Source organism: Bufo gargarizans, unplaced genomic scaffold (assembly GCF_014858855.1).
Source record: "Bufo gargarizans isolate SCDJY-AF-19 unplaced genomic scaffold, ASM1485885v1 fragScaff_scaffold_762_pilon, whole genome shotgun sequence".
Taxonomy (NCBI): Eukaryota; Metazoa; Chordata; class Amphibia; order Anura; family Bufonidae; genus Bufo; species Bufo gargarizans.
This window is the reverse complement of record NW_025334180.1, coordinates 1-72,089: the sequence shown is the minus strand read 5'-3', so window position 1 is coordinate 72,089 and position 72,089 is coordinate 1. Positions and strand designations below refer to the sequence as shown.

Below are 72,089 nucleotides of genomic sequence, written 5' to 3'. Positions count from 1 at the left end.
CTCATCACCCCCAACTCCTCACTGCCCCCCACTATCTGCAGTCTCCTCATCACCTCCAACTCCTCACTGCCCCCCACTATCTGCAGTCTCCTCATCACCCCCAACTCCTCACTGCCCCCCACTATCTGCAGTCTCCTCATCACCCCCAACTCCTCACTGCCCCCCCACTATCTGCAGTCTCCTCATCACCCCCAACTCCTCACTGCCCCCCACTATCTGCAGTCTCCTCATCACCTCCAACTCCTCACTGCCCCCCACTATCTGCAGTCTCCTCATCACCTCCAACTCCTCACTGCCCCCCACTATCTGCAGTCTCCTCATCACCCCCAACTCCTCACTGCCCCCCACTATCTGCAGTCTCCTCACTGCCCCCCACTATCTGCAGTCTCCTCATCACCCCCAACTCCTCACTGCCCCCCACTATCTGCAGTCTCCTCATCACCCCCAACTCCTCACTGCCCCCCACTATCTGCAGTCTCCTCATCACCCCCAACTCCTCACTGCCCCCCACTATCTGCAGTCTCCTCATCACCTCCAACTCCTCACTGCCCCCCACTATCTGCAGTCTCCTCATCACCCCCCAACTCCTCACTGCCCCCCACTATCTGCAGTCTCCTCATCACCTCCAACTCCTCACTGCCCCCCACTATCTGCAGTCTCCTCATCACCTCCAACTCCTCACTGCCCCCCACTATCTGCAGTCTCCTCATCACCCCCAACTCCTCACTGCCCCCCACTATCTGCAGTCTCCTCACTGCCCCCCACTATCTGCAGTCTCCTCACTGCCCCCCACTATCTGCAGTCTCCTCATCACCCCCAACTCCTCACTGCCCCCCACTATCTGCAGTCTCCTCATCACCCCCAACTCCTCACTGCCCCCCACTATCTGCAGTCTCCTCATCACCTCCAACTCCTCACTGCCCCCCACTATCTGCAGTCTCCTCACTGCCCCCCACTATCTGCAGTCTCCTCATCACCTCCAACTCCTCACTGCCCCCCACTATCTGCAGTCTCCTCATCACCCCCAACTCCTCACTGCCCCCCACTATCTGCAGTCTCCTCATCACCCCCAACTCCTCACTGCCCCCCACTATCTGCAGTCTCCTCATCACCTCCAACTCCTCACTGCCCCCACTATCTGCAGTCTCCTCATCACCTCCAACTCCTCACTGCCCCCCACTATCTGCAGTCTCCTCATCACCTCCAACTCCTCACTGCCCCCCACTATCTGCAGTCTCCTCATCACCTCCAACTCCTCACTGCCCCCCACTATCTGCAGTCTCCTCATCACCCCCAACTCCTCACTGACCCCCACTATCTGCAGTCTCCTCATCACCTCAACTCCTCACTGCCCCCCACTATCTGCAGTCTCCTCACTGCCCCCCACTATCTGCAGTCTCCTCACTGCCCCCCACTATCTGCAGTCTCCTCACTGCCCCCCACTATCTGCAGTCTCCTCACTGCCCCCCACTATCTGCAGTCTCCTCACTGCCCCCCACTATCTGCAGTCTCCTCATCACCTCCAACTCCTCACTGCCCCCCACTATCTGCAGTCTCCTCATCACCTCAACTCCTCACTGCCCCCCACTATCTGCAGTCTCCTCACTGCCCCCCCACTATCTGCAGTCTCCTCACTGCCCCCCACTATCTGCAGTCTCCTCACTGCCCCCCACTATCTGCAGTCTCCTCACTGCCCCCCACTATCTGCAGTCTCCTCACTGCCCCCCACTATCTGCAGTCTCCTCACTGCCGCCCGTTCCTCTTTCTATTTACAGGGAATAAAGATGGGGCGTCGTGCTCGGGCATCTCAGGACATCCAGCAGGATATGGGGGACGGTCCTCGCGGCGCATCTTCAAGAGAGGTGAGGAGCTGCAACTCCAGGACCTGGGCAGCGTTATATGGGGGGGGGGGGCAGTGCGGTGTTATATATGGGGGGGGGGGGGGGCAGTGCGGTGTTATATATGGGGGGGGGGGCAGTGCGGTGTTATATATGGGGGGGGGGGGGCAGTGCGGTGTTATATATGGGGGGGGGGGGGGCAGTGCGGTGTTATATATGGGGGGGGGGGGGCAGTGCGGTGTTATATATGGGGGGGGGGGGGGGGGCAGTGCGGTGTTATATATGGGGGGGGGGGGGGGCAGTGCGGTGTTATATATGGGGGAGGGGTGGGGCAGTGCGGTGTTATATATGGGGGGGGGGCAGTGCGGTGTTATATATGGGGGGGGGGGGCAGCAGCGGTGCGGTGTTATATGGGGGAGGAGGGGGCACTGCAGTGTTATATGGGGGCTGGTCTGTGTCATGTGGGGGTGGGGGGGGGGTGGGGGGGTTTAACAACCACGTTGACCATTCAGGGGGGGAGGGGTGATTGGTATTTTTAGTCAGCTGACTGAGCTTCGCCCCTTTCATGATTTTGTTTCTCCGTTTTTTAGGGTCCTCCAAAGCCTCTGCGGCAGGGTGGATGGGCCGACGAATCGTCTGGGCTGGCAAAGTGAGTGGCAGTACATGTAACAAACGGCGCGGCACGTCTGCCACGGGTCGCCGGCCTGCGCGCGGCACGTCTGCCATGTTACACAAGTCTTGTCCTTTTTTTCTTCAGATCAGGGAAGCGCAGCACTGAAGACGTGGAGGAGTAAGTGTGCATCGTTCTTACTACATACGTGTGTTCTCCCCGTGTCACATGTCATCCTCACCGATCAGTGTGTGCTCTCTGTCTGCAGCAGTCGCCTAAGGCAGCGGAGCCTGGACGACTCTGACGAGGGTGGAGGTGAGCGGGTGCGGTGGGAGGTGGCGCTCGGTTTCGGGGGGCTCTTCTCTTACATCTTTCTTCGCAGATATACCTGTGATCCCGGATCTGGAGGATGTGCAGGAGGAGGATTTGGCGCTTCAGGTGGCGTCGCCCCCCAGGTAAGTAAGGTTAGGGTTGGCTCCACCCTCTCCAGGCCCCGCACAGTGACTGGTGGGGGGGGTCTCATGCCTCCATTTTGTTTTGCAGTGTCCAGGTGAACCGCGTGATGACGTACAGAGACCTGGATAATGACCTGATGAGACACGCAGCCTTCCAGACCCTGGTGAGCCCCGTGTGGTAGGGGGCCCGTTCTGCTGGTGCTACCTCTCCCCCTGTATAAGCGCCCGCTCTGCTGGTGCTACCCCTCCCCCTGTATAAGCGCCCGCTCTGCTGGTGCTACCCCTCCCCCTGTATAAGCGCCCGCTCTGCTGGTGCTACCCCTCCCCCTGTATAAGCGCCCGCTCTGCTGGTGCTACCCCTCCCCCTGTATAAGCGCCCGCTCTGCTGGTGCTACCTCTCCCCCTGTATAAGCGCCCGCTCTGCTGGTGCTACCCCTCCCCCTGTATAAGCGCCCGCTCTGCTGGTGCTACCCCTCCCCCTGTATAAGCGCCCGCTCTGCCGGTGCCGCCCCTCCCCCTGTATTAGCGCCCGCTCTGCCCCTGCCGCCCCTCCCCCTGTATTAGCGCCCGCTCTGCCCCTGCCGCCCCTCCCCCTGTATTAGCGCCCGCTCTGCCCGTGCCGCCCCTCCCCCTGTATTAGCACTAACTCTGCTGCTTTCCCAGGATGGAGAGATCGACCTGAAGCTTCTGACCAAAGTCTTGTCTCCAGAGGCAGACGTGCGAGAGGTGGGTGCTCGGAGGGGCGGGTGTCACCAGGTGGGTGCTGGGCACTATGGGGTAACCTGCTTCTCCCTGCAGGAGGACGTGCGGTGGGACTGGGACCTTCTCTACACCGAGGTCTCTTCAGAACTGCTGACGGAATGGGACCTGGGGAAGGCGGAGAAGGAGGACGGGCCGCTGCCCTGAACCCCGCCATCTAATAAACGCTTCGTCTCACCACGTCTCGTGTGATTCTCTGTACCGCCTGCACCAGGGGGGAGCGCTGCCGAGCAAATGAGCCGTGTATCATCGGGGGGGGGGTAAATGAGCCGTGTACATTATACTGTATCCTCGGGGGGGGGGGGGGGGGGGATGAGCCGTGTACATTATACTGTATCATGGGGGGGGGATGTAATGAGCCGTGTACATTATACTGTATCATCGGGGGGGGGGGGGGGGTAAATGAGCCGTGTACATTATACTGTATCATGGGGGGGGTAGTAATGAGCCGTGTACATTATACTGTATCCTCGGGGGGGGGGGGGGGGGGGGGGTGATGAGCCGCGTACATTATACTGTATCCTTGGGGGGGATGAGCCGCGTACATTATACTGTATCCTTGGGGGGGATGAGCCGCGTACATTATACTGTATCCTTGGGGGGGATGAGCCGTGTACATTATACTGTATCCTCGGGGGGGGGGGGGGGGGGGGTGATGAGCCGCGTACATTATACTGTATCCTTGGGGGGGATGAGCCGCGTACATTATACTGTATCCTTGGGGGGGATGAGCCGCGTACATTATACTGTATCCTTGGGGGGGATGAGCCGCGTACATTATACTGTATCCTCGGGGGGGATGAGCCGCGTACATTATACTGTATCCTTGGGGGGGATGAGCCGTGTACATTATACTGTATCCTCGGGGGGGGGGGGGGTGAGCCGCGTACATTATACTGTATCCTTGGGGGGGGGGGGATGAGCCGTGTACATTATACTGTATCCTCGGGGGGGATGAGCCGCGTACATTATACTGTATCCTCGGGGGGGATGAGCCGTGTACATTATACTGTATCCTCGGGGGGGATGAGCCGTGTACATTATACTGTATCCTCGGGGGGGGGGGGGATGAGCCGTGTACATTATACTGTATCCTCGGGGGGGGGGTGAGCCGTGTACATTATACTGTATCCTCGGGGGGGGGGGGGGGGGGATGAGCCGTGTACATTATACTGTATCCTCGGGGGGTGGTAATGAGCCGTGTACATTATACTGTATCCTCGGGGGGGGGGGGTAATGAGCCGTGTACTTTATACTGTATCCTCGGGGGGGGGGGTGGTAATGAGCCGTGTACATTATACTGTATCCTCGGGGGGGATGAGCCGTGTACATTATACTGTATCATGGGGGGGGGGGTAATGAGCCGTGTACATTATACTGTATCATCGGGGGGGGGGGGGTAATGAGCCGTGTACATTATACTGTATCATCGGGGGGGGGGGGATAATGAGCTGTGTACATTATACTGTATCATCGGGGGGGGGGGGGGGGGGTAATGAGCCGTGTACATTATACTGTATCATCGGGGGGGATGAGCCGTGTACATTATACTGTATCCTCGGGGGGGGGGGTGGTAATGAGCCGTGTACATTATACTGTATCCTCGGGGGGGATGAGCCGTGTACATTATACTGTATCATGGGGGGGGGGGGGGGGGTAATGAGCCGTGTACATTATACTGTATCATCGGGGGGGGGGGGGATAATGAGCCGTGTACTTTATACTGTATCCTCGGGGGGGGGGGGTGGTAATGAGCCGTGTACATTATACTGTATCCTCGGGGGGGATGAGCCGTGTACATTATACTGTATCATGGGGGGGGGGGGGGTAATGAGCCGTGTACATTATACTGTATCATCGGGGGGGGGGGGTAATGAGCCGTGTACATTATACTGTATCATCGGGGGGGGGGGGGGATAATGAGCTGTGTACATTATACTGTATCATCGGGGGGGGGGGGGGGGGTAATGAGCCGTGTACATTATACTGTATCATCGGGGGGGATGAGCCGTGTACATTATACTGTATCCTCGGGGGGGGGGGGGGATGAGCCGTGTACATTATACTGTATCCTCGGGGGGGGGGGGGTGAGCCGTGTACATTATACTGTATCCTCGGGGGGGGGGATGAGCCGTGTACATTATACTGTATCCTCGGGGGGGGGGGGGGGGTGAGCCGTGTACATTATACTGTATCCTCGGGGGGGGGGGGTAATGAGCCGTGTACATTATACTGTATCATCGGGGGGGATGAGCCGTGTACATTATACTGTATCATCGGGGGGGGGTGAGCCGTGTACATTATACTGTATCCTCGGGGGGGGGGGGGATGAGCCGCGTACATTATACTGTATCATCGGGGGGGAGGGGATGAGCCGTGTACATTATACTGTATCCTCGGGGGGGGGGATGAGCCGTGTACATTATACTGTATCCTCGGGGGGGGGGGATGAGCCGTGTACATTATACTGTATCATCGGGGGGGGGGGGGTGAGCCGTGTACATTATACTGTATCCTCGGGGGGGGGGGGGGTAATGAGCCGCGTACATTATACTGTATCCTCGGGGGGGGGGTAATGAGCCGTGTACATTATACTGTATCATCGGGGGGGGGGATGAGCCGTGTACATTATACTGTATCCTCGGGGGGGGGGGGGGGGGTGAGCCGTGTACATTATACTGTATCCTCGGGGGGGGGGTAATGAGCCGTGTACATTATACTGTATCATCGGGGGGGGGGATGAGCCGTGTACATTATACTGTATCCTCGGGGGGGATGAGCCGTGTACATTATACTGTATCCTCGGGGGGGGGGGATGAGCCGTGTACATTATACTGTATCCTCGGGGGGGGGGGGGGGATTGAGCCGTGTACATTATACTGTATCCTCGGGGGGGGGATGAGCCGTGTACATTATACTGTATCCTCGGGGGGGATGAGCCGTGTACATTATACTGTATCATCGGGGTGGGGGGGGGGATGAGCCGTGTACATTATACTGTATCCTCGGGGGGGGGGGGATGAGCCGTGTACATTATACTGTATCCTCGGGGGGGGTAATGAGCCGCGTACATTATACTGTATCCTCGGGGGGGATGAGCCGTGTACATTATACTGTATCCTCGGGGATGGGGGGGGTAATGAGCCGCGTACATTATACTGTATCCTCGGGGGGGGGTGGTAATGAGCCGTGTACATTATACTGTATCATCGGGGGGGGGGGATGAGCCGTGTACATTATACTGTTCCTCGGGGGGGATGAGCCGTGTACATTATACTGTATCCTCGGGGGGGGGGGATGAGCCGTGTACATTATACTGTATCCTCGGGGGGGGGGGGGGATGAGCCGTGTACATTATACTGTATCCTCTGGGGGGGGGGATGAGCCGTGTACATTTAACTGTATCCTCGGGGGGGGGGGGATGAGCCGTGTACATTATACTGTATCCTCGGGGGGGGGGTAATGAGCCGCGTACATTATACTGTATCCTCGGGGGGGGATGAGCCGGGTACATTATACTGTATCCTCGGGGATGGGGGGGGTAATGAGCCGCGTACATTATACTGTATCCTCGGGGGGGGGGGGGGGGTAATGAGCCGCGTACATTATACTGTATCCTCGGGGGATGAGCCGTGTACATTATACTGTATCCTCGGGGGGGATGAGCCGTGTACATTATACTGTATCCTCGGGGGGGGGATGAGCCGTGTACATTATACTGTATCCTCGGGGGGGGGATGAGCCGTGTACATTATACTGTATCCTCGGGGGGGGGATGAGCCGTGTACATTATACTGTATCCTCGGGGGGGGGATGAGCCGTGTACATTATACTGTATCCTCGGGGGGGGGATGAGCCGTGTACATTATACTGTATCCTCGGGGGGGGGATGAGCCGTGTACATTATACTGTATCCTCGGGGGGGGGATGAGCCGTGTACATTATACTGTATCCTCGGGGGGGGGATGAGCCGTGTACATTATACTGTATCCTCGGGGGGGGGATGAGCCGTGTACATTATACTGTATCCTCGGGGGGGGGATGAGCCGCGTACATTATACTGTATCCTCGGGGGGGGGATGAGCCGCGTACATTATACTGTATCCTCGGGGGGGGGATGAGCCGCGTACATTATACTGTATCCTCGGGGGGGGGGGATGAGCCGCGTACATTATACTGTATCCTCGGGGGGGGGGATGAGCCATGTACATTATACTGTATCCTCGGGGGGGGGGGGGGGTGAGCCGTGTACATTATATTGCTCGGGGCCCCCGTACCGGTGCTGTCCGGCTCGCAGTCCGCAGATTTTCCAGATTCCGCCGGCGATCTTATCCGCTCTTATTAGTTAATGGTAATTAGTAGGTGATGAGTGCAGGAGGCCGAGGAATGCTCCCCGGTGTAGGGCTGGCAGATTGTGATTGGATCCTCAGTGGTGCAGCCTCAGGCTCTGCCCCAGGCGGTTTTTGCATTCATGTCCAGCAGTTAGAGGCCGAGTGGAGGTCATTATCACAGCAGCAGGACCAGCGGCGGAGAGCGCTCCATTCAGGGTGTCTCACCAGGGACCAGCGGCGTAGAGCGCTCCGTTCAGGGTGTCTCACCAGGGACCAGCGGCGTAGAGCGCTCAGTTCAGGGTGTCCCACCAGAGAGTGGCGGCAGAGAGCGCTCAGTTCAGGGTGTCCCACCAGAGACCGGCGGCAGAGAGCGCTCCGTTCAGGGTGTCCCACCAGAGAGTGGCGGCAGAGAGCGCTCAGTTCAGGGTGTCCCACCAGAGAGTGGCGGCAGAGAGCGCTCAGTTCAGGGTGTCCCACCAGAGACCGGCGGCAGAGAGCGCTCCGTTCAGGGTGTCCCACCAGAGAGTGGCGGCAGAGAGCGCTCAGTTCAGGGTGTCCCACCAGAGACCGGCGGCAGAGAGCGCTCCGTTCAGGGTGTCCCACCAGAGAGTGGCGGCAGAGAGCGCTCAGTTCAGGGTGTCCCACCAGAGAGTGGCGGCAGAGAGCGCTCAGTTCAGGGTGTCCCACCAGAGACCGGCGGCAGAGAGCGCTCCGTTCAGGGTGTCCCACCAGAGAGTGGCGGCAGAGAGCGCTCCGTTCAGGGTGTCCCACCAGAGACCGGCGGCAGAGAGCACTCCGTTCGGGGTGTCCCACCAGAGACCGGCGGCAGAGAGCGCTCCGTTCGGGGTGTCCCACCAGAGACCGGCGGCAGAGAGCGCTCCGTTCGGGGTGTCCCACCAGAGACCGGCGGCGGAGAGCGCTCCGTTCAGGGTGTCCCACCAGAGAGTGGCGGCAGAGAGCGCTCAGTTCAGGGTGTCCCACCAGAGAGTGGCGGCAGAGAGCGCTCCGTTCAGGGTGTCCCACCAGAGACCGGCGGCAGAGAGCACTCCGTTCGGGGTGTCCCACCAGAGACCGGCGGCAGAGAGCGCTCCGTTCGGGGTGTCCCACCAGAGACCGGCGGCAGAGAGCGCTCAGTTCAGGGTGTCCCACCAGAGAGTGGCGGCAGAGAGCGCTCAGTTCAGGGTGTCCCACCAGAGACCGGCGGCAGAGAGCGCTCCGTTCGGGGTGTCCCACCAGAGACCGGCGGCAGAGAGCGCTCCGTTCGGGGTGTCCCACCAGAGACCGGCGGCAGAGAGCACTCCGTTCGGGGTGTCCCACCAGAGACCGGCGGCAGAGAGCGCTCCGTTCGGGGTGTCCCACCAGAGACCGGCGGCAGAGAGCGCTCCGTTCAGGGTGTCCCACCAGGGACCGGCGGCAGAGAGCGCTCTGTTCGGGGTGTCTCACCAGAGAGTGGTGGCAGAGAGCGCTCCGTTCGGGGTGTCCCACCAGAGAGTGGCGGCAGAGAGCGCTCCGTTCGGGGTGTCCCACCAGAGACCGGCGGCAGAGAGCGCTCTGTTCGGGGTGTCTCACCAGAGAGCGCTCCGTTCGGGGTGTCCCACCAGAGACCGGCGGCAGAGAGCGCTCTGTTCGGGGTGTCTCACCAGAGAGCGCTCCGTTCGGGGTGTCCCACCAGAGAGTGCTCCGTTCGGGGTGTCCCACCAGAGAGCGCTCCGTTCGGGGTGTCCCACCAGAGACCGGCGGCAGAGAGCGCTCTGTTCGGGGTGTCCCACCAGAGAGCGCTCCGTTCGGGGTGTCCCACCAGAGAGCGCTCCGTTCGGGGTGTCCCACCAGAGAGCGCTCCGTTCGGGGTGTCCCCACAGGATGCTGAGCTGTGGGTTTGGTGAATTGCAGATTTTGGGGGTTTGGCCATTATGGGGTTCATGATGTTACTGGTGGGAGTTGTATACTGGGGCGATGCTGGCAGAGAATTATGGAAGATGTGAAGTCAGTGGAGAGGAGGCTGCATCCGGCCTCCAATCTGTCACTGCCTCCCCCACCCCCGGGCGAGCGCGGTGCTGACAGGCGGCTGCTCTGTGCGCTGAGGCTGGCGGATGTGCTTCACTCTCCACCTGCAGGAACTGGCGGCTTCAGTTACCGGGTGTCAGTCTCACCTGTCTGCACCCCGGATCTGCAGGTGTCTCAGCGGGGGGGACCATGTCTGTTCTGCAGAGCTATGTAAGGACCATAGTACACCGAGGGTCACCCCGTACACAGCCTCCGGTACAGTACACCGAGGGTCACCCCGTACACAGCCTCCGCTACAGTACACCGAGGGTCACCCCGTACACAGCCTCCGGTACAGTACACCACGGGTCACCCCGTACACAGCCTCCGGTACAGTACACCACGGGTCACCCCGTACACAGCCTCCGCTACAGTACACCGAGGGTCACCCCGTACACAGCCTCCGCTACAGTACACCGAGGGTCACCCCGTACACAGCCTCCGGTACAGTACACCGAGGGTCACCCCGTACACAGCCTCCGGTACAGTACACCGAGGGTCACCCCGTACACAGCCTCCGGTACAGTACACCGAGGGTCACCCCGTACACAGCCTCCGCTACAGTACACCGAGGGTCACCCCGTACACAGCCTCCGCTACAGTACACCGAGGGTCACCCCGTACACAGCCTCCGGTACAGTACACCGAGGGTCACCCCGTACATAGCCTCCGGTACAGTACACCGAGGGTCACCCCGCACACTGCCTCCGGTACAGTACACCGAGGGTCACCCCGCACACTGCCTCCGGTACAGTACACCAAGGGTCACCCCGTACACAGCCTCCGGTACAGTACAGCCGGGGTCACCCCGTACACAGCCTCCGGTACAGTACACCGAGGGTCACCCCGTACACAGCCTCCGGTACAGTACACCGAGGGTCACCCCGTACACAGCCTCCGGTACAGTACACCGAGGGTCACCCCGTACACAGCCTCCGGTACAGTACACCGAGGGTCACCCCGTACATAGCCTCCGGTACAGTACAGCCGGGGTCACCCCGCACACAGCCTCCGGTACAGTACACCGAGGGTCACCCCGTACACAGCCTCCGGTACAGTACACCGAGGGTCACCCCGTACACTGCCTCCGGTACAGTACACCGAGGGTCACCCCGTACACAGCCTCCGCTACAGTACACCGAGGGTCACCCCGTACATAGCCTCCGGTACAGTACAGCCGGGGTCACCCCGCACACTGCCTCCGGTACAGTACACCGAGGGTCACCCCGTACATAGCCTCCGGTACAGTACAGCCGGGGTCACCCCGCACACAGCCTCCGGTACAGTACAGCCGGGGTCACCCCGCACACTGCCTCCGGTACAGTACACCGAGGGTCACACCGCACACAGCCTCCGGTACAGTACAGCCGGGGTCACACCGCACACAGCCTCCGGTACAGTACACCGAGGGTCACACCGCACACAGCCTCCGGTACAGTACACTGAGGGTCACCCCGTACACAGCCTCCGCTACAGTACACCGAGGGTCACCCCGTACACAGCCTCCGGTACAGTACAGCCGGGGTCACCCCGTACACAGCCTCCGGTACAGTACACCGAGGGTCACCCCGTACACAGCCTCCGGTACAGTACACCGAGGGTCACCCCGTACACAGCCTCCGGTACAGTACACCGAGGGTCACCCCGTACACAGCCTCCGGTACAGTACAGCCGGGGTCACCCCGTACACAGCCTCCGGTACAGTACACCGAGGGTCACCCCGTACACAGCCTCCGGTACAGTACACCGAGGGTCACCCCGTACACAGCCTCCGGTACAGTACACCGAGGGTCACCCCGTACACAGCCTCCGGTACAGTACAGCCGGGGTCACCCCGCACACTGCCTCCGGTACAGTACACCGAGGGTCACCCCGTACACAGCCTCCGGTACAGTACACTGTGTATGGGGTCACCTCGGAGGCTCAGTGTCCTGTACTTGGTGTATGGGGTCACCCCGGGGCTCAGTGTCCTGTACCGGGTGACTGGGGTCACGCCGGGGCTCAGTGTCCTGTACCGGGTGTATGGGGTCACCCCAGGGGATCAGTGTCCTGTACCGGGTGACTGGGGTCACCCCTGGGGATCAGTGTCCTGTACCTGGTGTATGGGGTCACCTCGGAGGCTCAGTGTCCTGTACCGGGTGTATGGGGTCACCTCGGAGGCTCAGTGTCCTGTACCGAGTATATGGGGTCACCTCGGAGGCTCAGTGTCCTGTACCGGGTGTATGGGGTCACCTCGGAGGCTCAGTGTCCTGTACCGGGTGTATGATGTCACCCCGGGGGATCAGTGTCCTGTACCGGGTGGATGGGGTCACCTCTGAGGCTCAGTATCCTGTACTTGGTGGCTGGGGTCACCTCTGAGGCTCAGTGTCCTGTACCGGGTGTATGAGGTCACCCCGGGGGATCAGTGTCCTGTACCGGGTGTATGGGGTCACCTCTGAGGCTCACTGTCCTGTACCGGGTGTATGAGGTCACCCCGGGGGATCAGTGTCCTGTACCGGGTGGATGGGGTCACCTCTGAGGCTCAGTGTCCTGTACCGGGTGGATGGGGTCACCTCTGAGGCTCAGTGTCCTGTACCGGGTGTATGGGGTCACCTCGGAGGCTCAGTGTTCTGTACCGGGTGGATGGGGTCACCTCTGAGGCTCAGTGTCCTGTACCGGGTGGATGGGGTCACCTCGGAGGCTCAGTGTTCTGTACCGGGTGTATGGGGTCACCTCGGAGGCTCAGTGTTCTGTACCGGGTGGATGGGGTCACCTCTGAGGCTCAGTGTCCTGTACTTGGTGGCTGGGGTCACCTCTGAGGCTCAGTGTCCTGTACCGGGTGTATGAGGTCACCCCGGGGATCAGTGTCCTGTACCGGGTGTATGGGGTCACCTCTGAGGCTCACTGTCCTGTACCGGGTGTATGAGGTCACCCCGGGGGATCAGTGTCCTGTACCGGGTGGATGGGGTCACCTCTGAGGCTCAGTGTTCTGTACCGGGTGTATGGGGTCACCCCGGGGATCAGTGTCCTGTACCGGGTGTATGGGGTCACCTCTGAGGCTCAGTGTCCTGTACCGGGTGGATGGGGTCACCTCTGAGGCTCAGTGTCCTGTACCGGGTGGATGGGGTCACCTCGGAGGCTCAGTGTCCTGTACCGGGTGTATGGGGTCACCCCGGGGATCAGTGTCCTGTACCGGGTGTATGGGGTCACCTCTGAGGCTCAGTGTCCTGTACCGGGTGGATGGGGTCACCTCGGAGGCTCAGTGTCCTGTACCGGGTGTATGGGGTCACCTCGGAGGCTCAGTGTCCTGTACCGGGTGTATGGGGTCACCCCGGGGATCAGTGTCCTGTACCGGGTGGAAGGGATCACCCCGGGGATCAGTGTCCTGTACCGGGTGGCTGGTGTCACCCCGGGGCTCAGTGTCCTGTACCGGGTGGCTGGTGTCACCCCGGGGCTCAGTGTCCTGTACCGGGTGGCTGGGGTCACCCCTGGGGATCAGCGTCCTGTACCGGGTGTATGGGGTCACCTCTGAGGCTCAGTGTCCTGTACCGGGTGTATGGGGTCACCTCGGATGCTCAGTGTCCTGTACTTGGTGTATGGGGTCACCTCGGAGGCTCAGTGTCCTGTACTTGGTGTATGGGGTCACCCCGGGGCTCAGTGTCCTGTACCGGGTGGCTGGGGTCACCCCGGGGCTCAGTGTCCTGTACCTGGTGTATGGGGTCACCTCAAAGGCTCAGTGTCCTGTACCGGGTGTATGGGGTCACCCCGGGGGATCAGTGTCCTGTACCGGGTGGATGGGGTCACCTCTGAGGCTCAGTGTCCTATACTTGGTGGCTGGGGTCACCTCTGAGGCTCAGTGTCCTGTACCGGGTGTATGGGGTCACCTCGGAGGCTCAGTGTCCTGTACCGGGTGTATGGGGTCACCTCGGGGGCTCAGTGTTCTGTACCGGGTGTATGGGGTCACCTCGGGGGCTCAGTGTCCTGTACCGGGTGTATGGGGTCACCTCGGGGGCTCAGTGTCCTGTACCGGGTGTATGGGGTCACCTCGGAGGCTCAGGGTCCTGTACTTGGTGGCTGGGGTCACCCCGGGGATCAGTGTCCTGTACCGGGTGTATGGGGTCACCTCGGAGGCTCAGTGTCCTGTACCGGGTGTATGGGGTCACCTCGGGGGCTCAGTGTTCTGTACCGGGTGTATGGGGTCACCTCGGGGGCTCAGTGTCCTGTACCGGGTGTATGGGGTCACCTCGGGGGCTCAGTGTCCTGTACCGGGTGTATGGGGTCACCTCGGGGGATCAGTGTCCTGTACCGGGTGTGTGGGGTCACCTCGGAGGCTCAGGGTCCTGTACTTGGTGGCTGGGGTCACCCCGGGGATCAGTGTCCTGTACCGGGTGTATGGGGTCACCTCTGAGGCTCACTGTCCTGTACCGGGTGGATGGGGTCACCTCGGGGGCTCAATGTCCTGTACCGGGTGGATGGGGTCACCTCGGAGGCTCAGTGTCCTGTACCGGGTGTATGGGGTCACCCCGGGGATCAGTGTCCTGTACCGGGTGGATGGGGTCACCTCGGGGGCTCAATGTCCTGTACCGGGTGGATGGGGTCACCTCGGAGGCTCAGGGTCCTGTACTTGGTGGCTGGGGTCACCCCGGGGATCAGTGTCCTGTACCGGGTGGCTGGGGTCACCTCGGAGGCTCAGTGTCCTGTACCGGGTGTATGGGGTCACCTCGGGGGCTCAGTGTCCTGTACCGGGTGGATGGGGTCACCCCGGGGATCAGTGTCCTGTACCGGGTGTATGGGGTCACCTCGGAGGCTCAGTGTCCTGTACCGGGTGTATGGGGTCACCTCGGGGATCAGTGTCCTGTACCGGGTGGATGGGGTCACCTCGGGGGATCAGTGTCCTGTACCGGGTGTATGGGGTCACCTCGGGGGCTCAGTGTCCTGTACCGGGTGTATGGGGTCACCTCGGAGGCTCAGGGTCCTGTACCGGGTGTATGGGGTCACCCCGGGGATCAGTGTCCTGTACCGGGTGGCTGGGGTCACCTCGGGGGCTCAGTGTCCTGTACTTGGTGTATGGGGTCACCTCGGAGGCACAGTGTCCTGTACCGGGTGTATGGGGTCACCTCGGGGGCTCAGTGTCCTGTACCGGGTGGCTGGGGTCACCTCTGAGGCTCAGTGTTCTGTACCGGGTGTATGGGGTCACCCCGGGGATCAGTGTCCTGTACCGGGTGTATGGGGTCACCCCGGGGATCAGTGTCCTGTACCGGGTGGCTGGGGTCACCCCGGGGGATCAGTGTCCTGTACCGGGTGTATGGGGTCACCTCTGATGCTCAGTGTTCTGTACCGGGTGTATGGGGTCACCTCGGAGGCTCAGTGTCCTGTACCGGGTGTATGGGGTCACCTCTGATGCTCAGTGTTCTGTACCGGGTGTATGGGGTCACCCCGGGGATCAGTGTCCTGTACCGGGTGTATGGGGTCACCTCGGAGGCTCAGTGTCCTGTACCGGGTGTATGGGGTCACCTCGGAGGCTCAGTGTCCTGTACCGGGTGTATGGGGTCACCTCGGAGGCTCAGTGTCCTGTACCGGGTGTATGGGGTCACCTCTGATGCTCAGTGTTCTGTACCGGGTGTATGGGGTCACCTCGGAGGCTCAGTGTCCTGTACCGGGTGTATGGGGTCACCTCTGATGCTCAGGGTCCTGTACCGGGTGTATGGGGTCACCCCGGGGATCAGTGTCCTGTACCGGGTGTATGGGGTCACCTCGGAGGCTCAGGGTCCTGTACCGGGTGTATGGGGTCACCCCGGGGATCAGTGTCCTGTACCGGGTGGATGGGGTCACCTCTGAGGCTCAGTGTCCTGTACCGGGTGTATGGGGTCACCTCGGGGGCTCAGTGTCCTGTACCGGGTGTATGGGGTCACCTCGGAGGCTCAGGGTCCTGTACCGGGTGTATGGGGTCACCCCGGGGATCAGTGTCCTGTACCGGGTGGCTGGGGTCACCTCGGGGGCTCAGTGTCCTGTACTTGGTGTATGGGGTCACCTCGGAGGCACAGTGTCCTGTACCGGGTGTATGGGGTCACCTCGGGGGCTCAGTGTCCTGTACCGGGTGGCTGGGGTCACCTCTGAGGCTCAGTGTTCTGTACCGGGTGTATGGGGTCACCCCGGGGATCAGTGTCCTGTACCGGGTGTATGGGGTCACCCCGGGGATCAGTGTCCTGTACCGGGTGTATGGGGTCACCTCGGAGGCTCAGTGTCCTGTACCGGGTGTATGGGGTCACCTCGGAGGCTCAGTGTCCTGTACCGGGTGTATGGGGTCACCTCTGATGCTCAGTGTTCTGTACCGGGTGTATGGGGTCACCTCGGAGGCTCAGTGTCCTGTACCGGGTGTATGGGGTCACCTCTGATGCTCAGTGTTCTGTACCGGGTGTATGGGGTCACCCCGGGGATCAGTGTCCTGTACCGGGTGTATGGGGTCACCTCGGAGGCTCAGTGTCCTGTACCGGGTGGCTGGGGTCACCTCTGAGGCTCAGTGTTCTGTACCGGGTGTATGGGGTCACCCCGGGGATCAGTGTCCTGTACCGGGTGTATGGGGTCACCTCGGAGGCTCAGGGTCCTGTACCGGGTGTATGGGGTCACCCCGGGGCTCAGTGTCCTGTACCGGGTGGATGGGGTCACCTCTGAGGCTCAGTGTCCTGTACCGGGTGTATGGGGTCACCTCGGGGGATCAGTGTCCTGTACCGGGTGTATGGGGTCACCCCGGGGATCAGTGTCCTGTACCGGGTGTATGGGGTCACCTCGGAGGCTCAGTGTCCTGTACCGGGTGGCTGGGGTCACCTCTGAGGCTCAGTGTTCTGTACCGGGTGTATGGGGTCACCTCGGAGGCTCAGTGTCCTGTACCGGGTGTATGGGGTCACCTCTGATGCTCAGTGTTCTGTACCGGGTGTATGGGGTCACCCCGGGGATCAGTGTCCTGTACCGGGTGTATGGGGTCACCCCGGGGATCAGTGTCCTGTACCGGGTGTATGGGGTCACCTCGGAGGCTCAGTGTCCTGTACCGGGTGTATGGGGTCACCTCGGAGGCTCAGTGTCCTGTACCGGGTGTATGGGGTCACCTCTGATGCTCAGTGTTCTGTACCGGGTGTATGGGGTCACCTCGGAGGCTCAGTGTCCTGTACCGGGTGTATGGGGTCACCTCTGATGCTCAGTGTTCTGTACCGGGTGTATGGGGTCACCCCGGGGATCAGTGTCCTGTACCGGGTGTATGGGGTCACCTCGGAGGCTCAGTGTCCTGTACCGGGTGGCTGGGGTCACCTCTGAGGCTCAGTGTTCTGTACCGGGTGTATGGGGTCACCCCGGGGATCAGTGTCCTGTACCGGGTGTATGGGGTCACCTCGGAGGCTCAGGGTCCTGTACCGGGTGTATGGGGTCACCCCGGGGCTCAGTGTCCTGTACCGGGTGGATGGGGTCACCTCTGAGGCTCAGTGTCCTGTACCGGGTGTATGGGGTCACCTCGGGGGATCAGTGTCCTGTACCGGGTGTATGGGGTCACCCCGGGGATCAGTGTCCTGTACCGGGTGTATGGGGTCACCTCGGAGGCTCAGGGTCCTGTACCGGGTGTATGGGGTCACCCCGGGGGATCAGTGTCCTGTACCGGGTGGCTGGGGTCACCTCGGAGGCTCAGTGTCCTGTACCGGGTGGATGGGGTCACCTCGGAGGCTCAGGGTCCTGTACCGGGTGTATGGGGTCACCCCGGGGATCAGTGTCCTGTACCGGGTGTATGGGGTCACCTCGGAGGCTCAGGGTCCTGTACCGGGTGTATGGGGTCACCTCGGAGGCTCAGGGTCCTGTACCGGGTGTATGGGGTCACCCCGGGGATCAGTGTCCTGTACCGGGTGTATGGGGTCACCCCGGGGATCAGTGTCCTGTACCGGGTGTATGGGGTCACCTCGGAGGCTCAGGGTCCTGTACCGGGTGTATGGGGTCACCCCGGGGATCAGTGTCCTGTACCGGGTGTATGGGGTCACCTCGGAGGCTCAGTGTCCTGTACCGGGTGTATGGGGTCACCTCGGAGGCTCAGTGTCCTGTACCGGGTGTATGGGGTCACCCCGGGGATCAGTGTCCTGTACCGGGTGGCTGGGGTCACCTCGGAGGCTCAGTGTCCTGTACCGGGTGTATGGGGTCACCTCGGAGGCTCAGTGTCCTGTACCGGGTGTATGGGGTCACCCCGGGGATCAGTGTCCTGTACCGGGTGGCTGGGGTCACATGTTGATGCACATCACCTCCACAGTGACCCTCAGGAGGGTGTTCTCAGTAGTGACCCGGTGAGCACGCCTCCCTCCCCCTCTTATTTATCTGGCGGCTCAGCCCCACACGTCTCGTCTCTGGTTTTCCTGGACGCTCTCCCCATAGACTCCCTGGAATGTGACCGTGTCTGTCTCCGAGGTAAGGTCTCATGTTAGCAAGGCAAATAGCTGTGCCTCGCGCCTCTGTCCCCACATCTACCTGTGCCTCGCGCCTCTGTCCCCACATCTACCCGTGCCTCGCGCCTCTGTCCCCACATCTACCCGTGCCTCGCGCCTCTGTCCCCACATCTACCCGTGCCTCGCGCCTCTGTCCCCACATCTCTCCGTGCCTCGCGCCTCTGTCCCCACATCTACCCGTGCCTCGCGCCTCTGTCCCCACATCTACCCGTGCCTCGCGCCTCTGTCCCCACATCTACCCGTGCCTCGCGCCTCTGTCCCCACATCTCTCCGTGCCTCGCGCCTCTGTCCCCACATCTCTCCGTGCCTCGCGCCTCTGTCCCCACATCTCTCCGTGCCTCGCGCCTCTGTCCCCACATCTCTCCGTGCCTCGCGCCTCTGTCCCCACATCTCTCCGTGCCTCGCGCCTCTGTCCCCACATCTCTCCGTGCCTCGCGCCTCTGTCCCCACATCTCTCCGTGCCTCGCGCCTCTGTCCCCACATCTCTCCGTGCCTCGCGCCTCTGTCCCCACATCTCTCCGTGCCTCGCGCCTCTGTCCCCACATCTCTCCGTGCCTCGCGCCTCTGTCCCCACATCTCTCCGTGCCTCGCGCCTCTGTCCCCACATCTCTCCGTGCCTCGCGCCTCTGTCCCCACATCTCTCCGTGCCTCGCGCCTCTGTCCCCACATCTCTCCGTGCCTCGCGCCTCTGTCCCCACATCTCTCCGTGCCTCGCGCCTCTGTCCCCACATCTCTCCGTGCCTCGCGCCTCTGTCCCCACATCTCTCCGTGCCTCGCGCCTCTGTCCCCACATCTCTCCGTGCCTCGCGCCTCTGTCCCCACATCTCTCCGTGCCTCGCGCCTCTGTCCCCACATCTCTCCGTGCCTCGCGCCTCTGTCCCCACATCTCTCCGTGCCTCGCGCCTCTGTCCCCACATCTCTCCGTGCCTCGCGCCTCTGTCCCCACATCTCTCCGTGCCTCGCGCCTCTGTCCCCACATCTCTCCGTGCCTCGCGCCTCTGTCCCCACATCTCTCCGTGCCTCGCGCCTCTGTCCCCACATCTCTCCGTGCCTCGCGCCTCTGTCCCCACATCTCTCCGTGCCTCGCGCCTCTGTCCCCACATCTCTCCGCGCCTCGCGCCTCTGTCCCCACATCTCTCCGCGCCTCGCGCCTCTGTCCCCACATCTCTCCGTGCCTCGCGCCTCTGTCCCCACATCTCTCCGTGCCTCGCGCCTCTGTCCCCACATCTCTCCGTGCCTCGCGCCTCTGTCCCCACATCTACCTGTGCCTCACGCCTCTGTCCCCACATCTACCTGTGCCTCACGCCTCTGTCCCCACATCTCTCCGTGCCTCACGCCTCTGTCCCCACATCTCTCCGTGCCTCACGCCTCTGTCCCCACATCTCCGTGCCTCATGCCCCTGTCCTCGCTTCTACCTGTGCCTCACGCCTCTGTCCCCACATCTCTCCGTGCCTCACGCCTCTGTCCCCACATCTCTCCGTGCCTCACGCCTCTGTCCCCACATCTCTCCGTGCCTCACGCCTCTGCCCACATCTACCTGTGCCTCACGCCTCTGCCCCACATCTACCTGTGCCTCATGCCCCTGTCCTCGCTTCTACCTGTGCCTCACACCTCTGTCTACACGGTGCCGCTCTTCATTCTTCCGTGTCGCGGCGTTCTGCTCGGGGTTGCCAACCAGATTTTTAGTTTTTTCTGGAAAACTTATCCCAAAATCACAGACATTTTTCACTGACAAATTGGAAAACCATAACGAACGCTGAAGATTATAAGTGACGCTGGTCTCCAGCTCGATACACGGACATCGCCTGCGTCAGCGAATATCACGGACACTGGCGGAAAGTCACCATTGTCCCAACAGAGACTGCTGGTAAAGTGCTCTAGAGCCCCTCCTGTCTGCACAGACGAGGTACCGACCCAGAGTCCCATTCCAGTGATATTATACAGGTATTACGTCTCTGCACCGACCTCTGATATATTATACAGGTATTACGTCTCTGTACCGACCTCTGATATATTATACAGTTATTACGTCTCTGCACCGACCTCTGATATATTATACAGTTATTACGTCTCTGCACCGACCTCTGATATATTATACAGTTATTACGTCTCTGTACCGACCTCTGATATATTATACAGTTATTACGTCTCTGTACCGACCTCTGATATATTATACAGTTATTACGTCTCTGTACTGACCTCTGATATATTATACAGTTATTACGTCTCTGTACTGACCTCTGATATATTATACAGTTATTACGTCTCTGTACTGACCTCTGATATATTATACCGTTATTACGTCTCTGTACTGACCTCTGATATATTATACAGTTATTACGTCTCTGTGCTGACCTCTGATATATTATACAGTTATTACGTCTCTGTACTGACCTCTGATATATTATACAGTTATTACGTCTCTGTACCGACCTCTGATATATTATACAGTTATTACGTCTCTGCACCGACCTCTGATATATTATACAGTTATTACGTCTCTGCACCGACCTCTGATATATTATACAGTTATTACGTCTCTGTACTGACCTCTGATATATTATACAGGTATTACGTCTCTGTACTGACCTCTGATATATTATACAGTTATTACGTCTCTGTACTGACCTCTGATATATTATACAGTTATTACGTCTCTGTACTGACCTCTGATATATTATACAGGTATTACGTCTCTGCACTGACCTCTGATATATTATACAGTTATTACGTCTCTGTACCGACCTCTGATATATTATACAGTTATTACGTCTCTGTACTGACCTCTGATATATTATACAGGTATTACGTCTCTGCACTGACCTCTGATATATTATACAGTTATTACGTCTCTGTACTGACCTCTGATATATTATACAGTTATTACGTCTCTGCACCGACCTCTGATATATTATACAGTTATTACGTCTCTGTACCGACCTCTGATATATTATCCAGTTATTACGTCTCTGCACTGACCTCTGATATATTATACAGTTATTACGTCTCTGTACTGACCTCTGATATATTATACAGTTATTACGTCTCTGTACCGACCTCTGATATATTATACAGTTATTACGTCTCTGCACCGACCTCTGATATATTATACAGTTATTACATCTCTGTACCGACCTCTGATATATTATACAGTTATTACGTCTCTGTACCGACCTCTGATATATTATACAGTTATTACGTCTCTGTACCGACCTCTGATATATTATACAGTTATTACATCTCTGTACCGACCTCTGATATATTATACAGTTATTACGTCTCTGTACCGACCTCTGATATATTATACAGTTATTACGTCTCTGTACCGACCTCTGATATATTATACAGTTATTACGTCTCTGCACTGACCTCTGATATATTATACAGTTATTACGTCCCTGTACTGACCTCTGATATATTATACAGTTATTACGTCTCTGTACCGACCTCTGATATATTATACAGTTATTACGTCTCTGTACCGACCTCTGATATATTATACCGTTATTACGTCTCTGTACTGACCTCTGATATATTATACAGTTATTACGTCTCTGCACCGACCTCTGATATATTATACAGTTATTACGTCTCTGCACCGACCTCTGATATATTATACCGTTATTACGTCTCTGCACCGACCTCTGATATATTATACAGTTATTACGTCTCTGCACCGACCTCTGATATATTATACAGTTATTACGTCTCTGCACCGACCTCTGATATATTATACAGTTATTACGTCTCTGCACCGACCTCTGATATATTATACAGGTATTACGTCTCTGTACTGACCTCTGATATATTATATACCGTTATTACGTCTCTGCACTGACCTCTGATATATTATACAGTTATTACGTCTCTGTACCGACCTCTGATATATTATACAGTTATTACGTCTCTGCACTGACCTCTGATATATTATACAGTTATTACGTCTCTGTACCGACCTCTGATATATTATACAGTTATTACGTCTCTGTACCGACCTCTGATATATTATACAGTTATTACGTCTCTGCACCGACCTCTGATATATTATACAGTTATTACGTCTCTGCACCGACCTCTGATATATTATACAGTTATTATGTCTCTGTACTGACCTCTGATATATTATACAGTTATTACGTCTCTGCACCGACCTCTGATATATTATACAGGTATTACGTCTCTGTACTGACCTCTGATATATTATATACCGTTATTACGTCTCTGCACTGACCTCTGATATATTATACAGTTATTACGTCTCTGTACCGACCTCTGATATATTATACAGTTATTACGTCTCTGCACCGACCTCTGATATATTATACAGTTATTACGTCTCTGTACTGACCTCTTATATATTATACAGTTATTACGTCTCTGCACCGACCTCTGATATATTATACAGTTATTACGTCTCTGCACCGACCTCTGATATATTATACAGTTATTATGTCTCTGTACTGACCTCTGATATATTATACAGTTATTACGTCTCTGCACCGACCTCTGATATATTATACAGGTATTACGTCTCTGTACTGACCTCTGATATATTATATACCGTTATTACGTCTCTGCACTGACCTCTGATATATTATACAGTTATTACGTCTCTGCACCGACCTCTGATATATTATACAGTTATTACGTCTCTGTACTGACCTCTGATATATTATACAGTATTAGTCTCTGCCACCGACCTCTGATATATTATACAGTTATTACGTCTCTGCACCGACCTCTGATATATTATACAGTTATTACGTCTCTGTACTGACCTCTGATATATTATACAGTTATTACGTCTCTGTACCGACCTCTGATATATTATACAGTTATTACGTCTCTGCACTGACCTCTGATATATTATACAGTTATTACGTCCCTGTACTGACCTCTGATATATTATACAGTTATTACGTCTCTGCACCGACCTCTGATATATTATACAGTTATTACGTCTCTGCACTGACCTCTGATATATTATATACAGTTATTACGTCTCTGTACCGACCTCTGATATATTATACAGTTATTACGTCTCTGCACTGACCTCTGATATATTATATACAGTTATTACGTCTCTGTACCGACCTCTGATATATTATACAGTTATTACGTCTCTGTACTGACCTCTGATATATTATACAGTTATTACGTCCCTGTACTGACCTCTGATATATTATACAGTTATTACGTCTCTGTACCGACCTCTGATATATTATACAGTTATTACGTCTCTGTACCGACCTCTGATATATTATACAGTTATTACGTCTCTGTACTGACCTCTGATATATTATACAGTTATTACGTCTCTGTACTGACCTCTGATATATTATACCGTTATTACGTCTCTGCACTGACCTCTGATATATTATACAGTTATTACGTCTCTGCACTGACCTCTGATATATTATACAGTTATTACGTCTCTGTACCGACCTCTGATATATTATACAGTTATTACGTCTCTGTACCGACCTCTGATATATTATACAGTTATTACGTCTCTGCACTGACCTCTGATATATTATACCGTTTACGTCTCTGCACCGACCTCTGATATATTATACAGTTATTACGTCTCTGCACTGACCTCTGATATATTATACAGTTATTACGTCTCTGCACTGACCTCTGATATATTATACAGTTATTACGTCTCTGTACTGACCTCTGATATATTATATACAGTTATTACGTCTCTGTACCGACCTCTGATATATTATACAGTTATTACGTCTCTGTACTGACCTCTGATATATTATACAGTTATTACGTCCCTGTACTGACCTCTGATATATTATACAGTTATTACGTCTCTGCACCGACCTCTGATATATTATACAGGTATTACGTCTCTGTACTGACCTCTGATATATTATATACCGTTATTACGTCTCTGTACTGACCTCTGATATATTGTACAGTTATTACGTCTCTGTACTGACCTCTGATATATTATACAGTTATTACGTCTCTGTACTGACCTCTGATATATTATACAGTTATTACGTCTCTGCACTGACCTCTGATATATATACAGTTATTACGTCTCTGTACCGACCTCTGATATATTATACAGTTATTACGTCTCTGTACTGACCTCTGATATATTATACAGTTATTACGTCTCTGTACTGACCTCTGATATATTATACAGTTATTACGTCTCTGCACTGACCTCTGATATATTATACAGTTATTACGTCTCTGTACCGACCTCTGATATATTATACAGTTATTACGTCTCTGCACTGACCTCTGATATATTATACAGTTATTACGTCTCTGTACCGACCTCTGATATATTATACAGTTATTACGTCTCTGCACTGTCCTCTGATATATTATACAGTTATTACGTCTCTGTACTGACCTCTGATATATTATACAGTTATTACGTCTCTGCACCGACCTCTGATATATTATACAGGTATTACGTCTCTGTACTGACCTCTGATATATTATATACCGTTATTACGTCTCTGCACTGACCTCTGATATATTATACAGTTATTACGTCTCTGTACCGACCTCTGATATATTATACAGTTATTACGTCTCTGCACTGACCTCTGATATATTATACAGTTATTACGTCTCTGTACCGAACCTCTGATATATTATACAGTTATTACGTCTCTGCACTGACCTCTGATATATTATACAGTTATTACGTCCCTGTACCGACCTCTGATATATTATACAGTTATTACGTCTCTGCACCGACCTCTGATATATTATACAGTTATTACGTCTCTGCACTGACCTCTGATATATTATACCGTTATTACGTCTCTGCACTGACCTCTGATATATTATATACAGTTATTACGTCTCTGTACCGACCTCTGATATATTATACAGTTATTACGTCTCTGTACTGACCTCTGATATATTATACAGTTATTACGTCCCTGTACTGACCTCTGATATATTATACAGTTATTACGTCTCTGCACTGACCTCTGATATATTATACAGTTATTACGTCTCTGTACTGACCTCTGATATATTATACAGGTATTACGTCTCTGTACTGTCCTCTGATATATTATACAGTTATTACGTCTCTGCACCGACCTCTGATATATTATACAGTTATTACGTCTCTGCACTGTCCTCTGATATATTATACAGTTATTACGTCTCTGCACCGACCTCTGATATATTATACAGTTATTACGTCTCTGCACTGACCTCTGATATATTATACAGTTATTACGTCTCTGCACTGACCTCTGATATATTATACAGTTATTACGTCCCTGTACCGACCTCTGATATATTATACAGTTATTACGTCTCTGCACCGACCTCTGATATATTATACAGTTATTACGTCTCTGCACTGACCTCTGATATATTATACCGTTATTACGTCTCTGCACTGACCTCTGATATATTATATACAGTTATTACGTCTCTGTACCGACCTCTGATATATTATACAGTTATTACGTCTCTGTACTGACCTCTGATATATTATACAGTTATTACGTCCCTGTACTGACCTCTGATATATTATACAGTTATTACGTCTCTGCACTGACCTCTGATATATTATACAGTTATTACGTCTCTGTACTGACCTCTGATATATTATACAGTTATTACGTCTCTGTACTGTCCTCTGATATATTATACAGTTATTACGTCTCTGCACCGACCTCTGATATATTATACAGTTATTACGTCTCTGCACTGTCCTCTGATATATTATACAGTTATTACGTCTCTGCACCGACCTCTGATATATTATACAGTTATTACGTCTCTGCACTGACCTCTGATATATTATACAGTTATTACGTCTCTGCACTGACCTCTGATATATTATACAGTTATTACGTCCCTGTACGACCTCTGATATATTATACAGTTATTACGTCTCTGCACCGACCTCTGATATATTATACAGTTATTACGTCTCTGCACTGACCTCTGATATATTATACCGTTATTACGTCTCTGCACTGACCTCTGATATATTATATACAGTTATTACGTCTCTGCACCGACCTCTGATATATTATACAGTTATTACGTCCCTGTACTGACCTCTGATATATTATACAGTTATTACGTCTCTGCACTGACCTCTGATATATTATACAGTTATTACGTCTCTGTACTGACCTCTGATATATTATACAGGTATTACGTCTCTGTACTGTCCTCTGATATATTATACAGTTATTACGTCTCTGCACCGACCTCTGATATATTATACAGTTATTACGTCTCTGCACTGTCCTCTGATATATTATACAGTTATTACGTCTCTGCACCGACCTCTGATATATTATACAGTTATTACGTCTCTGCACTGACCTCTGATATATTATACAGTTATTATGGGGAGAGGAGAGCATGTTATGTACGGTATATATACGTGGAGAGGAGGGGACGTTATGTACGGTATATATACGGGGAGAGGAGGGGACGTTATGTACGGTATATATACGGGGAGAGGAGACGTTATGTACGGTATATATACGGGTAGAGGAGACGTTATGTACGGTATATATAGGGGAGAGGAGAGGATGTACGGTATATATACGGGGAGAGGAGGGGACGTTATGTACGGTATATAACGTGGAGAGGAGGGGACGTATGTACGGTATATACGTGGAGAGGAGGGGACGTTATGTACGGTATTATACGGGGAGAGGAGGGGACGTTATGTACGGTATATATACGTGGAGAGGAGGGGACGTTATGTACGGTATATATACGTGGAGAGGAGACGTTATGTACGGTATATATACGGGGAGAGGAGGGGACGTTATGTACGGTATATATACGGGGAGAGGAGGGGACGTTATGTACGGTATATATACGTGGAGAGGAGGGGACGTTATGTACGGTATATATACGTGGAGAGGAGACGTTATGTACGGTATATATACGGGGAGAGGATGGGGACGTTATGTACGGTATATATACGTGGAGAGGAGACGTTATGTACGGTATATATACGGGGAGAGGAGGGGACGTTATGTACGGTATATATACGTGGAGAGGAGGGGACGTTATGTACGGTATATATACGGGGAGAGGAGGGGACGTTATGTACGGTATATATACGGGGAGAGGAGACGTTATGTACGGTATATATACGGGTAGAGGAGACGTTATGTACGGTATATATACGGGAGAGGGAGACGTTATGTACGGTATATATACGGGGAGAGGAGGGGACGTTATGTACGGTATATATACGTGGAGAGGAGGGGACGTTATGTACGGTATATATACGTGGAGAGGAGGGGACGTATGTACGGTATATATACGTGGAGAGGAGGGGACGTTATGTACGGTATATATACGTGGAGAGGAGGGGACGTTATGTACGGTATATACGGGGAGAGGAGGGGACGTTATGTACGGTATATATACGGGGAGAGGAGACGTTATGTACGGTATATATACGGGTAGAGGAGACGTTATGTACGGTATATATACGGGGAGAGGAGACGTTATGTACGGTATATATACGGGGAGAGGAGGGGACGTTATGTACGGTATATATACGTGGAGAGGAGGGGACGTTATGTACGGTATATATACGTGGAGAGGAGGGGACGTTATGTACGGTATATATACGGGGAGAGGAGGGGACGTTATGTACGGTATATATACGGGGAGAGGAGGGGACGTTATGTACGGTATATATACGTGGAGAGGAGGGGACGTTATGTACGGTATATATACGTGGAGAGGAGACGTTATGTACGGTATATATACGGGGAGAGGAGGGGACGTTATGTACGGTATATATACGGGGAGAGGAGGGGACGTTATGTACGGTATATATACGTGGAGAGGAGACGTTATGTACGGTATATATACGGGGAGAGGAGGGGACGTTATGTACGGTATATATACGTGGAGAGGAGACGTTTATGTCCGGTATATATACGGGGAGAGGAGGGGACGTTATGTACGGTATATATACGTGGAGAGGAGCCGTTATGTACGGTATATATACGTGGAGAGGAGACGTTATGTACGGTATATATACGGGGAGAGGATGGGGACGTTATGTACGGTGTCTATATACGTGGAGAGGAGACGTTATGTACGGTATATATACGTGGAGAGGAGCCGTTATGTACGGTATATATACGTGGAGAGGAGACGTTATGTACGGTATATATACGGGGAGAGGAGGGGACGTTATGTACGGTATATATACGTGGAGAGGAGACGTTATGTACGGTATATATATGGGGAGAGGAGGGGACGTTATGTACGGTATATATACGTGGAGAGGAGGGGACGTTTATGTACGGTATATATACGTGGGAGGAGGGGGAGTTATGTACGGTATATATACGGGGAGAGGAGGGGATGTTATGTACGGTATATATACGGGGAGAGGAGGGGACGTTATGTACGGTATATATACGGGGAGAGGAGGGGACGTTATGTACGGTATATATACGGGGAGAGGAGGGGACGTTATGTACGGTATATATACGGGGAGAGGAAGGGGACGTTATGTACGGTATATATACGGGGAGAGGAGGGGACGTTATGTACGGTATATATACGGGGAGAGGAGGGGACGTTATGTACGGTATATATACGGGGAGAGGAGGGGACGTTATGTACGGTATATATACGGGGAGAGGAGGGGACGTTATGTACGGTATATATACGGGGAGAGGAGGGGACGTTATGTACGGTATATATACGGGGAGAGGAGGGGACGTTATGTACGGTATATATACGGGAGAGGAGGGGACGTTATGTACGGTATATATACGGGGAGAGGAGGGGACGTTATGTACGGTATATATACGGGGAGAGGAGGGGACGTTATGTACGGTATATATACGGGGAGAGGAGGGGACGTTATGTACGGTATATATACGGGGAGAGGAGGGGACGTTATGTACGGTATATATACGTGGAGAGGAGGGGACGTTATGTACGGTATATATACGTGGAGAGGAGACGTTATGTACGGTATATATACGGGGAGAGGAGGGGACGTTATGTACGGTATATATACGTGGAGAGGAGACGTTATGTACGGTATATATACGTGGAGAGGAGACGTTATGTACGGTATATATACGGGGAGAGGAGGGGACGTTATGTACGGTGTATATATACGTGGAGAGGAGACGTTATGTACGGTATATATACGTGGAGAGGAGACGTTATGTACGGTATATATACGTGGAGAGGAGACGTTATGTACGGTATATATACGGGGAGAGGAGGGGACGTTATGTACGGTATATATACGTGGAGAGGAGACGTTATGTACGGTATATATAGGGGAGAGGAGGGGACGTTATGTACGGTATATATACGTGGAGAGGAGGGGACGTTATGTACGGTATATATACGTGGAGAGGAGGGGACGTTATGTACGGTATATATACGGGGAGAGGAGGGGACGTTAGTACGGTGTATATACGTGGAGAGGAGGGGACGTTATGTACGGTATATATACGTGGAGAGGAGGGGACGTTATGTACGGTATTATACGTGGAGAGGAGGGGACGTTATGTACGGTATATATACGGGGAGAGGAGGGGACGTTATGTACGGTATATATACGGGGAGAGGAGGGACGTTATGTACGGTATATATACGGGGAGAGGAGGGGACGTTATGTACGGTATATATACGTGGAGAGGAGGGGACGTTATGTACGGTATATATACGTGGAGAGGAGGGGACGTTATGTACGGTATATATACGGGGAGAGGAGGGACGGTTATGTACGGTATATATACGGGGAGAGGAGGGGACGTTATGTACGGTATATATACGGGGAGAGGAGGGACGTTATGTACGGTATATATACGGGAGAGGAGGGACGTTATGTACGTATAATATACGGGGGAGAGGAGGGGACGTTATGTACGGTATATATCGGGGAGAGGAGGGGACGTTATGTACGGTATATATACGGGGGAGAGGAGGGGACGTTATGTACGGTATATATACGGGGAGAGGAGGGGGACGTTATGTACGGTTATATATACGGGGAGAGGAGGGGGACGTTATGTACGGTTATATACGGGGAGAGGAGGGACGTTATGTACGGTATATATACGGGGAGAGGAGGGGACGTTATGTACGGTATATATACGGGAGAGGAGGGGACGTTATGTACGGTATATATACGGGGAGAGGAGGGGACGTTATGTACGGTATATATACGGGGAGAGGAGGGTACGTTATGTACGGTATATATACGGGGAGAGGAAGGGGACGTTATGTACGGTATATATACGGGGAAGAGGAGGGGACGTATGTACGGTATATATACGGGGAGAGGAGGGGACGTTATGTACGGTATATATACGGGGAGAGGAGGGGACGTTATGTACGGTATATATACGGGGAGAGGAGGGGACGTTATGTACGGTATATATACGGGGAGAGGAGGGGACGTTATGTACGGTATATATACGGGGAGAGGAGGGGACGTTATGTACGGTATATATACGGGGAGAGGAGGGGACGTTATGTACGGTATATATACGGGGAGAGGAGGGGACGTTATGTACGGTATATATACGGGAGAGGAGGGGACGTTATGTACGGTATATATACGGGGAGAGGGGGGACGTTATGTACGGTATATACGGGGAGAGGAGGGACGTTATGTACGGTATATATACGGGGAGAGGAGGGGACGTTATGTACGGTATATATACGGGGAGAGGAGGGGACGTTATGTACGGTATATATACGGGGAGAGGAGGGGACGTTATGTACGGTATATATGGGGAGAGGAGGGGACGTTATGTACGGTATATATACGGGGAGAGGAGGGGACGTTATGTACGGTATATATACGGGAGAGGAGGGACGTGTACGGTATATACGGGAGAGGGAAGTACGGTATATATACGGGGAGAGGAGGGGACCGTTATGTACGGTATATATACGGGGAGAGGAGGGGACGTTATGTACGGTATATATACGGGAGAGGAGGGGACGTTATGTACGGTATATATACGGGGAGAGGAGGGGACGTTATGTACGGTATATATACGGGGAGAGGAGGGGACGTTATGTTACGGTATATATACGGGAGAGGAGGGGACGTTATGTACGGTATATATACGGGGAGAGGAGGGGACGTATGTACGGTATATATACGGGGAGAGGAGGGGACGTTATGTACGGTATATATACGGGGAGAGGAGGGGACGTTATGTACGGTATATATACGGGGAGAGGAGGGGACGTTATGTACGGCGTATACGGAGCGTGATATACAGTACGCAGGTCTGTGCCCGTGTGGGGTGATGCCTCACAGTGACTCGCTGGCCCTCCACACCTATTCTCTGCTGATGAGTCCGGGTGCGGCTTTACCTCATGTACCTCTGGTATATTTCGGGTTTTCTCCCTGGTGATGATTCTCTATACGTTTCTCCACTTTGGCGGTGTTACTGGAGAACGGACAGCGGTCAGGCAGAACGTGGATGTAGAGACCACGGCCCTCGCTATATTTCAAGGTTAATTCATTTATTTATTGTCCATCCCAAATAGGATCTTTTATAATTGCAAATGGCCAACGTTTCGGTCCAGTGATCACGGCCTCAATGCAGGAGATCGGAGGCGCGAGGTCCTCCTGATGCCTCCGATCTCCTGCAGTAAGGCCGTGATCAAGGTCCGAGTGGATCGAAACGTTGGCCATTTGCAATTATAAAAGATCCTATTTGGGACGGACAATAAATAAATGAATTAACCTTGAAATATATTGAGGGCCGTGGTCTCTACATCCACGTTCCGACACCACTCTCATCATTACATGCTGGGCAGGAGAGGGCGCCCACCGGTCCTGGCTCTAATATTCGCTTCCTTCTTTCTTCAGCCTCCTGGTGCAGATGACCACCGACGAGCAGCCTCTGACCTCAGGCTGGTGCTTGAAGCAGGAGCCATGTAGTCCTGACACTAGTGGGGTCCTGGGTCTGTCTCTGAGCTCTCTGGACTCCCCTACAAGAAGCTCCCCCCAACCTAATGGTGACTACAGAGCATGCCCCAAGAGGCTGTGCCTAGTGTGCGGAGACGTGGCATCAGGGTACCACTATGGCGTGGCCTCCTGTGAAGCCTGCAAGGCATTCTTCAAGCGTACAATCCAAGGTAGTGACTGCTGGGGGTACTGGGAGGGTCACCTTCCTGTGACATGGTGTCAGCTACATGCTTTGTATAACGCCCCCCACAGGTAGCATTGATTACAGCTGCCCGGCCTCCAAGCGGTGCGAGATCACAAGGCGCCGCAGGAAATCCTGCCAGGCCTGCCGATTTGCCAAGTGTCTTCAGGTTGGGATGCTGAAGGAAGGTACGACCTGACCCAGGTAGCGCCTCCATGGAGGCACCAGGCACTTGATAACCCTGAGTCTCCATTCATAGGAGTGCGCCTAGACCGGGTCCGAGGTGGGAGGCAGAGGTACAAGAGATTTCGGGAACCCAGTGGGGGGATCGGTGGAGCACAGATCCCGCCCGGCTGCCAGAAGCCATGTGAGTCTCCTGAGGACTATGAACCCCAGTGGGGGGGTCTTTGATATTAAGGCTGGGGGTTCTCATCCATCCCCTCTCTTTTCTGCCAGACGCAGGGACATCAGTTGTGTCACAGCTTCTCATGGCAGAACCGGAGAAGATTTACGCCACGCCGGACCCCGGCCTTCCTGAGACGGACATCAATGCCCTCAGCACCCTGTGTGAACTCGCTGACCGGGAGCTTGTGCTGACCATTGGGTGGGCGAAACATATTCCTGGTTAGTCTGCTCCACCTGTATCTAAGATGTACCCCCTCCCCGACCCTCCTTCATATGATCCAGCCTCCCTACAGTCTGACTGACCAGCAGACTCTTCTCCAGGATTCTCCTCCCTCTCGCTGGCCGATCAGATGAGTCTACTACAAGGGTCCTGGATGGAGATCCTGCTGCTGGGCGTCGTGCACCGTTCTCTACCCTTCCAGGGTGAGCTGGTGTATGCCGAAGATTACGTTGTTGATGAGCTGAGGTCCCGGGTGTGCGGCCTGCGTGACCTCTACCTCTGCACCCTGCACCTGGTCCACAGATACCGCACCCTCCGGCTCGACAAAGAAGAGTATGTCACTTTAAAAGCCTTGGTGCTCACTAATGCAGGTAAGTCGTTCCCACAACTCTAGCTGTGCCGCCTCTGCTGTGCCTGCTGCTCTCTGCCACCTTCTGTCTTACAGATCTCCTGCGCATAGAGGATGTGCAGAGCGTGCAGAGGCTGCAGGATCTTCTTCAGGACGCTCTGCATGATTACGACAGTAACCAGTATCGGGAGGAGCCGCGGAGAGCCGGGCAGCTCCTACTCACCCTTCCTCTGCTGCGCCAAACGGCCAGTAAAGTGGTGCTGCACTTCCACAGGGCGAGAGCTCAGGGCACGGTGTCCATGCACAAACTGTTCCTGGAAATGTTGGAGGCAAAGTGTGACCAATAAGTGTAACGCCCAATCTAGGGACCTGCAGACACCAGCACACCTACCTGTGGAGAAACGGAGAGTAACAAGCACACAGATGGCCACCGGTGCAGAAGACAGGGTGTAACAAGCACACAGATGAGCGCCTTCACAGAACACAGGGTGTAACAAGCACACAGATGAGAATCTGCACAAAATACAGGGTGTAACCAGCACAAAGATGAGCATCTGCACAAAATACAGGGTGTAACAAGCACACAAATGAGCGCCTTCACAGAATACAGAGTGTAACAAGCACACAGATGAGAATCTGCACAGAATACAGGGTGTAACAAGCACACAGGTGAGCATCTGCACAGAACACAGGGTGTAACCAGCACACAGATGAGCGCCTTCACAGAACACAGGGTGTAACAAGCACACAGATGAGCGCCTTCACAGAACACAGGGTGTAACCAGCAAACAGATGAGCGTCTGCACAGAACACAGGGTGTAACCAGCACACAGATGAGCGCCTTCACAGAACACAGGGTGTAACCAGCACACAGATGAGCGCCTTCACAGAACACAGGGTGTAACAAGCACACAGATGAGCGCCTTCACAGAACACAGGGTGTAACAAGCACACAGATGAGCGCCTTCACAGAACACAGGGTTTAACAAGCACACAGATGAGCGCCTTCACAGAACACAGGGTGTAACCAGCACACAGATGAGCGCCTTCACAGAACACAGGGTGTAACCAGCACACAGATGATCGCCTTCACAGAACACAGGGTGTAACCAGCACACAGATGAGCGCCTTCACAGAACACAGGGTGTAACCAGCACACAGATGAGCGCCTTCACAGAACACAGGGTGTACCAGCAAACAGATGAGCGTCTGCACAGAACACAGGGTGTACACACAGATGAGCGCCTTCACAGAACACAGGGTGTAACCAGCACACAGATGAGCGCCTTCACAGAACACAGTGTGTAACAAGCACACAGATGAGCGCCTTCACAAAACACAGGGTGTAACCAGCACACAGATGAGCGTCTGCACAGAACACAGGGTGTAACCAGCACACAGATGAGCGCCTTCACAGAACACAGGGTGTAACCAGCACACAGATGAGCGCCTTCACAGAACACAGGGTGTAACCAGCACACAGATGATCGCCTTCACAGAACACAGGGTTTAACAAGCACACAGATGAGCGCCTTCACAGAACACAGGGTGTAACAAGCACACAGATGAGCGCCTTCACAGAACACAGGGTGTAACCAGCACACAGATGAGCGCCTTCACAGAACACAGGGTGTAACAAGCACACAGGTGAGCATCAGCACAGAACACAGGGTGTAACCAGCACACAGATGAGCGCCTTCACAGAACACAGGGTGTAACCAGCACACAGATGAGCGCCTTCACAGAATACAGGGTGTAACCAGCACACAGATGAGCGCCTTCACAGAACACAGGGTGTAACCAGCACACAGATGATCGCCTTCACAGAACACAGGGTGTAACAAGCACACAGATGATCGCCTTCACAGAACACAGGGTGTAACAAGCACACAGATGAGCGCCTTCACAGAACACAGGGTGTAACAAGCACACAGATGATCGCCTTCACAGAACACAGGGTTTAACAAGCACACAGATGAGCGCCTTCACAGAACACAGGGTGTAACCAGCACACAGATGATCGCCTTCACAGAACACAGGGTGTAACAAGCACACAGGTGAGCATCAGCACAGAACACAGGGTGTAACCAGCACACAGATGAGCGCCTTCACAGAACACAGGGTGTAACCAGCACACAGATGAGCGCCTTCACAGAATACAGGGTGTAACAAGCACACAGATGAGCGCCTTCACAGAACACAGGGTTTAACAAGCACACAGATGAGCGCCTTCACAGAACACAGGGTGTAACAAGCACACAGATGAGCGCCTTCACAAAACACAGGGTGTAACCAGCACACAGATGAGCGTCTGCACAGAACACAGGGTGTAACAAGCACACAGGTGAGCATCAGCACAGAACACAGGGTGTAACCAGCACACAGATGAGCGTCTGCACAGAACACAGGGTGTAACCAGCACACAGATGATCGCCTTCACAGAACACAGGGTTTAACAAGCACACAGATGAGCGCCTTCACAGAACACAGGGTGTAACAAGCACACAGGTGAGCATCAGCACAGAACACAGGGTGTAACCAGCACACAGATGAGCGCCTTCACAGAACACAGGGTGTAACCAGCACACAGATGAGCGCCTTCACAGAACACAGGGTGTAACCAGCACACAGATGATCGCCTTCACAGAACACAGGGTTTAACAAGCACACAGATGAGCGCCTTCACAGAACACAGGGTGTAACAAGCACACAGATGAGCGCCTTCACAGAATACAGGGTGTAACAAGCACACAGATGAGCGCCTTCACAGAACACAGGGTTTAACAAGCACACAGATGAGCGCCTTCACAGAACACAGGGTGTAACCAGCACACAGATGAGCGCCTTCACAGAATACAGGGTGTAACAAGCACACAGATGAGCGCCTTCACAGAACACAGGGTGTAACCAGCACACAGATGAGCGCCTTCACAGAACACAGGGTGTAACAAGCACACAGATGAGCGCCTTCACAGAACACAGGGTGTAACCAGCACACAGATGAGCGCCTTCACAGAACACAGGGTGTAACAAGCACACAGATGAGCGCCTTCACAAAACACAGGGTGTAACCAGCACACAGATGAGCGTCTGCACAGAACACAGGGTGTAACAAGCACACAGGTGAGCGTCAGCACAGAACACAGGGTGTAACCAGCACACAGATGAGCGCCTTCACAGAACACAGGGTGTAACCAGCACACAGATGAGCGCCTTCACAGAACACAGGGTGTAACCAGCACACAGATGATCGCCTTCACAGAACACAGGGTTTAACAAGCACACAGATGAGCGCCTTCACAGAACACAGGGTGTAACAAGCACACAGATGAGCGCCTTCACAGAACACAGGGTGTAACCAGCACACAGATGATCGCCTTCACAGAACACAGGGTTTAACAAGCACACAGATGAGCGCCTTCACAGAACACAGGGTGTAACAAGCACACAGATGAGCGCCTTCACAGAACACAGGGTGTAACCAGCACACAGATGAGCGCCTTCACAGAACACAGGGTGTAACAAGCACACAGATGAGCGCCTTCACAGAACACAGGGTGTAACCAGCACACAGATGAGCGCCTTCACAGAACACAGGGTGTAACAAGCACACAGATGAGCGCCTTCACAAAACACAGGGTGTAACCAGCACACAGATGAGCGTCTGTACAGAACACAGGGTGTAACAAGCACACAGGTGAGCATCAGCACAGAACAGAGGGTGTAACCAGCACACAGATGAGCGTCTGCACAGAACACAGGGTGTAACAAGCACACAGGTAAGCATCAGCACAGAACACAGGGTGTAACCAGCACACAGATGAGCGCCTTCACAGAACACAGGGTGTAACCAGCACACAGATGAGCGCCTTCACAGAACACAGGGTGTAACCAGCACACAGATGATCGCCTTCACAGAACACAGGGTTTAACAAGCACACAGATGAGCGCCTTCACAGAACACAGGGTGTAACCAGCACACAGATGAGCGCCTTCACAGAACACAGGGTGTAACCAGCACACAGATGATCGCCTTCACAGAACACAGGGTTTAACAAGCACACAGATGAGCGCCTTCAGAGAACACAGGGTGTAACAAGCACACAGATGAGCGCCTTCACAGAACACAGGGTTTAACAAGCACACAGATGAGCGCCTTCACAGAACACAGGGTGTAACCAGCACACAGATGATCGCCTTCACAGAACACAGGGTGTAACAAGCACACAGATGAGCGCCTTCACAGAACACAGGGTGTAACCAGCACACAGATGAGCGCCTTCACAGAACACAGGGTGTAACCAGCACACAGATGAGCGCCTTCACAAAACACAGGGTGTAACAAGCACACAGATGAGCGTCTGCACAGAACACAGGGTGTAACAAGCACACAGGTGAGCATCAGCACAGAACACAGGGTGTAACCAGCACACAGATGAGCGCCTTCACAGAACACAGGGTGTAACCAGCACACAGATGAGCGCCTTCACAGAACACAGGGTGTAACCAGCAAACAGATGATCGCCTTCACAGAACACAGGGTTTAACAAGCACACAGATGAGCGCCTTCACAGAACACAGGGTGTAACAAGCACACAGATGAGCGCCTTCACAGAACACACGGTGTAACCAGCACACAGATGAGCGCCTTCACAGAACACAGGGTGTAATCAGCACACAGATGAGCGCCTTCACAGAACACAGGGTTTAACAAGCACACAGATGAGCGCCTTCACAGAACACAGGGTGTAACCAGCACACAGATGAGCGCCTTCACAGAACACAGGGTGTAACCAGCACACAGATGAGCGCCTTCACAGAACACAGGGTGTAACCAGCACACAGATGAGCGCCTTCACAAAACACAGGGTGTAACCAGCACACAGATGAGCGTCTGCACAGAACACAGGGTGTAACAAGCACACAGGTGAGCATCAGCACAGAACACAGGGTGTAACCAGCACACAGATGAGCGCCTTCACAGAACACAGGGTGTAACCAGCACACAGATGAGCGCCTTCACAGAACACAGGGTGTAACCAGCACACAGATGATCGCCTTCACAGAACACAGGGTTTAACAAGCACACAGATGAGCGCCTTCACAGAACACAGGGTGTAACCAGCACACAGATGAGCGCCTTCACAGAACACAGGGTGTAACAAGCACACAGATGAGCGCCTTCACAGAACACAGGGTGTAACCAGCACACAGATGATCGCCTTCACAGAAACACAGGGTTTAACAAGCACACAGATGAGCGCCTTCACAGAACACAGGGTGTAACAAGCACACAGATGAGCGCCTTCACAGAACACAGGGGTGTAACCAGCACACAGATGAGCGCCTTCACAGAACACAGGGTGTAACAAGCACACAGATGAGCGCCTTCACAAAACACAGGGTGTAACCAGCACACAGATGAGCGTCTGCACAGAACACAGGGTGTAACAAGCACACAGTGTGAGCATCAGCACAGAACAGAGGGTGTAACCAGCACACAGATGAGCGTCTGCACAGAACACAGGGTGTAACAAGCACACAGGTAAGCATCAGCACAGAACACAGGGTGTAACCAGCACACAGATGAGCGCCTTCACAGAACACAGGGTGTAACCAGCACACAGATGAGCGCCTTCACAGAACACAGGGTGTAACCAGCACACAGATGATCGCCTTCACAGAACACAGGGTTTAACAAGCACACAGATGAGCGCCTTCACAGAACACAGGGTGTAACCAGCACACAGATGAGCGCCTTCACAGAACACAGGGTGTAACCAGCACACAGATGATCGCCTTCACAGAACACAGGGTTTAACAAGCACACAGATGAGCGCCTTCAGAGAAACAGGGTGTAACAAGCACACAGATGAGCGCCTTCACAGAACACAGGGTTTAACAAGCACACAGATGAGCGCCTTCACAGAACACAGGGTGTAACCAGCACACAGATGAGCGCCTTCACAGAACACAGGGTGTAACCAGCACACAGATGATCGCCTTCACAGAACACAGGGTGTAACAAGCACACAGATGAGCGCCTTCACAGAACACAGGGTGTAACCAGCACACAGATGAGCGCCTTCACAGAACACAGGGTGTAACCAGCACACAGATGAGCGCCTTCACAAAACACAGGGTGTAACAAGCACACAGATGAGCGTCTGCACAGAACACAGGGTGTAACAAGCACACAGGTGAGCATCAGCACAGAACACAGGGTGTAACCAGCACACAGATGAGCGCCTTCACAGAACACAGGGTGTAACAAGCACACAGATGAGCGCCTTCACAGAACCAGGGTGTAACCAGCACACAGATGATCGCCTTCACAGAACACAGGGTTTAACAAGCACACAGATGAGCGCCTTCACAGAACACAGGGTGTAACAAGCACACAGATGAGCGCCTTCACAGAACACACGGTGTAACCAGCACACAGATGAGCGCCTTCACAGAACACAGGGTGTAATCAGCACACAGATGAGCGCCTTCACAGAACACAGGGTTTAACAAGCACACAGATGAGCGCCTTCACAGAACACAGGGTGTAACCAGCACACAGATGAGCGCCTTCACAGAACACAGGGTGTAACAAGCACACAGATGAGCGCCTTCACAGAACACAGGGTGTAACCAGCACACAGATGAGCGCCTTCACAGAACACAGGGTGTAACCAGCACACAGATGAGCGCCTTCACAGAACACAGGGTGTAACCAGCACACAGATGAGCGCCTTCACAGAACACAGGGTTTAACAAGCACACAGATGAGCGCCTTCACAGAACACAGGGTGTAACAAGCACACAGATGAGCGCCTTCACAGAACACAGGGTGTAACAAGCACACAGATGAGCGCCTGCACAGAACTCAGGGTGTAACCAGCACACAGATGAGCGCCTTCACAAAACACAGGGTGTAACAAGCACACAGATGAGCGTCTGCACAGAACACAGGGAGTAACAAGCACACAGGTGAGCATCAGCACAGAACACAGGGTGTAACCAGCACACAGATGAGCGCCTTCACAGAACACAGGGTGTAACCAGCACACAGATGAGCGCCTTCACAGAACACAGGGTGTAACAAGCACACAGATGAGCGCCTTCACAGAACACACGGTGTAACCAGCACACAGATGAGCGCCTTCACAGAACACAGGGTGTAATCAGCACACAGATGAGCGCCTTCACAGAACACAGGGTTTAACAAGCACACAGATGAGCGCCTTCACAGAACACAGGGTGTAACCAGCACACAGATGAGCGCCTTCACAGAACACAGGGTGTAACAAGCACACAGATGAGCGCCTTCACAGAACACAGGGTGTAACCAGCACACAGATGAGCGCCTTCACAGAACACAGGGTGTAACCAGCACACAGATGAGCGCCTTCACAGAACACAGGGTGTAACCAGCACACAGATGAGCGCCTTCACAGAACACAGGGTTTAACAAGCACACAGATGAGCGCCTTCACAGAACACAGGGTGTAACAAGCACACAGATGAGCGCCTTCACAGAACACAGGGTGTAACAAGCACACAGATGAGCGCCTGCACAGAACTCAGGGTGTAACCAGCACACAGATGAGCGCCTTCACAAAACACAGGGTGTAACAAGCACACAGATGAGCGTCTGCACAGAACACAGGGTGTAACAAGCACACAGGTGAGCATCAGCACAGAACACAGGGTGTAACCAGCACACAGATGAGCGCCTTCACAGAACACAGGGTGTAACCAGCACACAGATGAGCGCCTTCACAGAACACAGGGTGTAACAAGCACACAGATGAGCGCCTTCACAGAACACACGGTGTAACCAGCACACAGATGAGCGCCTTCACAGAACACAGGGTGTAATCAGCACACAGATGAGCGCCTTCACAGAACACAGGGTTTAACAAGCACACAGATGAGCGCCTTCACAGAACACAGGGTGTAACCAGCACACAGATGAGCGCCTTCACAGAACACAGGGTGTAACAAGCACACAGATGAGCGCCTTCACAGAACACAGGGTGTAACCAGCACACAGATGAGCGCCTTCACAGAACACAGGGTGTAACCAGCACACAGATGAGCGCCTTCACAGAACACAGGGTGTAACCAGCACACAGATGAGCGCCTTCACAGAACACAGGGTTTAACAAGCACACAGATGAGCGCCTTCACAGAACACAGGGTGTAACAAGCACACAGATGAGCGCCTTCACAGAACACAGGGTGTAACAAGCACACAGATGAGCGCCTGCACAGAACTCAGGGTGTATGGAGCACACAGATGAGCACTTGCACAGATTATGTAATGAGCAGACAGATGAGAACCTGTACACAATACAGGGTGTAACGAGCACACAGATAAGCACCGGCATAGAATACAGGGTGTAACTTGCAGACTGCTGATTTGGAATGATCACTGTAATATATATGCAAATTATAAACAGATGATAAATTCTCTCAATGAGTCCAGCATTTTTATTTATGTAAAGGTTCAGTCCTCTATTAGTGACTCTATAATCTGTATGTAGTGAGCTCCCTCTAGTGGTGGCTGTATAATCTGTATGTAGTGAGCTCCCTCTAGTGGTGGCTGTATAATCTGTATGTAGTGAGCTCCCTCTAGTGGTGGCTGTATAATCTGTATGTAGTGAGCTCCTCCTAGTGGTGGCTGTATAATCTGTATGTAGTGAGCTCCCTCTAGTGGTGGCTGTATAATCTATATGTAGTGAGCTCCCTCTAGTGGTGACTGTATAATCTGTATGTAGTGAGCTCCTCCTAGTGGTGGCTGTATAATCTGTATGTAGTGAGCTCCCTCTAGTGGTGACTGTATAATCTGTATGTCGTGAGCTCCCTCTAGTGGTGGCTGTATAATCTGTCTGTAGTGAGCTCCCTCTAGTGGTGGCTGTATAATCTGTATGTAGTGAGCTCCCTCTAGTGGTGACTGTACGATCTGTATGTAGTGAGCTCCCTCTAGTGGTGGCTGTATAATCTGTATGTAGTAAGCTCCCCCTAGTGGTGGCTGTATAATCTGTATGTAGTGAGCTCCCTCTAGTGGTGGCCCCACCAGAAACCCATATACAGCCTATAAACCCCCTCTACACCAGAACCCCCATATACAGCCTATAAACCCCCTCTACACCAGAAACCCATATACAGCCTATAAACCCCCCTCTACACCAGAACCCCCATATACAGCCTATAAACCCCCTCTACACCAGAAACCCATATACAGCCTATAAACCCCCTCTACACCAGAACCCCCATATACAGCCTATAAACCCCCTCTACACCAGAACCCCCATATACAGCCTATAAACCCCCTCTACACCAGAACCCCCATATACAGCCTATAAACCCCCTCTACACCAGAACCCCCATATACAGCCTATAAACCCCCTCTACACCAGAACCCCCATATACAGCCTATAAACCCCCTCTACACCAGAACCCCCATATACAGCCTATAAACCCCCTCTACACCAGAACCCCCATATACAGCCTATAAACCCCCTCTACACCAGAACCCCCATATACAGCCTATAAACCCCCTCTACACCAGAACCCCCATATACAGCCTATAAACCCCCCTCTACACCAGAACCCCCATATACAGCCTATAAACCCCCTCTACACCAGAACCCCCATATACAGCCTATAAACCCCCCTCTACAGCAGAACCCCCATATACAGCCTATAAACCCCCTCTACACCAGAACCCCCATATACAGCCTATAAACCCCCTCTACAGCCTATAAACCCCCTCTACACCAGAACCCCCATATACAGCCTATAAACCCCCTCTACACCAGAACCCCCATATACAGCCTATAAACCCCCCTCTACAGCAGAACCCCCATATACAGCCTATAAACCCCCTCTACAGCCTATAAACCCCCTCTACACCAGAACCCCCATATACAGCCTATAAACCCCCCTCTACAGCAGAACCCCCATATACAGCCTATAAACCCCCCTCTACAGCAGAACCCCCATATACAGCCTATAAACCCCCTCTACACCAGAAACCCATATACAGCCTATAAACCCCCCTCTACACCAGAACCCCCATATACAGCCTATAAACCCCCTCTACACCAGAACCCCCATATACAGCTTATAAACCCCCTCTACACCAGAACCCCCATATACAGCCTATAAACCCCCTCTACACCAGAACCCCCATATACAGCCTATAAACCCCCTCTACACTAGAACCCCCATATACAGCCTATAAACCCCCTCTACAGCCTATAAACCCCCTCTACACTAGAACCCCCATATACAGCCTATAAACCCCCCTCTACACCAGAACCCCCATATACAGCCTATAAACCACCTGTACACCAGAACCCCCATATACAGCCTATAAACCCCCCTCTACAGCAGAACCCCCATATACAGCCTATAAACCCCCTCTACACTAGAACCCCCATATACAGGGGATCAACTACTTTCCAGGAACATAGGGAAGGGATGGTCAGAGAGGTCATGTGACTGCTCTGTACCATGTGACTCCTATGAAGCAGACAGTTACATTGTAAAGAAATCCTTATCAGTTATTTAACTCCACCCCCCACAGTTACTGATTGGCCAGGCTTGTGATGTCAGAGCTGCTGTGATTGGCTGCTGATTTTAACACTGTCAGTGCTGAAACCTTCTTTAGAGATGCTGGAGATAACGGAACCCTGAGCCCATCTCTGCACCTGAGGGTTAATGATGATCCAGCTGTGACAGGGCGTTTCCTCCTGGAGATCGGGGGCTTTGTCTGTGCCGGGGTCCCAAGATTAGGGGGCTGCTGTCTGCGCCGGGGTCCCAGGATTAGGGGGCTGCTGTCTGCGGGGTCCCAGGATTAGGGGGCTGCTGTCTGCGGGGTCCCAGGATTAGGGGGCTGCTGTCTGCGGGGTCCCAGGATTAGGGGGCTGCTGTCTGCGAGGTCCCAGGATTAGGGGGCTGCTGTCTGCGGGGTCCCAGGATTAGGGGGCTGCTGTCTGCGCCGGGGTCCCAGGATTAGGGGGCTGCTGTCTGCGCCGGGGTCCCAGGATTAGGGGGCTGCTGTCTGCGCCGGGGTCCCAGGATTAGGGGGCTGCTGTCTGCGCCGGGGTCCCAGGATTAGGGGGCTGCTGTCTGCGCCGGGGTCCCAGGATTAGGGGGCTGCTGTCTGCGCCGGGGTCCCAGGATTAGGGGGCTGCTGTCTGCGCCGGGGTCCCAGGATTAGGGGGCTGCTGTCTGCGCCGGGGTCCCAGGATTAGGGGGCTGCTGTCTGCGCCGGGGTCCCAGGATTAGGGGGCTGCTGTCTGCGCCGGGGTCCCAGGATTAGGGGGCTGCTGTCTGCGCCGGGGTCCCAGGATTAGGGGGCTGCTGTCTGCGCCGGGGTCCCAGGATTAGGGGGCTGCTGTCTGCGGGGTCCCAGGAGTAGGGGGCTTCTGTCTGCGGGGTCCCAGGAGTAGGGGGCTGCTGTCTGCGGGGGCCCAGGAGTAGGGGGCTGCTGTCTGCGGGGTCCCAGGAGTAGGGGGCTTCTGTCTGCGGGGTCCCAGGAGTAGGGGGCTGCTGTCTGCGGGGGCCCAGGAGTAGGGGGCTGCTGTCTGCGGGGGCCCAGGAGTAGGGGGCTGCTGTCTGCGGGGTCCCAGGATTAGGGGGCTGCTGTCTGCGGGGTCCCAGGATTAGGGGGCTGCTGTCTGCGGGGTCCCAGGATTAGGGGGCTGCTGTCTGCGGGGTCCCAGGATTAGGGGGCTGCTGTCTGCGAGGTCCCAGGATTAGGGGGCTGCTGTCTGCGAGGTCCCAGGAGTAGGGGGCTGCTGTCTGCGAGGTCCCAGGATTAGGGGGCTGCTGTCTGCGAGGTCCCAGGATTAGGGGGCTGCTGTCTGCGGGGTCCCAGGATTAGGGGGCTGCTGTCTGCGAGGTCCCAGGATTAGGGGGCTGCTGTCTGCGAGGTCCCAGGATTAGGGGGCTGCTGTCTGCGCCGGGGTCCCAGGATTAGGGGGCTGCTGTCTGCGCCGGGGTCCCAGGATTAGGGGGCTGCTGTCTGCGCCGGGGTCCCAGGAGTAGGGGGCTGCTGTCTGCGGGGTCCCAGGAGTAGGGGGCTGCTGTCTGCAGGGGCCCAGGATTAGGGGGCTGCTGTCTGCGCCGGGGTCCCAGGATTAGGGGGCTGCTGTCTGCGCCGGGGTCCCAGGATTAGGGGGCTGCTGTCTGCGCCGGGGTCCCAGGATTAGGGGGCTGCTGTCTGCGCCGGGGTCCCAGGATTAGGGGGCTGCTGTCTGCGCCGGGGGTCCCAGGATTAGGGGGCTGCTGTCTGCGCCGGGGGTCCCAGGATTAGGGGGCTGCTGTCTGCGCCGGGGTCCCAGGAGTAGGGGGCTGCTGTCTGCGGGGTCCCAGGAGTAGGGGGCTGCTGTCTGCAGGGGCCCAGGATTAGGGGGCTGCTGTCTGCGCCGGGGTCCCAGGATTAGGGGGCTGCTGTCTGCAGGGGCCCAGGATTAGGGGGCTGCTGTCTGCGCCGGGGTCCCAGGATTAGGGGGCTGCTGTCTGCGCCGGGGTCCCAGGATTAGGGGGCTGCTGTCTGCGCCGGGGTCCCAGGAGTAGGGGGCTTCTGTCTGCGGGGTCCCAGGAGTAGGGGGCTGCTGTCTGCGGGGGCCCAGGAGTAGGGGGCTGCTGTCTGCGGGGTCCCAGGAGTAGGGGGCTGCTGTCTGCGGGGGCCCAGGAGTAGGGGGCTGCTGTCTGCGGGGTCCCAGGAGTAGGGGGCTGCTGTCTGCGGGGGCCCAGGTGTGAATGGCTTTGGAAAGGTAACATCCAGTTGATGGGTGACAGTGGCTCCAGCTACGCACTGTTTTGGGGCCCGGGAAGAAGCAGCAGGGAGTGATGTGTGGGGGCCACAGGTGGGTGGATCAGGAATGTCTGAGGGTCTTTCCAACGGCGTTGTGGATGAAGATGGAGGGGTCCCATTTTATGTGAATAGGGGGGGCCTACCTATAGATGGGCCCACATGGGAGCGGATGTGGGCATACGTGGCACGGACTCATCCAGATGGCGAGACTCTTGTCAAGTCAATCCGGAGCGCTGTGGATCTGGCCCGGGTAAGTGCCCCGCCGGGGGTCTGACTCTGTACAGGGGGTGCGGGGTGTGGGCGTAGTGCTGGGGAGTGACCGGCGTCCGCATTCATCCACAGGTGCCAGTCCCACCAGTGCCCGCGCTGACATCCGCCGCCTCAGTGCCCGAGCGCGTGGAGGCCGTGCAGAGATACATCCGAGAGCTGCAGTATCCTTCACCGATCCTTCTCCCCCAGAGGGGTCATAACGGGGTCCGCGGCTGCAGCCGGCAGTCATGTGATCAGCAAATCCCGCCGACCATTTCCCAATGACCACAGTGTCTCCTCCATTCTGGGGCCACACCTAGACTCCGGAGCCCGGGCCGGCTGTGACCTTAACTCATGGCTCAGATACAATCACACGGGGACCCAGTTCTTCGAGATCAAGAAGACGCGGCCACTGACCGGGTGAGTGAGAGCAGAGGGGTCAGCAAATGACGGACCGGGGCCCGGGGCCCTCCATACCTCCTCCCTGTATGAGCCGGTGAGGGATGACAGACCGGGGTCCGGGGCCCTCCATACCTTCTCCCTGTATGAGCCACTGAGGGATGACAGACCGGGGTCCGGGGCCCTCCATACCTTCTCCCTGTATGAGCCGGTGAGGGATGACAGACCGGGGTCCGGGGCCCTCCATACCTTCTCCCTGTATGAGCCACTGAGGGATGACGGACCGGGGCCCGGGGCCCTCCATACCTCCTCCCTGTATGGGCCACTGAGGGATGACAGACTGGGGTCCGGGACCCTCCATACCTCCTCCCTGTATGAGCCACTGAGGGATGACAGACTAGGGTCCGGGACCCTCCATACCTCCTCCCTGTATGAGCCGGTGAGGGATGACAGACCGGGGCCCGGGGCCCTCCATACCTTCTCCCTGTATGAGCCACTGAGGGATGACGGACCGGGGCCCGGGGCCCTCCATACCTCCTCCCTGTATGGGCCACTGAGGGATGACAGACTGGGGTCCGGGACCCTCCATACCTCCTCCCTGTATGAGCCACTGAGGGATGACAGACTAGGGTCCGGGACCCTCCATACCTCCTCCCTGTATGAGCCGGTGAGGGATGACAGACCGGGGCCCGGGGCCCTCCATACCTCCTCCCTGTATGGGCCGGTGAGGGATGACGGACCGGGGCCCGGGGCCCTCCATACCTCCTCCCTGTATGAGCCGGTGAGGGATGACAGACCGGGGCCCGGGGCCCTCCATACCTCCTCCCTGTATGAGCCACTGAGGGATGACAGACCGGGGTCCGGGGCCCTCCATACCTCCTCCCTGTATGAGCCGGTGAGGGATGACAGACCGGGGCCCTCCATACCTCCTCCCTGTATGAGCCGGTGAGGGATGACAGACCGGGGCCCGGGGCCCTCCATACCTCCTCCCTGTATGAGCCACTGAGGGATGACAGACCGGGGCCCGGGGCCCTCCATACCTCCTCCCTGTATGAGCCACTGAGGGATGACAGACCGGGGTCCGGGGCCCTCCATACCTCCTCCCTGTATGAGCCACTGAGGGATGACAGACCGGGGCCCGGGGCCCTCCATACCTCCTCCCTGTATGAGCCACTGAGGGATGACAGACCGGGGACCGGGGCCCTCCATACCTCCTCCCTGTATGAGCCGGTGAGGGATGACGGACCGGGGCCCGGGGCCCTCCATACCTCCTCCCTGTATGAGCCACTGAGGGATGACGGACCGGGGCCCGGGGCCCTCCATACCTCCTCCCTGTATGAGCCGGTGAGGGATGACGGACCGGGGCCAGGGACCTTCCATACCTCCTCCCTGTATGGGCCACTGAGGGATGACAGACTAGGGTCCGGGGCCCTCCATACCTCCTCCCTGTATGAGCCAGTGAGGGATGACAGACCGGGGTCCGGGGCCCTCCATACCTGCTCCCTGTATGAGCCACTGAGGGATGACAGACTAGGGTCCGGGGCCCTCCATACCTCCTCCCTGTATGAGCCACTGAGGGATGACAGACTAGGGTCCGGGGCCCTCCATACCTCCTCCCTGTATGAGCCACTGAGGGATGACAGACTAGGGTCCGGGGCCCTCCATACCTCCTCCCTGTATGGGCCGGTGAGGGATGACAGACTGGGGTCCGGGACCCTCCATACCTCCTCCCTGTATGAGCCACTGAGGGATGACAGACCGGGGCCCGGGGCCCTTCATACCTCCTCCCTGTATGAGCCGGTGAGGGATGACAGACCGGGGCCCGGGGCCCGGGACCCTCCATACCTCCTCCCTGTATGAGCCGGTGAGGGATGACAGACCGGGGCCCTCCATACCTCCTCCCTGTATGAGCCACTGAGGGATGACAGACCGGGGTCCGGGGCCCTCCATACCTCCTCCCTGTATGAGCCGGTGAGGGATGACAGACCGGGGTCCGGGGCCCTCCATACCTCCTCCCTGTATGAGCCACTGAGGGATGACAGACCGGGGCCCGGGGCCCTCCATACCTCCTCCCTGTATGAGCCGGTGAGGGATGACAGACCGGGGTCCGGGGCCCTCCATACCTCCTCCCTGTATGAGCCGGTGAGGGATGACAGACCGGGGTCCGGGGCCCTCCATACCTCCTCCCTGTATGGGCCACTGAGGGATGACAGACCGGGGCCCGGGGCCCTCCATACCTCCTCCCTGTATGAGCCGGTGAGGGATGACAGACCGGGGTCCGGGGCCCTCCATACCTCCTCTCTGTATGAGCCGGTGAGGGATGACAGACTGGGGTCCGGGGCCCTCCATACCTCCTCCCTGTATGAGCCACTGAGGGATGACAGACCGGGGTCCGGGGCCCTCCATACCTCCTCCCTGTATGAGCCACTGAGGGATGACAGACCGGGGTCCGGGGCCCTCCATACCTCCTCCCTGTATGAGCCACTGAGGGATGACAGACCGGGGTCCGGGGCCCTCCATACCTCCTCCCTGTATGAGCCGGTGAGGGATGACAGACCGGGGTCCGGGGCCCTCCATACCTCCTCCCTGTATGAGCCACTGAGGGATGACAGACCGGGGCCCGGGGCCCTCCATACCTCCTCCCTGTATGAGCCGGTGAGGGATGACAGACCGGGGTCCGGGGCCCTCCATACCTCCTCCCTGTATGAGCCGGTGAGGGATGACAGACCGGGGTCCGGGGCCCTCCATACCTCCTCCCTGTATGAGCCACTGAGGGATGACAGACCGGGGCCCGGGGCCCTCCATACCTCCTCCCTGTATGAGCCGGTGAGGGATGACAGACCGGGGCCCGGGGCCCTCCATACCTCCTCCCTGTATGAGCCACTGAGGGATGACAGACCGGGGTCCGGGGCCCTCCATACCTCCTCCCTGTATGAGCCACTGAGGGATGACAGACCGGGGCCCGGGGCCCTCCATACCTCCTCCCTGTATGAGCCACTGAGGGATGACAGACCGGGGACTGGGGCCCTCCATACCTCCTCCCTGTATGAGCCACTGAGGGATGACAGACCGGGGCCCGGGGCCCTCCATACCTCCTCCCTGTATGAGCCGGTGAGGGATGACAGACCGGGGTCCGGGGCCCTCCATACCTCCTCCCTGTATGAGCCACTGAGGGATGACAGACCGGGGTCCGGGGCCCTCCATACCTCCTCCCTGTATGAGCCACTGAGGGATGACAGACTGGGGTCCGGGGCCCTCCATACCTCCTCCCTGTATGAGCCGGTGAGGGATGACGGACCGGGGCCCTCCATACCTCCTCCCTGTATGAGCCGGTGAGGGATGACAGACCGGGGTCCGGGGCCCTCCATACCTCCTCCCTGTATGAGCCACTGAGGGATGACAGACTAGGGTCCGGGGCCCTCCATACCTCCTCCCTGTATGGGCCGGTGAGGGATGACAGACTGGGGTCCGGGGCCCTCCATACCTCCTCCCTGTATGAGCCGGTGAGGGATGACAGACCGGGGCCCGGGGCCCTCCATACCACCTCCCTGTATGAGCCACTGAGGGATGACAGACTGGGGTCCGGGGCCCTCCATACCTCCTCCCTGTATGAGCCACTGAGGGATGACAGACCGGGGTCCGGGGCCCTCCATACCTCCTCTCTGTATGAGCCGGTGAGGGATGACAGACCGGGGCCCGGGGCCCTCCATACCTCCTCCCTGTATGAGCCGGTGAGGGATGACAGACTGGGGTCCGGGACCCTCCATACCTCCTCCCTGTATGAGCCGGTGAGGGATGACAGACCGGGGCCCGGGACCCTCCATACCTCCTCCCTGTATGGGCCAGTGAGGGATGACAGACCGGGGTCCGGGGCCCTCCATACCTCCTCTCTGTATGAGCCGGTGAGGGATGACAGACTGGGGTCCGGGGCCCTCCATACCTCCTCCCTGTATGAGCCGGTGAGGGATGACAGACCGGGGCCCGGGGCCCTCCATACCACCTCCCTGTATGAGCCACTGAGGGATGACAGACTGGGGTCCGGGGCCCTCCATACCTCCTCCCTGTATGAGCCACTGAGGGATGACAGACCGGGGCCCTCCATACCTCCTCCCTGTATGAGCCGGTGAGGGATGACAGACCGGGGTCCGGGACCCTCCATACCTCCTCCCTGTATGAGCCACTGAGGGATGACGGACCGGGGTCCGGGACCCTCCATACCTCCTCCCTGTATGAGCCACTGAGGGATGACAGACCGGGGCCCGGGGCCCTCCATACCTCCTCCCTGTATGAGCCACTGAGGGATGACAGACCGGGGTCCGGGACCCTCCATACCTCCTCCCTGTATGAGCCACTGAGGGATGACAGACCGGGGTCCGGGACCCTCCATACCTCCTCCCTGTATGAGCCGGTGAGGGATGACAGACCGGGGCCCGGGGCCCTCCATACCTCCTCCCTGTATGAGCCACTGAGGGATGACGGACCGGGGCCCGGGACCCTCCATACCTCCTCCCTGTATGAGCCACTGAGGGATGACAGACCGGGGTCCGGGACCCTCCATACCTCCTCCCTGTATGAGCCGGTGAGGGATGACAGACCGGGGTCCGGGGCCCTCCATACCTCCTCCCTGTATGAGCCGGTGAGGGATGACAGACCGGGGTCCGGGACCTTCCATACCTCCTCCCTGTATGAGCCACTGAGGGATGACAGACCGGGGCCCGGGGCCCTCCATACCTCCTCCCTGTATGAGCCCCTGAGGGATGACAGACCGGGGTCCGGGGCCCTCCATACCTCCTCCCTGTATGAGCCGGTGAGGGATGACAGACCGGGGCCCGGGGCCCTTCATACCTCCTCCCTGTATGAGCCGGTGAGGGATGACAGACCGGGGTCCGGGGCCCTCCATACCTCCTCCCTGTATGAGCCACTGAGGGATGACAGACCGGGGCCTGGGGCCCTCCATACCTCCTCCCTGTATGAGCCACTGAGGGATGACAGACCGGGGCCCGGGGCCCTCCATACCTCCTCCCTGTATGAGCCACTGAGGGATGACGGACCGGGGTCCGGGACCCTCCATACCTCCTCCCTGTATGAGCCACTGAGGGATGACAGACCGGGGCCCGGGGCCCTCCATACCTCCTCCCTGTATGAGCCACTGAGGGATGACAGACCGGGGCCCTCCATACCTCCTCCCTGTATGAGCCACTGAGGGATGACGGACCGGGGCCCGGGGCCCTCCATACCTCCTCCCTGTATGAGCCACTGAGGGATGACGGACCGGGGCCCGGGGCCCTCCATACCTCCTCCCTGTATGAGCCACTGAGGGATGACAGACCGGGGTCCGGGACCCTCCATACCTCCTCCCTGAATGAGCCGGTGAGGGATGACAGACCGGGGTCCGGGGCCCTCCATACCTCCTCCCTGTATGAGCCGGTGAGGGATGACAGACTAGGGTCCGGGGCCCTCCATACCTCCTCCCTGTATGAGCCACTGAGGGATGACAGACCGGGGCCCGGGGCCCTCCATACCTCCTCCCTGTATGAGCCACTGAGGGATGACAGACCGGGGCCCGGGGCCCTCCATACCTCCTCCCTGTATGAGCCGGTGAGGGATGACAGACTAGGGTCCGGGGCCCTCCATACCTCCTCCCTGTATGAGCCACTGAGGGATGACAGACCGGGGTCCGGGGCCCTCCATACCTCCTCCCTGTATGAGCCACTGAGGGATGACAGACCGGGGCCCGGGGCCCTCCATACCTCCTCCCTGTATGAGCCACTGAGGGATGACAGACCGGGGTCCGGGACCCTCCATACCTCCTCCCTGAATGAGCCGGTGAGGGATGACAGACCGGGGCCCGGGGCCCTCCATACCTCACTTTCTCTGTCGTCCTGCAGGCTGATGGATCTGGCCAAAGAGATGACTAAGGAAGCTCTCCCCATCAAATGTCTGGAGGCCGTCATCCTGGGCATGTATCCTTCACCGCGCGGCGCCGGCGGGGCCCGGGAGGGGGCGACAGAGGAGAAACAAGAAGAGGCCTGAGGCATTAGGTGCCTCCGAAAAGCTTCGCCCTCTGCTCGTCCGATTCTAACCAGTCAGGTGCAATAAATGACAGTCTTAGTGTCCGGCGCCCCAGGCGACCATTAGGCACACGGGCGAGATTTCCGCGCGGATGCGATACGTGAGGTGAACGCATCGCACCCGCACTGACTCCGGACCCAGTCATTTCTATGGGGCTGTGAACGAGCGGTGATTTTCACGCATGCTCTATATTGTGCGATTTTCACGTAACGCAGGCCCCATAGAAGTGAATGGGGCTGCGTGAAAATCGCAAGCAAGTGCGGATGCGGTGCGATTTTCACGCACGGTTGCTAGGAGACGGTCGGGATGGAGACCCAATCATTATTATTTTCCCTTATAACATGGTTACACGGGAATATACAGGATGCACAGTACAATAGCGCAAAATAATACAATCACGTAACGCTCCTCAGTCCACCTGATCGCGGCATCTCTTCTGTCTTCTGTGAGAAGGACCTTTGATGATGTCACTGCGCTCGTCACATGGTCCATCACATGGTCAGTCACCACGGTAAAGATCATGTGATGGACCATGTGACGGGCGCAGTGACCTCATCAAAGGTCCTTCTCCTCACAGAAGACAGAAGAGATGCCGCGATCAGGTGGACTGAGGAGCGTTACGTGATTGTATTATTTTGCGCTATTGTACTGTGCATCCTGTATATTCCCGTGTAACCGCGTTATAAGGGAAATAATAAGGATCGGGTCCCCATCCCGACCGTCTCCTAGCAACCGTGTTATAAGGGAAATAATCATCTACAGAACTCCGACCCCAAACCGAACTTCTGTGGAGACGTCCGGGTCTGGGTGCCACATACTCCGGTCACATCCAGAGCTGAAGGCACAAGGCCACAGTTACACCACGTCTCATACTCCGGTCACATCCAGAGCTGACGGCACAAGGCCGCAGTTACACCACGTCTCATACTCCGGTCACATCCAGAGCTGAAGGCACAAGGCCGCAGTTACACCACGTCTCATACTCCGGTCACATCCAGAGCTGAAGGCACAAGGCCACAGTTACACCACGTCTCATACTCCGGTCACATCCAGAGCTGAAGGCACAAGGCGGCACTTACACCACGTCTCATGCTCCGGTCACATCCAGAGCTGAAGGCACAAGGCCGCAGTTACACCACGTCTCATACTCCGGTCACATCCAGAGCTGAAGGCACAAGGCCGCACTTACACCACGTCTCATACTCCGGTCACATCCAGAGCTGAAGGCACAAGGCCGCAGTTACACCACGTCTCATACTCCGGTCACATCCAGAGCTGACGGCACAAGGCCGCAGTTACACCACGTCTCATACTCCGGTCACATCCAGAGCTGAAGGCACAAGGCCGCAGTTACACCACGTCTCATACTCCGGTCACATCCAGAGCTGAAGGCACAAGGCCACAGTTACACCACGTCTCATACTCCGGTCACATCCAGAGCTGAAGGCACAAGGCGGCACTTACACCACGTCTCATACTCCGGTCACATCCGGAGCTGAAGGCACAAGGCCGCAGTTACACCACGTCTCATACTCCGGTCACATCCAGAGCTGAAGGCACAAGGCCGCACTTACACCACGTCTCATACTCCGGTCACATCCAGAGCTGAAGGCACAAGGCCGCAGTTACACCACGTCTCATACTCCGGTCACATCCAGAGCTGAAGGCACAAGGCCGCAGTTACACCACGTCTCATACTCCGGTCACATCCAGAGCTGAAGGCACAAGGCCGCACTTACCCCACGTCTCATACTCCGGTCACATCCAGAGCTGAAGGCACAAGGCCGCAGTTACACCACGTCTCATACTCCGGTCACATCCAGAGCTGACGGCACAAGGCCGCAGTTACACCACGTCTCATACTCCGGTCACATCCAGAGCTGAAGGCACAAGGCCGCACTTACACCACGTCTCATACTCCGGTCACATCCAGAGCTGAAGGCACAAGGCCGCAGTTACACCACGTCTCATACTCCGGTCACATCCAGAGCTGAAGGCACAAGGCCGCAGTTACACCACGTCTCATACTCCGGTCACATCCGGAGCTGAAGGCACAAGGCCACAGTTACACCACGTCTCATACTCCGGTCACATCCAGAGCTGAAGGCACAAGGCGGCACTTACACAACGTCTCATACTCCGGTCACATCCAGAGCTGAAGGCACAAGGCCGCACTTACACCACGTCTCATACTCCGGTCACATCCAGAGCTGAAGGCACAAGGCCGCAGTTACACCACGTCTCATACTCCGGTCACATCCAGAGCTGAAGGCACAAGGCCGCAGTTACACCACGTCTCATACTCCGGTCACATCCAGAGCTGATGGCACAAGGCCGCAGTTACACCACGTCTCATACTCCGGTCACATCCAGAGCTGAAGGCACAAGGCCACAGTTACACCACGTCTCATACTCCAGTCACATCCAGAGCTGAAGGCACAAGGCCGCACTTACACCACGTCTCATACTCCGGTCACATCCAGAGCTGAAGGCACAAGGCCACGTCTCATACTCCGGTCACATCCAGAGCTGAAGGCACAAGGCCGCACTTACACCACGTCTCATACTCCGGTCACATCCAGAGCTGAAGGCACAAGGCCACAGTTACACCACGTCTCATACTCCGGTCACATCCAGAGCTGAAGGCACAAGGCCGCAGTTACACCACGTCTCATACTCCGGTCACATCCAGAGCTGAAGGCACAAGGCCGCAGTTACACCACGTCTCATACTCCGGTCACATCCAGAGCTGAAGGCACAAGGCCACAGTTACACATCTCATACTCCGGTCACATCCAGAGCTGAAGGCACAAGGCCGCAGTTACACCACGTCTCATACTCCGGTCACATCCAGAGCTGAAGGCACAAGGCCGCAGTTACACCACGTCTCATACTCCGGTCACATCCAGAGCTGATGGCACAAGGCCGCAGTTACACCACGTCTCATACTCCGGTCACATCCAGAGCTGAAGGCACAAGGCCGCAGTTACACCACGTCTCATACTCCGGTCACATCCAGAGCTGAAGGCACAAGGCCACAGTTACACATCTCATACTCCGGTCACATCCGGAGCTGAAGGCACAAGGCCGCACTTACACCACGTCTCATGCTCCGGTCACATCCAGAGCTGAAGGCACAAGGCCGCAGTTACACCACGTCTCATACTCCGGTCACATCCAGAGCTGAAGGCACAAGGCCGCAGTTACACCACGTCTCATACTCCGGTCACATCCAGAGCTGACGGCACAAGGCCGCAGTTACACCACGTCTCATACTCCGGTCACATCCAGAGCTGAAGGCACAAGGCGGCACTTACACCACGTCTCATACTCCGGTCACATCCAGAGCTGATGGCACAAGGCCGCAGTTACACCACGTCTCATACTCCGGTCACATCCAGAGCTGAAGGCACAAGGCCGCACTTACACCACGTCTCATACTCCGGTCACATCCAGAGCTGAAGGCACAAGGCCGCAGTTACACCACGTCTCATACTCCGGTCACATCCAGAGCTGAAGGCACAAGGCCGCAGTTACACCACGTCTCATACTCCGGTCACATCCAGAGCTGAAGGCACAAGGCCGCACTTACACCACGTCTCATACTCCGGTCACATCCAGAGCTGAAGGCACAAGGCCGCAGTTACACCACGTCTCATACTCCGGTCACATCCAGAGCTGAAGGCACAAGGCCGCAGTTACACCACGTCTCATACTCCGGTCACATCCAGAGCTGAAGGCACAAGGCCACAGTTACACATCTCATACTCCGGTCACATCCAGAGCTGAAGGCACAAGGCCGCACTTACACCACGTCTCATACTCCGGTCACATCCAGAGCTGAAGGCACAAGGCCGCAGTTACACCACGTCTCATACTCCGGTCACATCCGGAGCTGAAGGCACAAGGCCGCAGTTACACCACGTCTCATACTCCGGTCACATCCAGAGCTGAAGGCACAAGGCCGCAGTTACACCACGTCTCATACTCCGGTCACATCCGGAGCTGAAGGCACAAGGCCGCACTTACACCACGTCTCGTACTCCGGTCACATCCAGAGCTGACGGCACGAGGCCGCACTTACACCACATCTCATACTCCGGTCACATCCGGAGCTGAAGGCACAAGGCCGCACTTACACCACGTCTCATACTCCGGTCACATCCAGAGCTGATGGCACAAGGCCGCAGTTACACCACGTCTCATACTCCGGTCACATCCAGAGCTGAAGGCACAAGGCCGCAGTTACACCACGTCTCATACTCCGGTCACATCCGGAGCTGAAGGCACAAGGCCGCAGTTACACCACGTCTCATACTCCGGTCACATCCGGAGCTGAAGGCACAAGGCCGCAGTTACACCACGTCTCATACTCCGGTCACATCCAGAGCTGAAGGCACAAGGCCGCAGTTACACCACGTCTCATACTCCGGTCACATCCAGAGCTGAAGGCACAAGGCGGCACTTACACCACGTCTCATACTCCGGTCACATCCAGAGCTGAAGGCACAAGGCCGCAGTTACACCACGTCTCATACTCCGGTCACATCCAGAGCTGAAGGCACAAGGCCGCAGTTACACCACGTCTCATACTCCGGTCACATCCAGAGCTGAAGGCACAAGGCCGCACTTACACCACGTCTCATACTCCGGTCACATCCAGAGCTGAAGGCACAAGGCCGCACTTACACCACGTCTCATACTCCGGTCACATCCAGAGCTGAAGGCACAAGGCCGCAGTTACACCACGTCTCATACTCCGGTCACATCCAGAGCTGAAGGCACAAGGCCGCAGTTACACCACGTCTCATACTCCGGTCACATCCAGAGCTGAAGGCACAAGGCCGCAGTTACACCACGTCTCATACTCCGGTCACATCCAGAGCTGAAGGCACAAGGCCGCAGTTACACCACGTCTCATACTCCGGTCACATCCAGAGCTGAAGGCACAAGGCCACAGTTACACCACGTCTCATACTCCAGTCACATCCAGAGCTGAAGGCACAAGGCCGCACTTACACCACGTCTCATACTCCGGTCACATCCAGAGCTGAAGGCACAAGGCCACGTCTCATACTCCGGTCACATCCAGAGCTGAAGGCACAAGGCCGCACTTACACCACGTCTCATACTCCGGTCACATCCAGAGCTGAAGGCACAAGGCCACAGTTACACCACGTCTCATACTCCGGTCACATCCAGAGCTGAAGGCACAAGGCCGCAGTTACACCACGTCTCATACTCCGGTCACATCCAGAGCTGAAGGCACAAGGCCGCAGTTACACCACGTCTCATACTCCGGTCACATCCAGAGCTGAAGGCACAAGGCCACAGTTACACATCTCATACTCCGGTCACATCCAGAGCTGAAGGCACAAGGCCGCAGTTACACCACGTCTCATACTCCGGTCACATCCAGAGCTGAAGGCACAAGGCCGCAGTTACACCACGTCTCATACTCCGGTCACATCCAGAGCTGATGGCACAAGGCCGCAGTTACACCACGTCTCATACTCCGGTCACATCCAGAGCTGAAGGCACAAGGCCGCAGTTACACCACGTCTCATACTCCGGTCACATCCAGAGCTGAAGGCACAAGGCCACAGTTACACATCTCATACTCCGGTCACATCCGGAGCTGAAGGCACAAGGCCGCACTTACACCACGTCTCATGCTCCGGTCACATCCAGAGCTGAAGGCACAAGGCCGCAGTTACACCACGTCTCATACTCCGGTCACATCCAGAGCTGAAGGCACAAGGCCGCAGTTACACCACGTCTCATACTCCGGTCACATCCAGAGCTGACGGCACAAGGCCGCAGTTACACCACGTCTCATACTCCGGTCACATCCAGAGCTGAAGGCACAAGGCGGCACTTACACCACGTCTCATACTCCGGTCACATCCAGAGCTGATGGCACAAGGCCGCAGTTACACCACGTCTCATACTCCGGTCACATCCAGAGCTGAAGGCACAAGGCCGCACTTACACCACGTCTCATACTCCGGTCACATCCAGAGCTGAAGGCACAAGGCCGCAGTTACACCACGTCTCATACTCCGGTCACATCCAGAGCTGAAGGCACAAGGCCGCAGTTACACCACGTCTCATACTCCGGTCACATCCAGAGCTGAAGGCACAAGGCCGCACTTACACCACGTCTCATACTCCGGTCACATCCAGAGCTGAAGGCACAAGGCCGCAGTTACACCACGTCTCATACTCCGGTCACATCCAGAGCTGAAGGCACAAGGCCGCAGTTACACCACGTCTCATACTCCGGTCACATCCAGAGCTGAAGGCACAAGGCCACAGTTACACATCTCATACTCCGGTCACATCCAGAGCTGAAGGCACAAGGCCGCACTTACACCACGTCTCATACTCCGGTCACATCCAGAGCTGAAGGCACAAGGCCGCAGTTACACCACGTCTCATACTCCGGTCACATCCGGAGCTGAAGGCACAAGGCCGCAGTTACACCACGTCTCATACTCCGGTCACATCCAGAGCTGAAGGCACAAGGCCGCAGTTACACCACGTCTCATACTCCGGTCACATCCGGAGCTGAAGGCACAAGGCCGCACTTACACCACGTCTCGTACTCCGGTCACATCCAGAGCTGACGGCACGAGGCCGCACTTACACCACATCTCATACTCCGGTCACATCCGGAGCTGAAGGCACAAGGCCGCACTTACACCACGTCTCATACTCCGGTCACATCCAGAGCTGATGGCACAAGGCCGCAGTTACACCACGTCTCATACTCCGGTCACATCCAGAGCTGAAGGCACAAGGCCGCAGTTACACCACGTCTCATACTCCGGTCACATCCAGAGCTGAAGGCACAAGGCGGCACTTACACCACGTCTCATACTCCGGTCACATCCAGAGCTGAAGGCACAAGGCCGCAGTTACACCACGTCTCATACTCCGGTCACATCCAGAGCTGAAGGCACAAGGCCGCAGTTACACCACGTCTCATACTCCGGTCACATCCAGAGCTGAAGGCACAAGGCCGCACTTACACCACGTCTCGTACTCCGGTCACATCCAGAGCTGAAGGCACAAGGCCGCACTTACACCACGTCTCGTACTCCGGTCACATCCAGAGCTGAAGGCACAAGGCCGCAGTTACACCACGTCTCATACTCCGGTCACATCCGGAGCTGAAGGCACAAGGCCGCACTTACACTACGTCTCGTACTCCGGTCACATCCAGAGCTGACGGCACGAGGCCGCACTTACACCACGTCTCATACTCCGGTCACATCCGGAGCTGAAGGCACAAGGCCGCACTTACACCACGTCTCATACTCCGGTCACATCCAGAGCTGAAGGCACAAGGCCGCAGTTACACCACGTCTCATACTCCGGTCACATCCGGAGCTGAAGGCACAAGGCCGCAGTTACACCACGTCTCATACTCCGGTCACATCCAGAGCTGAAGGCACAAGGCCGCAGTTACACCACGTCTCATACTCCGGTCACATCCAGAGCTGAAGGCACAAGGCCGCAGTTACACCACGTCTCATACTCCGGTCACATCCAGAGCTGAAGGCACAAGGCCGCAGTTACACCACGTCTCATACTCCGGTCACATCCAGAGCTGAAGGCACAAGGCCGCAGTTACACCACGTCTCATACTCCGGTCACATCCAGAGCTGAAGGCACAAGGCCGCAGTTACACCACGTCTCATACTCCGGTCACATCCAGAGCTGAAGGCACAAGGCCGCAGTTACACCACGTCTCATACTCCGGTCACATCCAGAGCTGAAGGCACAAGGCCGCAGTTACACCACGTCTCATACTCCGGTCACATCCAGAGCTGAAGGCACAAGGCCGCAGTTACACCACGTCTCATACTCCGGTCACATCCAGAGCTGAAGGCACAAGGCCGCAGTTACACCACGTCTCATACTCCGGTCACATCCAGAGCTGAAGGCACAAGGCCGCAGTTACACCACGTCTCATACTCCGGTCACATCCAGAGCTGAAGGCACAAGGCCGCAGTTACACCACGTCTCATACTCCGGTCACATCCAGAGCTGAAGGCACAAGGCCGCAGTTACACCCACGTCTCATACTCCGGTCACATCCAGAGCTGAAGGCACAAGGCCGCAGTTACACCACGTCTCATACTCCGGTCACATCCAGAGCTGAAGGCACAAGGCCGCAGTTACACCACGTCTCATACTCCGGTCACATCCAGAGCTGAAGGCACAAGGCCGCACGTTACACCACGTCTCATACTCCGGTCACATCCAGAGCTGAAGGCACAAGGCCGCAGTTACACCACGTCTCATACTCCGGTCACATCCAGAGCTGAAGGCACAAGGCCGCAGTTACACCACGTCTCATACTCCGGTCACATCCAGAGCTGAAGGCACAAGGCCGCAGTTACACCACGTCTCATACTCCGGTCACATCCAGAGCTGAAGGCACAAGGCCGCAGTTACACCACGTCTCATACTCCGGTCACATCCAGAGCTGAAGGCACAAGGCCGCAGTTACACCACGTCTCATACTCCGGTCACATCCAGAGCTGAAGGCACAAGGCCGCAGTTACACCACGTCTCATACTCCGGTCACATCCAGAGCTGAAGGCACAAGGCCGCAGTTACACCACGTCTCATACTCCGGTCACATCCAGAGCTGAAGGCACAAGGCCGCAGTTACACCACGTCTCATACTCCGGTCACATCCAGAGCTGAAGGCACAAGGCCGCAGTTACACCACGTCTCATACTCCGGTCACATCCAGAGCTGAAGGCACAAGGCCGCAGTTACACCACGTCTCATACTCCGGTCACATCCAGAGCTGAAGGCACAAGGCCGCAGTTACACCACGTCTCATACTCCGGTCACATCCAGAGCTGAAGGCACAAGGCCGCAGTTACACCACGTCTCATACTCCGGTCACATCCAGAGCTGAAGGCACAAGGCCGCAGTTACACCACGTCTCATACTCCGGTCACATCCAGAGCTGAAGGCACAAGGCCGCAGTTACACCACGTCTCATACTCCGGTCACATCCAGAGCTGAAGGCACAAGGCCGCAGTTACACCACGTCTCATACTCCGGTCACATCCAGAGCTGAAGGCACAAGGCCGCACTTACACCACGTCTCATACTCCGGTCACATCCAGAGCTGAAGGCACAAGGCCGCAGTTACACCACGTCTCATACTCCGGTCACATCCAGAGCTGAAGGCACAAGGCCGCAGTTACACCACGTCTCATACTCCGGTCACATCCAGAGCTGAAGGCACAAGGCCGCAGTTACACCACGTCTCATACTCCGGTCACATCCAGAGCTGAAGGCACAAGGCCGCAGTTACACCACGTCTCATACTCCGGTCACATCCAGAGCTGAAGGCACAAGGCCGCACTTACACCACGTCTCATACTCCGGTCACATCCAGAGCTGAAGGCACAAGGCCGCAGTTACACCACGTCTCATACTCCGGTCACATCCAGAGCTGAAGGCACAAGGCCGCAGTTACACCACGTCTCATACTCCGGTCACATCCAGAGCTGAAGGCACAAGGCCGCAGTTACACCACGTCTCATACTCCGGTCACATCCAGAGCTGAAGGCACAAGGCCGCAGTTACACCACGTCTCATACTCCGGTCACATCCAGAGCTGAAGGCACAAGGCCGCAGTTACACCACGTCTCATACTCCGGTCACATCCAGAGCTGAAGGCACAAGGCCGCACTTACACCACGTCTCATACTCCGGTCACATCCAGAGCTGAAGGCACAAGGCCGCAGTTACACCACGTCTCATACTCCGGTCACATCCAGAGCTGAAGGCACAAGGCCGCACTTACACCACGTCTCATACTCCGGTCACATCCAGAGCTGAAGGCACAAGGCCGCAGTTACACCACGTCTCATACTCCGGTCACATCCAGAGCTGAAGGCACAAGGCCGCAGTTACACCACGTCTCATACTCCGGTCACATCCAGAGCTGAAGGCACAAGGCCGCACTTACACCACGTCTCATACTCCGGTCACATCCAGAGCTGAAGGCACAAGGCCGCAGTTACACCACGTCTCATACTCCGGTCACATCCAGAGCTGAAGGCACAAGGCCGCAGTTACACCACGTCTCATACTCCGGTCACATCCAGGAGCTGAAGGCACAAGGCCGCAGTTACACCACGTCTCATACTCCGGTCACATCCGAGCTGAAGGCACAAGGCCGCACTTACACCACGTCTCATACTCCGGTCACATCCAGAGCTGAAGGCACAAGGCCGCAGTTACACCACGTCTCATACTCCGGTCACATCCAGAGCTGAAGGCACAAGGCCGCAGTTACACCACGTCTCATACTCCGGTCACATCCAGAGCTGAAGGCACAAGGCCGCAGTTACACCACGTCTCATACTCCGGTCACATCCAGAGCTGAAGGCACAAGGCCGCAGTTACACCACGTCTCATACTCCGGTCACATCCAGAGCTGAAGGCACAAGGCCGCACGTTACACCACGTCTCATACTCCGGTCACATCCAGAGCTGAAGGCACAAGGCCGCACTTACACCACGTCTCATACTCCGGTCACATCCAGAGCTGAAGGCACAAGGCCGCACTTACACCACGTCTCATACTCCGGTCACATCCAGAGCTGAAGGCACAAGGCCGCAGCTTACACCACGTCTCATACTCCGGTCACATCCAGAGCTGAAGGCACAAGGCCGCAGTTTACACCACGTCTCATACTCCGGTCACATCCAGAGCTGAAGGCACAAGGCCGCAGTTACACCACGTCTCATACTCCGGTCACATCCAGAGCTGAAGGCACAAGGCCGCAGTTACACCACGTCTCATACTCCGGTCACATCCGGAGCTGAAGGCACAAGGCGGCACTTACACCACGTCTCATACTCCGGTCACATCCGAGCTGAAGGCACAAGGCCGCACTTACACCACGTCTCATACTCCGGTCACATCCAGAGCTGAAGGCACAAGGCCGCAGTTACACCACGTCTCATACTCCGGTCACATCCAGAGCTGAAGGCACAAGGCCGCACTTACACCACGTCTCATACTCCGGTCACATCCAGAGCTGAAGGCACAAGGCCGCACTTACACCACGTCTCATACTCCGGTCACATCCGAGCTGAAGGCACAAGGCCGCACTTACACCACGTCTCATACTCCGGTCACATCCAGAGCTGAAGGCACAAGGCCGCAGTTACACCACGTCTCATACTCCGGTCACATCCAGAGCTGAAGGCACAAGGCCGCAGTTACACCACGTCTCATACTCCGGTCACATCCAGAGCTGAAGGCACAAGGCCGCAGTTACACCACGTCTCATACTCCGGTCACATCCAGAGCTGAAGGCACAAGGCCGCAGTTACACCACGTCTCATACTCCGGTCACATCCAGAGCTGAAGGCACAAGGCCGCACTTACACCACGTCTCATACTCCGGTCACATCCAGAGCTGAAGGCACAAGGCCGCAGTTACACCACGTCTCATACTCCGGTCACATCCAGAGCTGAAGGCACAAGGCCGCACGTTACACCACGTCTCATACTCCGGTCACATCCAGAGCTGAAGGCACAAGGCCGCACTTACACCACGTCTCATACTCCGGTCACATCCAGAGCTGAAGGCACAAGGCCGCACTTACACCACGTCTCATACTCCGGTCACATCCAGAGCTGAAGGCACAAGGCCGCAGTTACACCACGTCTCATACTCCGGTCACATCCAGAGCTGAAGGCACAAGGCCGCAGTTACACCACGTCTCATACTCCGGTCACATCCAGAGCTGAAGGCACAAGGCCGCACTTACACCACGTCTCATACTCCGGTCACATCCAGAGCTGAAGGCACAAGGCCGCACTTACACCACGTCTCATACTCCGGTCACATCCAGAGCTGAAGGCACAAGGCCGCAGCTTACACCACGTCTCATACTCCGGTCACATCCAGAGCTGAAGGCACAAGGCCGCAGTTACACCACGTCTCATACTCCGGTCACATCCAGAGCTGAAGGCACAAGGCCGGCACTTACACCACGTCTCATACTCCGGTCACATCCAGAGCTGAGGCACAAGGCCGCACTTACACCACGTCTCATACTCCGGTCACATCCAGAGCTGAAGGCACAAGGCCGCAGTTACACCACGTCTCATACTCCGGTCACATCCAGAGCTGAAGGCACAAGGCGCATTACACCACGTCTCATACTCCGGTCACATCCAGAGCTGAAGGCACAAGGCGCACTTACACCACGTCTCATACTCCGGTCACATCCAGAGCTGAAGGCACAAGGCCGCACTTACACCACGTCTCATACTCCGGTCACATCCAGAGCTGAAGGCACAAGGCCGCAGTTACACCACGTCTCATACTCCGGTCACATCCAGAGCTGAAGGCACAAGGCCGCAGTTACACCACGTCTCATACTCCGGTCACATCCAGAGCTGAAGGCACAAGGCCGCAGTTACACCACGTCTCATACTCCGGTCACATCCAGAGCTGAAGGCACAAGGCCGCAGTTACACCACGTCTCATACTCCGGTCACATCCAGAGCTGAAGGCACAAGGCCGCAGCTTACACCACGTCTCATACTCCGGTCACATCCAGAGCTGAAGGCACAAGGCCGCAGTTACACCACGTCTCATACTCCGGTCACATCCAGAGCTGAAGGCACAAGGCCGCACTTACACCACGTCTCATACTCCGGTCACATCCAGAGCTGAAGGCACAAGGCCGCAGTTACACCACGTCTCATACTCCGGTCACATCCAGAGCTGAAGGCACAAGGCCGCACTTACACCACGTCTCATACTCCGGTCACATCCAGAGCTGAAGGCACAAGGCCGCACTTACACCACGTCTCATACTCCGGTCACATCCGAGCTGAAGGCACAAGGCCGCACTTACACCACGTCTCATACTCCGGTCACATCCAGAGCTGAAGGCACAAGGCCGCAGTTACACCACGTCTCATACTCCGGTCACATCCAGAGCTGAAGGCACAAGGCCGCACGTTACACCACGTCTCATACTCCGGTCACATCCAGAGCTGAAGGCACAAGGCCGCACTTACACCACGTCTCATACTCCGGTCACATCCAGAGCTGAAGGCACAAGGCCGCACTTACACCACGTCTCATACTCCGGTCACATCCAGAGCTGAAGGCACAAGGCCGCAGTTACACCACGTCTCATACTCCGGTCACATCCAGAGCTGAAGGCACAAGGCCGCAGTTACACCACGTCTCATACTCCGGTCACATCCAGAGCTGAAGGCACAAGGCCGCAGTTACACCACGTCTCATACTCCGGTCACATCCAGAGCTGAAGGCACAAGGCCGCACTTACACCACGTCTCATACTCCGGTCACATCCAGAGCTGAAGGCACAAGGCCGCAGTTACACCACGTCTCATACTCCGGTCACAATCCAGAGCTGAAGGCACAAGGCCGCACTTACACCCGTCTCATACTCCGGTCACATCCAGAGCTGAAGGCACAAGGCCGCAGTTACACCACGTCTCATACTCCTCGGTCACATCCAGAGCTGAAGGCACAAGGCCGCAGTTACACCACGTCTCATACTCCGGTCACATCCAGAGCTGAAGGCACAAGGCCGCACTTACACCACGTCTCATACTCCGGTCACATCCGAGCTGAAGGCACAAGGCCGCAGTTACACCACGTCTCATACTCCGGTCACATCCAGAGCTGAAGGCACAAGGCCGCAGCTTACACCACGTCTCATACTCCGGTCACATCCGGAGCTGAAGGCACAAGGCGGCACTTACACCACGTCTCATACTCCGGTCACATCCAGAGCTGAAGGCACAAGGCCGCAGTTACACCACGTCTCATACTCCGGTCACATCCAGAGCTGAAGGCACAAGGCCGCCAGTTACACCACGTCTCATACTCCGGTCACATCCAGAGCTGAAGGCACAAGGCCGCACTTACACCACGTCTCATACTCCGGTCACATCCAGAGCTGAAGGCACAAGGCCGCAGTTACACCACGTCTCATACTCCGGTCACATCCAGAGCTGAAGGCACAAGGCCGCAGCTTACACCACGTCTCATACTCCGGTCACATCCAGAGCTGAAGGCACAAGGCCGCAGTTACACCACGTCTCATACTCCGGTCACATCCAGAGCTGAAGGCACAAGGCCGCACGTTACACCACGTCTCATACTCCGGTCACATCCAGAGCTGAAGGCACAAGGCCGCACTTACACCACGTCTCATACTCCGGTCACATCCAGAGCTGAAGGCACAAGGCCGCAGTTACACCACGTCTCATACTCCGGTCACATCCAGAGCTGAAGGCACAAGGCCGCAGTTACACCACGTCTCATACTCCGGTCACATCCAGAGCTGAAGGCACAAGGCCGCACTTACACCACGTCTCATACTCCGGTCACATCCAGAGCTGAAGGCACAAGGCCGCAGTTACACCACGTCTCATACTCCGGTCACATCCGGAGCTGAAGGCACAAGGCCGCAGTTACACCACGTCTCATACTCCGGTCACATCCAGAGCTGAAGGCACAAGGCCGCAGTTACACCACGTCTCATACTCCGGTCACATCCAGAGCTGAAGGCACAAGGCCGCAGTTACACCACGTCTCATACTCCGGTCACATCCAGGAGCTGAAGGCACAAGGCCGCAGTTACACCACGTCTCATACTCCGGTCACATCCAGAGCTGAAGGCACAAGGCCGCAGTTACACCACGTCTCATACTCCGGTCACATCCAGAGCTGAAGGCACAAGGCCGCAGTTACACCACGTCTCATACTCCGGTCACATCCAGAGCTGAAGGCACAAGGCCGCAGTTACACCACGTCTCATACTCCGGTCACATCCAGAGCTGAAGGCACAAGGCCGCAGTTACACCACGTCTCATACTCCGGTCACATCCAGAGCTGAAGGCACAAGGCCGCAGTTACACCACGTCTCATACTCCGGTCACATCCAGAGCTGAAGGCACAAGGCCGCAGTTACACCACGTCTCATACTCCGGTCACATCCAGAGCTGAAGGCACAAGGCCGCAGTTACACCACGTCTCATACTCCGGTCACATCCAGAGCTGAAGGCACAAGGCCGCAGTTACACCACGTCTCATACTCCGGTCACATCCAGAGCTGAAGGCACAAGGCCGCAGTTACACCACGTCTCATACTCCGGTCACATCCAGAGCTGAAGGCACAAGGCCGCAGTTACACCACGTCTCATACTCCGGTCACATCCAGAGCTGAAGGCACAAGGCCGCAGTTACACCACGTCTCATACTCCGGTCACATCCAGAGCTGAAGGCACAAGGCCGCAGTTACACCACGTCTCATACTCCGGTCACATCCAGAGCTGAAGGCACAAGGCCGCAGTTACACCACGTCTCATACTCCGGTCACATCCAGAGCTGAAGGCACAAGGCCGCAGTTACACCACGTCTCATACTCCGGTCACATCCAGAGCTGAAGGCACAAGGCCGCAGTTACACCACGTCTCATACTCCAGTCACATCCAGAGCTGAAGGCACAAGGCCGCAGTTACACCACGTCTCATACTCCGGTCACATCCGGAGCTGAAGGCACAAGGCGGCACTTACACCACGTCTCATACTCCGGTCACATCCAGAGCTGAAGGCACAAGGCGGCACTTACACCACGTCTCATACTCCGGTCACATCCAGAGCTGAAGGCACAAGGCCGCAGTTACACCACGTCTCATACTCCGGTCACATCCAGAGCTGAAGGCACAAGGCCGCAGTTACACCACGTCTCATACTCCGGTCACATCCAGAGCTGAAGGCACAAGGCCGCAGTTACACCACGTCTCATACGGGGCACAATCTGATCTGTCAGTATAAGATCGGCGCTGAGTCACACGGAGCCGCGCGGAATCTTTACCTTTTATTATCATCCGATACAATAGATTCCGCTAATAACTCCCAGTCTCCGCGGTCCGGTTTTCTGGATGTCACCGCAGTCCAATATCCGCCAGTCCGGTATATGACGCTGCTATTGCGCAGAAGTTGTCGCTTCTATCTCTGACTGACGCCGATCACAGCGGTTTCCGGAGATAAGAACGCGCCCAGTTGTATCACAAAACACAGTCCCCGGTGCATCTCCGCAGCAGACGGGCGACACAGGCGCGTTCCACCGCTTATCAATACCGTCCATTGGTTTCCAAAGGTTTGGCGCGTTCTTACAATTTTGCATAAATTTTCGTTTAAAAATCTGCATTAAAAAATCGTATGAAACAATCGCATTGGTCTTCACAGGATGTGCGTCAGTCAGCGCCGGCGGCCACGCTGGCGGCTCGCCTCCCCTCGTCATCCGCTGCAGCGCGGCGTCTCGGTGCCGAGCGCGTCACGTGGCTTGTGTTCCCAGCAGGTTTGAGGCAAGTTATGCGAAGCGTCTATTTTCAAATCCTCGAAATCCTTGTAGACGACAGAGGCCGGTGCATCGCGGGTCCTTGTGGGTGACGCATCGACCGCGCGTTTCGGGGGCGGCGCGTGAATTGTGGGGTTTATACCCGTCAGTGGAAAAACAAGGATATGGATTCCTTACATGTGAATTTTTCACACATCTGATTATTCTGCCGATTTTACGGTATTTCTAATGACGGCGACCGCCCACATTCGCTTAGAAGTTCATAGTCAATGCGATTTTCTTATTTTTCGACTATTTTTATGCATGCGATTTTTTTATGCGATTTTTCTTATATGATGCGTTTTTTGCATCTATCAGTACTGGGTTCGCTGGGTCATATTTCCTTAACCCCCCTAATTCCAGTTATAAGCACGTTAATCAATGTATCCGATATTTATGGCGATTCGTACGTTCCTGTCCTCCGAGGCCGCCATCTTCAGAATGAGGCCACGTCCTGGCCGTGCTGCCATAGATCTGCGACATTCAGGGCCGCACCTGAAGAAGCCTCGGCTGCACAGAAGACACTTTTATGACCCCCCCCCGGACCCCGCTAGGAGTTACTTCTGCCTACAACGCCCAATCCAGGCGAATAACGCAGTGGATTAAACGGCATTGGCGCCATGTTCGATATGATAAGACCATGGGCCCCGTGTCAGCGGCTCGTCACTAAGGCCCCAGGGCACACAGATCGCCCCTTCAACAAAACTAATGTACAACGCTGGCCGAATCCCCGTGCGGAATACGTATCGGGTGCAAAACAACCGCGATTTCCTCAACTCCGAGCGTCTTCCCCTCGCATGTAACCCCTCCAGCGCGGCCCACCGAACCCAGTGCCCCACATCGGTCAGACTAACAGACAGGAAAGACCAGAATATCAGAACATCTCAATAAGATCACAAACGGACGTGAAGACGACTATCCCAACAGTACGAGCCGCGCGGCCGGCCATCGCTGGAGAGGATAGACACAGAGCTAGAGCTCTCCGGCTTTCTGCAGATGTAGGGCGTCCACCGTGTGGGGCTGCGATCCTCCCTGAATGTCGCAAATCTACAGCAGCACGGCCAGGACGTGGCCTCATTCTGAAGATGGCGGCCTCGGAGGACGGAAACGGGAAGGGAAGAATCGCCATAAACACAGAATATAGTGATTAACGCGCTTATAACTGGAATTAGGGGGGTTAAGGAAATATGACCCAGCGAACCCAGTACTGATAGATGCAAAAAACGCACCAAGAAAGAAAAAACGCATCATATAAGAAAAATCGCATTAAAAAAAAAAATTGCATGCATAAAAATAGTCAAAAAATAAGAAAATCGCGCTGCAGCGGATGACGAGGGGAGGCGAGCCGCCAGCGTGGCCGCCGGTGCTGACTGACGCACATCCTGTGAAGACCAATGCGATTGTTTCATACGATTTTTTATGCAGATTTTTAAACAAAAATTTATGCGAAATTGTAAGAACGCGCCAAACCTTTGGAAACCAACTATAGAACGTTCAGAGACACATGGACGGTACTGATAAGCGGTGGAACGCGCCCGCGTCGCCCGTCTGCTGCGGAGATGCACCGGGGACTGTGTTTTGTGATACAACTGGGCGCGTTCTTATCTCCGGAAACCGTTGTGATCGGCGTCAGTCAGAGATAGAAGCGACAACTTGTGCGCAATAGCAGCGTCCTGCGGGTCATATACCGGACTGGCGATTATTGGAACGAAAACCGGACCGAGGAGACTGGGAGTTATTAGCGGAATGTATTGTATGGGATGATAATAAAAGGTAAAGATTCCGTGCGGCTCCGTGTGAATCAGCGCCGATCTTATACCTAAGTGTCTGCAGCTTTTGCTGTGACTGGAGACATGAGTCCAAGGTCTCCATTTTGCTCCTGAGCCTACCCCTCCAGATACCTGACCAACAGCATCCCCGGCCTGGAGCGATTCCCCATCAGCTTCAAGACCCAGTTTGCGGGCGGCTGCTTCCGCCATATTGTGCTGGGCCTGCACTGGGGCGGATACTTTGGGGCGCTCGGAATCAGCCGGCGGGAGGACCTGATGTACAAGCCTCTGCGGCACAGGAGCCTGCACGAGCTGATGACGGATTTCCAGGACGCCTACGCTCGCTGCTGGCACACGCTCTGGAAGATAAAGATTGGCCCATACGTGTCACATGACCCACACAGCGTGGAGCAGATTGACTGGAAACAGTCAGTGCTGGACGCGCAGAACCTGGGTGCGGAGGAGCTGCGCAGGGAACTGGAGCGCCACAGCAGAGAGATGAGACTCAGGGTAATGATCCGCACCCAGCGGGGGCCCCGGGGGCCGCCTCACTCACTAATGCTGGCTTTTTACTTGCAGATAATCAAAGGACCCCCATCACCCCCTAAGGAGCGAAGAAGGGAGGTCACCCCATCCCCCCAGCGAGGACAGGCCAGCCCACAGCGCAGGGAGCGGCTGGACAGACGGTAACTCATGGCTTTAATGCATTTCAATAGGGCCACGCAGA

The 72,089-nt window shown here is 55.6% G+C and overlaps 3 protein-coding genes across 3 annotated transcripts; all 3 read left to right on the top strand.

Moving 5' to 3' along the window:
- The first annotated feature begins 1,731 nt into the window (after positions 1–1,731).
- On the top strand, positions 1,732–3,839 carry IFT43 (intraflagellar transport 43). Its single transcript, XM_044273569.1, has 8 exons — positions 1,732–1,862; positions 2,429–2,487; positions 2,596–2,628; positions 2,717–2,763; positions 2,831–2,903; positions 2,992–3,067; positions 3,567–3,629; positions 3,702–3,839. Exons 1-8 carry the CDS (start codon positions 1,785–1,787, stop codon positions 3,807–3,809), a joined length of 537 nt encoding a protein of 178 aa, XP_044129504.1. The 5' UTR covers positions 1,732–1,784; the 3' UTR covers positions 3,810–3,839.
- Positions 3,840–32,360: 28,521 nt separating this feature from the next.
- ESRRB (estrogen related receptor beta) lies at positions 32,361–33,948 on the top strand. Its single transcript, XM_044273566.1, has 6 exons — positions 32,361–32,616; positions 32,699–32,815; positions 32,887–32,994; positions 33,084–33,251; positions 33,354–33,623; positions 33,698–33,948. Exons 1-6 carry the CDS (start codon positions 32,361–32,363, stop codon positions 33,946–33,948), a joined length of 1,170 nt encoding a protein of 389 aa, XP_044129501.1.
- An 11,983-nt stretch (positions 33,949–45,931) lies between these two features.
- Positions 45,932–72,052, top strand: VASH1 (vasohibin 1). The gene is made up of 6 exons (XM_044273567.1): positions 45,932–46,674; positions 46,767–46,855; positions 47,037–47,093; positions 52,961–53,035; positions 71,491–71,872; positions 71,942–72,052. The coding sequence occupies exons 1-6, from the start codon at positions 46,492–46,494 to the stop codon at positions 72,050–72,052; spliced, it is 897 nt and encodes a 298-aa protein (XP_044129502.1). The 5' UTR covers positions 45,932–46,491.
- Positions 72,053–72,089: the final 37 nt, after the last annotated feature.

Bases quoted from the DNA above. Each gene is read 5' to 3' on its own strand.
- VASH1 (XM_044273567.1), top strand. From the start codon at position 46,492: ATGTCTGAGGGTCTTTCCAACGGCGTTGTGGATGAAGATGGAGGGGTC. The intron at 46,675-46,766 runs GTAAGTGCCCCG...ATTCATCCACAG, and splicing joins GCGCTGTGGATCTGGCCCGG to GTGCCAGTCCCACCAGTGCC. The intron at 47,094-52,960 runs GTGAGTGAGAGC...GTCGTCCTGCAG, and splicing joins AAGACGCGGCCACTGACCGG to GCTGATGGATCTGGCCAAAG.
- IFT43 (XM_044273569.1), top strand. From the start codon at position 1,785: ATGGGGCGTCGTGCTCGGGCATCTCAGGACATCCAGCAGGATATGGGG. The intron at 2,764-2,830 runs GTGAGCGGGTGC...CTTTCTTCGCAG, and splicing joins CGACTCTGACGAGGGTGGAG to ATATACCTGTGATCCCGGAT. The intron at 3,630-3,701 runs GTGGGTGCTCGG...TTCTCCCTGCAG, and splicing joins CAGAGGCAGACGTGCGAGAG to GAGGACGTGCGGTGGGACTG.
- ESRRB (XM_044273566.1), top strand. From the start codon at position 32,361: ATGACCACCGACGAGCAGCCTCTGACCTCAGGCTGGTGCTTGAAGCAG. The intron at 32,816-32,886 runs GTACGACCTGAC...CTCCATTCATAG, and splicing joins GGTTGGGATGCTGAAGGAAG to GAGTGCGCCTAGACCGGGTC. The intron at 33,252-33,353 runs GTTAGTCTGCTC...ACTCTTCTCCAG, and splicing joins GTGGGCGAAACATATTCCTG to GATTCTCCTCCCTCTCGCTG.